Source organism: Lolium rigidum, chromosome 5 (assembly GCF_022539505.1).
Source record: "Lolium rigidum isolate FL_2022 chromosome 5, APGP_CSIRO_Lrig_0.1, whole genome shotgun sequence".
NCBI lineage: Eukaryota > Viridiplantae > Streptophyta > Magnoliopsida > Poales > Poaceae > Lolium > Lolium rigidum.
Genome location: NC_061512.1, coordinates 28561597 through 28633685, shown reverse-complemented (window position 1 = coordinate 28633685; position 72089 = coordinate 28561597). Strand labels below are relative to the sequence as shown.

General features: G+C 44.9%; 2 protein-coding genes across 2 annotated transcripts; both read right to left on the bottom strand.

The window, feature by feature from the left end:
• Positions 1-20727: 20727 nt before the first annotated feature.
• LOC124655016 (tricetin 3',4',5'-O-trimethyltransferase-like) lies at positions 20728-24611 on the bottom strand (the record flags this gene model as incomplete). Its single annotated transcript, XM_047193988.1, has 2 exons — positions 20728-21400; positions 24583-24611. Coding segments are annotated over 2 exons (702 nt in total), but the record flags the coding sequence as incomplete, so codon positions are not given.
• A 33145-nt stretch (positions 24612-57756) lies between these two features.
• On the bottom strand, positions 57757-59338 carry LOC124654006 (flavone O-methyltransferase 1-like). Its single transcript, XM_047193053.1, has 2 exons — positions 58912-59338; positions 57757-58429 (listed from the first exon to the last, which is right to left on the bottom strand). The coding sequence occupies exons 1-2, from the start codon at positions 59319-59321 to the stop codon at positions 57757-57759; spliced, it is 1083 nt and encodes a 360-aa protein (XP_047049009.1). The 5' UTR covers positions 59322-59338.
• Positions 59339-72089: the final 12751 nt, after the last annotated feature.

Here is a 72089-nt window from a genome sequence, read left to right as displayed (position 1 = left end):
TAGAAAAACAATATAATTCTAAAAATTAACCAATCTATGATGGTAACTTTGTAAGGAATAAAGCTTAAAGACACGTAATTATAATTACTCGCGCGCCCGCGCGGTTTCACTTCATCTTCTTCCTCTCGAACACGCCGACAGGCTGCGCGTGCGCCGATCGACCTCCGCTGCCGCCGGGCCCCGTACGTCTCCGCGCGCCGCGAACGCCTCTCCGGCCGCCTCAATCTCCGCCGCCACCGCCGCCCTCGAAGACCTCGCTGCCCCCCGGCCCCGTACGTCTCCGCGCGCCGCGAACGCCTCTCCGGCCGCCTCAATCTCCATCGCCGTCGTCTTCTACGTCGTCGCCCTCGCCCGAGAGCGCCGCCGCTGCCGCCCCCCTTTCGCCAGCGCCCTTTCGCCACCGACCCCGCGTGTATATGGAGGGGGCGGCGAGGCCCTCGCCGCCCCCTCCGTATACGCGCGGGGTTTTTTTGTTTTTTTACGAGAGAGAGGATCGGCACCGCCACCTCCACTGCCACCGCCCTTTCGCCACCGCCACCGGTCTCTCGGTCACGCGGTCACTGCGAGGCGAGGTCGATCGTCCGCATATACACATCTAATACGCGTCACCGCCACCGCCCTTTCGCCACCGCCACCGGTCTCTCGGTCCCGCGGTCACTGCGTCCCCCCTCTCGCCTCCCTCGTCGCCCTCTCTCTTTATATGTAGAAGAGATATGATAATGCATATACACAATTAATTTGTTTTGACTACATGTTTTCAGGACTGACATATGGCGGACGATAGAGCTGACCCGATTATGGACAACTATGATCCGGACGCTGAAGACCATATTTTCGGCATCATAAAAGGCGATATTCTATATGTGCCGACCGGACAAGAAGAAGATGATATCTCTTCTTATCTGAACCTTGAGGGTGAAGATGAAGGGCGCCGTCAGCAAGATGATGCCGAAGAAACGTCGATAAACGACGATCTTCAATTGGAAGTAGCAACCACCTCCGGCGCCGAGGTATATATATACATTGAGCCTCTGGTGATACAAACTAACTGATTTGAATAAATATGTGTGTACTAACGCGCGCGAAGAATCTGCCTGACGACTATGCACGTGAAGAAGTGGGCTAAGTCATTTTTGAACACACCGTCCCAAGCCGCGAAGAATCTGCCTGACGACTATGCATGTGAACTAAAGAATCAGGCACGCATGTTCAAGAAGAAGAAAGAGGAGGCCGAGAAAGCGGAATTAGAAAGTGCACAAAGCGGGAAACGAGTTGCCCATCTCGGGGAACAAAGTAAACAATCGATTGCCCCGCTTATAGTGACAGCCGCCGGTCCGGATGCCCCCGATATCATAGAAGCTGCGGCAGCACAGGGATTGACTGTAACGAGTGCCAGAGAACAAGCGGCCAACTTAGGTATTACTCTTCGTGAACTGTTAGGCCTTGATGAGGCGCCAGTGAAGGAGGTAGTACTTTCATATGTGAAGAATGGGCCTCTCGTCGAGCCTGCGCAGGAAGAGGATCTACCTCCACAAATGAAAGGTCTGCTGAACTGGTACAAGGGTTACATAAAACATAAAAACGCCAAAGATTATATTTATGCGGAAGTTGGATATGAGCATCACTTCAAACATTACTCTGTACAAATTCATCTGAGTGAATTGTTCCAGCTTTTCAATCTGCGCGAGCTCGACAAATCTATCATCAGTTGCTACGTTCTGTAAGTGATTTATTTCTACCCCATCTCGTTCATATTGCCTGCACTATATATATATATATATATATATATATATATATATATATATAGAGCCCAACTATTCTCGAACCCCCCTTAAGAGGGGTTCTAGAATAGCTATTCTCGAACCCCCTGTGGTAGCCGAACCCACCGAGACCCCGAACCAAACCGGCCGAAAAAACCCACCTAACCCCCACCCATACGTCTCTATTTCTGAACTTCCCCACCTTCTTCCATATCAGCTCAAAAAGCATGGCACCTCGCTGCACGACCCCCACTCCCGTCCAACCTTCTTCCCCGGCGGCAACCGCGCCGAATCCCCGCCCAGCCTCCTTCCCCGCGGCGGCGGCGGCGGCGAATCCCCGCCCAGCCTTCTTCCCCGCGGCGGCGGCGGCGAATCCCCGCCCAGCCTTCTTCCCCGGCGGCAACCGCGCCGAATCCCCGCCCAGCCTCCTTCCCCGCGGCGGCGGCGGCGAATCCCCGCCCAGCCTCTACGCGCCGCCCCGGAGAGCCTCTACGCGCCGCCCCGGAGAAACTCTACGCGCCGCCCCGGAGAGCCCCTGCACGCCGCCACCATCCCCTGTAAATCGGTCGGCCGCCGGCGCCGTCCCCATCCCCTGCAACCCGTGCGCCCACGCCTCTGAAACTCCCAAGCCATGGCTCCGAATCCTTGGTCCACCGGCGCTGCCCCTGTACACAGATGCAACTGCCAACCGGACTTCTGCCTCTTGTGCCGCGGCATATCCCCAGTGATCTGATGTGCTGCCGCCGCCAGGTATGGCCTCGAGTTCTGGAGCCCCCGTTCCTCTACTTTGATTCCGTATGAAACCTTCTCTGTTGTATTTGATGCCATATGACGTTCAGAACTTATTTGGAATTTCAGTCTGTACATATGCGTAATCCACTTTGTCAACAAAAAAGTTCATTTTCTTGTGAATTATCTAGGAGTGTACTTTGGAAGCTCACAAATTCTTGCTAGGAGGTTCAGTGTGGTATTGTGCAGCATGCATTTGTTCTTCCCTTGCACTGTGTACTGCAGCGATACCAAGTAGTGGAGGCCAACATACAGTGACGAGGACGGTACATCCTCTAAACTGTATATCTGGCTAGCTAGCGAGTAGTTCGGAATTCAGAAAAGTTCAAAATCTTTTGGACTCTGCTGCCCCTCTTCACATCTCAATGTGTGGAGAAGTTATGCGTGGGCTGAGTCCTGACAAGCATCAGGATCTTGCTCAGTGCTCACAAGCGGTAGCACAACGAGCTGGGAGATATTTTGGCTGCAGGTCCTCCCGTGGTTGCAAGTGCGGCTCTAATTCATGCTCTTCTTTTGTTTGGATGAAGTAGCTCAGTTCCTGATGGAGATTGGTCAGTATCTATATTTCTTCTGCGAATAACAGTAATCGTACTCACTGTAAAAACAAAACACAGTAACCTTAGCAGTTCAGGAAGGTTTTTATCCTTCGTTTATTTTTTTGGAGAGTGAAAATGTTCAGATGGGTTGGAAGTGCTATTTGATTGGGTCGAATTTACTTTGATTTGGCTAGGATTTCACCATTGAAAGTTCGCTTAAACATGTCACAAAATCATAATTTTAGTTAGGGAGTTCACTTCGAACAGGCCCGAAGTTCCCTCTATATGGCGTTGAAATTCGTTCAGTTTTATTTGAAAAATGGCTAGTCAAAAATTCTCTTAGCGTGCGGGTTTTATTTACAGCATTTACCTACTAAGAAGGAGAAACTATTTTTTCTGGTTTATCGATGAAGTTCAGTTCAAATCAAAGATATGCACTGTCTACGTGCAGATTTGAGCTGCTAGCAAATTATTCCGTCCGAATTATGACTCCATCGGTCTAAACTACTACTTTGTTGGCAAAGCGTATGCTGCAGGTGTGTTTGCTACTAGTGTACTGCTTCAGTAACTTGTGCCGCGTTGTGTGAATTTCTTACCGGCCCAGCCACTGGAGTAAACATTCCCGACCACCCGAGCCCACCGCCTGTGTCCATGGAGTCGATCAGCCGCCCCAGCGGCGCCCCAAATCCATTCCCTGCATTCCTCGTCTCGGACGCCGCCGGGGATTTCACCTCACGACGGTCGTCGGTCCAGCACACATTGCCGTGGAGTTCACCTCCGTCTCCAAAGCTCCGTCGTGCCGCCACCCAAATACCGCCCGCATGCTGGCCTTGACCGCCTCGCTGCTGCCGGCTCGCTTGCCGATGCGAATGTATGCTGATATGAGCTGAAGTGCACTCGCTGCAACCGATGTGAACCGGTGCGTTCAACTAAATTCCACTTCTCTACTCTACTTTGATTCCTATTTCTTGCTGATAATTGAAGTACCCGAATGTGTTGTTGCTCTATTTCTGATAGAAAATTTGGAAGTTCAGTTTGGTACAGATTATGTTGATGTAGGCTATTTTGTTAGTATACTTTGTGAAAAAAGAAGTTCACTAGATGTACATACGGAACATCATTTCTGAGTTAATTTATGTTATAGTCCATCCACACCATGGTGTTTCATACTTTCCCGAGAAAAAGTTCATTTCATTTTTATTTGAAGTAGCACTGAATGATTGTCATAAGTAACTTGGTGTAGCATGAAGTTCTCCTTTTGTTGTTGCCAGAAATAAAATACATCAGGGAAGTGCACTCCATACATCCGGGCAGTTCACTCGTGTGCTACGATTTTAGAATGTTAAACTAAATCACTTCACTTGCACATCCCTGCAGTATGCACACAGTATAGGTATAGTTGTGACAAAGTTTCTAAGAAGTTGCTCGCCGAGTTTGTGTGCTAGAACCTTAAGGCAATCAAATGTTAGTTTCTTGATTATTACTAGTCTTTTGTTGGTCTCGTCCTATTATTAGGCTACTGGCCATTAAGGAAGGCCTCGAAGACCCCTTGGCGACCATCACGTACACCAGCAGCAATGTCATGTCAATCCAACCGTTATGGCGTTAATAGCTGGTATAGGTTAAGATGTCCACCTTGATAGATATCAAATTCCGGCAATGAAACTTAGTTTGTTAACTGTTATATGAGTGAGTGTGCATTGATTGAATCTGCAGTTAGCTAGTGACTTTATTGCAAATTTAGATAATGACTGTTCTGCCTATTTAGAAAGCATGCGCAGTCAGTTCAGAGAGTTAGTGCAAGAAATTCAGATATTAAAACTAATGTTGGTGTTTCACTATATTTCTTAATTGTTGCCTTGTGTGATTTTTCACATAAAGATTATTTGCTAGCTTTGTATTTGAGGAAATGTTAGACGATTGAAGCTTACTCATTTTTGTTTGGAAATTTATTGTTTCATAGACTATGAAGTTCGCTTTTATTTAAAATGCAAGTCCACTTGTACAACCTAAGTATGGACTAGTATAGTTCACATTATTTAGAAAGGGAAGTTCGTCTTTATTATCAGGAAGTCTATTATGTCTACAGTTTTAGTTAAAACCACAAACATGAAAGAAATAAAAAGTATAGCTCGGGGAGTGCAGATGGATCAATTTGATATTTCTGTTCAATATTCGTGATAATTTATCTTCATTTCTGGAAGTTCACACTTCATTCCGTAGTAGATCAGTTGTATGTCTTCTTGGGGCTGACCGAGCACCTGGCTGCCGCATTGGGGTTCAAATATAATCGAACCATCTTCACTTTTTTTGGACAGTTCACTTCGGACATAATGGGAAGCTCAGTTTGCACACCGTGATAATTCATTTCATTTTTCTATGAAACAAACTAAATGGTAATGGTGAGTTCACTTTTGTAAAAGTGAAGTTCACTCGCAAAATAAAATGAAGTTCATTTGAACACAAATGCATATTGTTGAGGAGCTCAATCTTGTTTTGATGTATAAAAACATTATCTAGTATTTCATTTGCTCTTGACCATCTACCACTGTCTACTAGTATCCTTATGCTACCTTTTTTGTTATATGTAAGGTACACCACTTGATCAAGCCTACTATGCTATATCCGGTAATACTCCATGGGGAAGTTTGTCTATTTTCTCACGGGAGTTGCCTCATCAACTATTTTGTCGGCCAAACCACAATGAAAGTTCACTTTCTCTCGGTGTGAAAGTTCAGCTTTATATAGTCGGTGAGTGTTGTCCGTCCGTGTTTAATTTCAAGGTTTATTTTGATCTTTCACTGAATGGTCTGAACTTTAAATATCTTAACTCATCTCTACGCTATCTTTCCTATTTCGTCCACATTGGTATGCTGATGCTACTTGAACTAATAATGAGGTCCTGAAGTGCACCTTGTCTGTTGCTGAAGTTCATTTTTCTTTCTCAATAAATTATTATATGCTGTCAAAGATTTCACTATGCCAGAGCTAGAAGCTCATTAAAAAAATTATAAGTCCAGTTAAAAAAATCATAGATTGCAGTTAAAAAGAAGTCCAACACAAGCTAGAGTTAATTACAATTCATGGTAGCCTACGATCGTCCAACTCATGTTTGTCATTTCCTTTTTATTTCTTAGTTTGTCTCCCAACAAGCATTTGCATGCCATTGCTTCATACAACCCTTTCATCCATGTATGTATAAACTAGTCTGTTAGTAAAACCAAGTGCATATACGAATGTATATAATGGTATGAAACGATGATGGACACTGAATGTGAGAAATAGAGTAGTGTACACCCACTTTGTTTTGACCTGGAATAGAAGTTCTATTTACTGTAAAAAAAAGTGGAAAAATAGGAAGTTCACTAGCTAAGCTACAGCGGTTCTTTATTTGAGAAGTTTGTGAAGCTCAATTCTATTAATTTGCGAAGTTCACATCTACTGCTATTTTCATTTTTTTCTCAATTCTGTTTGTATAGTGGAAGTTCGTCTTATATAAATAATGAAGTTTGTTCATAATACTGGAAGATACTGCTTGTTTTACATTTGCGTGAGTTCACTAGATGATTCGGAGTAGGATGCACGTGTGCTATTGGATTCCTTGTGTTTTTCCTTATAATGTTTGATGGCACAATGTTATCTCTTACTATCATCCTATTTCGCATGATATAATAATGTTGCGTTAACTTTGGATTGATTTCTATAGGCAACATTTGTGTTTACTCTGTTGATTTCCTGATGTTCACTCTACTATCTTGTGTAGTTCAGTTTGGTATCGTGTGTCTCCGCCACATGGTGAAGTGAATACAGATTGGAAGTTCATTGAAACATTTTCCGGAAGCTCACTAATTATTTGCGCAAGTAGTTCAGTTTTACCAACAAATATGAGTTACCTTTTTTTAATCTACAGCCGGGTTTATATTTTCTTGTCGAAAATAACATACCTTCATTGCTACCGGTCAATGTGCAGAAAAGAGAAAATTTCACGGAAAAATTAAGAGATGCACCATCTACTCCAAAACATATGTCCAGAGCATGGCAGTCCACTACACTTCTCCCGGAGTCCACCGCTACAGCCGTGCGTACATCGGTAGTCCAGTGCGTGAGGCTGGAGAGTCCACCAGTGCGTTATGCCGGGAGTCCAATGGACCAGTGTCCGGAGTCCAACTCATGCGCGCACGTTTGGATGCTCAGGAATGAGGCTGTGCTTTTGTGTCCCGTTGCTGATGATTATTTCATTTCTACAGCTTGTGATGTTCACTTTTTTTTCTGAGAAAAGATCACTTTGTAACAAATTATGCGGTATAATTGGCATGAATATTGGTTTCCCTGCCCTTTTTAGCATGTTGATATGGATGTTATGTTCGTCTTCCAAGGGCACTCACTTTTTTGTTGTCTAAAAAATGTTCAATTTATCCTCGCAAACATTATTCACTTATTTAATCCCAGAAATTTATCCTTGATATGCATGTTATGTACGATACTAACCCATTCAAACAGTGAGTTCTTATGGGTTTCAATTCTGGGATGTTCTGGCGCTCTTGAAGTCTTTTTACTTTTTTTTACATGTCAAAGTTCACTAAGAATATGGTGGAATTCAAAGACGGAAGTTCACCATGCTCAAAAAATTATTTTCTATTGAAATGCACTTCGGTAAGAACAAAAGTTCACCTTGTACTGCATGGAAGCTCATCTTTGGCATACTGAAAAGTTACTCTTTGTCGAAATTCGCTTTGATTAGAGGAAAGTTTACTTTGTACCGCGTAGAAGTAATTTTTTTTTTGTCAAAATTAACTTTGGTCAAGACGAAAAATATTTTTTGTTAGAACGGAAGTTCACCTTGTACCGCGTGGAAGTTAACCTTTGACATTACCAAAATATAATCTTTGTCAAAATTCACTTTGGTTTGTACCATGCGACAATTCACTTTAAACAAGCTGAAAATTTATTTTGTGTCAATATTAACTTTGAACATGCAGGAAGTTTGAAATTTATTTTTTGTAAATATTAAATTTGAACGCGGAGGATATTCACCACAAACATGCCGAAAATTTACTTTTGTTGACCTTCATTTTGTACCGGGCGCGAAAGTTCACTTAAACCATGTAGGAAGTTCATTTTAAACATGCTTGTAATTTCTATAATGCGATCGGAAGTTCACAAACAAGATATCGGGAAGTTCACTTCCATAATCGAGCACCTCATGCACTCTATTTTTCTGGGCGGAAATCATACACATAGAAATCCTTCTTACGACCTCTCATTGTGCAAATCGACTGGAGCTACGTACAATTAGCACTAATATAACTCTACTAATACTCCAACACACCACAATGCCACATCTAATCAATCTGGATGAGCCTATTTCAAAATGTTCTTGTGTCGGCATTATGTCCGCTTGTGTGTATTTCTAAAATTAAACTTAACTCGTTTAAAATTTTGAAACAAGTTCAACATGAAAAAGTTGCGCCTAACAAATATCTTTTCAGCATAATATCATTTGGAACATTCCGACAAGTGGTTCAAAAATAAGGTCCAAAAAACAGTACGAAAAACAGAGAAAAGCGGAAATCGGAATCACGTATTTTCGAATCTGCTCCTAAACCATAAATAATTTGGAAAAACTTCCTACATGAACAATTTGCGCCTAGTCAACAGCTTTCCAACGCCATATCATAAGCATAAATCCGATAAACCGTTTGAAAATTAAACCCCAAAACTGCACGAAAAAAGGGAAATCCGCGAAAACGTTGTTTTGTATATTTAAAATTAGTTTTAAACAATATAGAATTTGGGAAAACAATGAACACGAAAAAGTTGCGAAATTTTCATATGAATCCAACGGTATATTATATGTATCATTCCGTTAAGCGGTTTGAAAATCAGCCTCAAAACATTGTCCGCAAAAAACATGAAATTATAGTGTTCCGTCAAGAAGTTCACGTCCAAATAAGTGGGAAGTTCAGAAAGGGTTCGAGAATAGTTATTCTCGAACCGGTTCGAGAATAGCAGACCTATATATATATATATATATATATATATATATATATATATATATGTCCTAACTATATTGTTGTGTCCGCTATTATACATGCAGATTGAAGATTAAGGAATGCGAGTAAGGAACATCCATGATGTTGGGTTCATTGACCCACACATCGTTAATGGATATACGTTACAGCATCACCCCGCCGACGTGGAGGAAGACCTGTGGCGGTTTCTTGAAAAGCAGGAACTCAAAAGTGATATTCTATTTCCTTACCATTTTGAGTGAGTGTTTATGTCTTGAGCACATTCTCTTTTGTTTACTCCATGCATGGTATGTGGCCGGCTAATCGATAAGTTATGCATGACGTACTGTGCATGTATCGTGTCTGCAGGTTCCACTGGATTCTGCTAGTAATTAAAGTTGACAAATCAGAATATCTCGTCCACGACTCTCTGAATATGGATAAGGTGGAGTGGGCCGACATGAGACAAATGATTCAAAAGTAATTGTTTTCATTCATTTTCGCTCTATATCGATCGGCCTATTTCATTCATTTTCCTAATTAAGCTTCAAGTAATTAACTAATAACTCTCTTGTTCATTTAATTTTCTTTGCCTCGTAGGGTTTGGAGACGGTTCTCAGATACAAAGGTCGGTCAATTCAAAAAAGAGCTAAATTTCATGCGGTCAAAGGCTAAGAATGGTAGCGATATTCAGCCACCGGGAACCAATCTGTGTGGATACTATGTCTGTAAGATGATCCGGAGATACACCTCTGAGCGCGTTCCGAGTGATCTCAATGCTCAGAGGAATAACCTCCGGATGATGCTTAGTCCAGAAGCTCGCTTCCGACCACTTCAAAATGAACTAGCTGGATGGTTCAGGAGGGAAGTCCTCGATCCTAAAGGAGAACACCATTACGAGGACGTAGAACTATACATGCATTAAATTATGTATGGAAACTTGTTCAAACTTGTATATGGTCAGATGATATTGAATATATATTGTATATTCCTCTTGAATTCTTTTTGGTTCTAATTTCAAATTTGTTTGAAATTGTACATTCATATGCATGTATGTAGTACCGTAGAATACGTGAAACTCCTTCAAAATTACAATAAAGCATAAAAGAAATAAAACAATACAAATTAAACAGAAAACAGGTTTAGGGGGGGGGCACGTTTAGGGGGGGCCTAAAACCGGTCGCGGTTGCGCAACCGCGACTAATGGCAGTTGCGAACCGCGACCAAAGGCCCTTTTTCCACCAGTGACTAACCCAAAGAATCAGAATATATAAGAGGAAATGGTTAAAAACCCGTGTGTAATTTCTATCGAGAGTTCTGGACAAATATCAGCGCACAAAGTCATCAGAACTCAATACATCTGGGACTTGGGATCAAAACACCATGCAGGGAAAATGATTGGGGGCACTTGGCAGAATAAAGCCACAACTCAAATTATAGTCAGAGTACATAAGTAACAACGAGGAAACCAGGAGTTGAAAACAAGAACTCTCTTCTATATCCTAATCATGGTCAAGATGTACACATCCCAGGTACAAAATAGAGCAGATTGTCATGTTTGCCCAAAAAATAACATCTACAATCTCGGGAAAGCCACTTCCGAGCACAATCTCGGCCCATCCCAGCACCATCCAAGGAACTCACAGCATCACCACCAGGAACTCGCCCCCATGATCACCAGAACTGGCTAGAGTGCACAACACAGCCCCAACAACTCACCCAGACTTGGACCATTTAGAACCAAGATTATTTCTTTCCTTACAAGGAAAGGGCCCTAAACCATTTAAGTACGTAGAGGAATAACATTAAATTTAGAACCAAGACCAATCCAACCAAACCAAGATGCCCTTGAAGCAGCTCAATCAAAATTTTGAAATAAGTCAAATAACCAAATCTATAAAGCGGTTTGGCCAAGCCTGCAAAGTGAAGAGAAAAAAAATGAAGGGAAATAAGATGAGTAAAGGTCAAAAGTAAATCTAGAAAAGAAGAATAAGATCCGACCATTGCTCTAAAGTTTTTTAGTAACTGGAGAAGATTTGATTTAAGAACCTGCATACTTGTCCTTGAAGATACTTGCCATATATCTTGAGAAAAATCTTCACATTATATGGATAATATATCAATAAATCTTCAGCTGAAGCAAACACAATGTCCAGGGCAGTCATCGGTTCAACGAACAGAATCACAAGTCAAGGACCAGGCAAACAAACAGTGCGAGAGATACAACTATGATGGCGGTGTCACCATTCTGGAATTGAAAAACATGCAAGGTTGAGTAGAGGCCCGGTGTCTTCAGCATCAATCTCAAAAGGGCACTCTGATGGGGAACCAGCTTCACAACAGCTTAAATGAACAAAATACATATTAGAATCTTGGTAAAGAAATGAACAAAATACATATTAGCATCTTGGTGAAAAAATGAACAAAATACATGGTACCACAGATAACTATTGTAGCAGGAACAAATGTTGATAAACTTTTTCTCTACCAAGTACCATTGTCTATGCTAACTACAACATCTTCATTATCCTGAGGCATCAATCATCTGTCTAGAGTTTAATCTTGTATGACCTCTTTTGAAAAAGGACAACTGTTCCAAAAATAGAATCCCAAGCTCCATCTCATCTGTGAGCACACATTGTTTTAGATGTACCTCAAGGAACATCCAAAAATGGATAGTATATTCTGAAAAGTATAGCCTAACCTACACATGACTTCCAGCGAGAGAAACAAACCCAGAAAAAAATTAAAAAAAAATTATAAACTGACTCCAAATGTACCACTGCTATGACCTTTCATCCCATATATTCTGCAACCCAAAACATAAATTCTAAATAGGTAGCCAAACATCTAATAATCTAGAAGAAGCTCAAACAAATGAGGGCAACAAAAATAAAAAAACTACCATGCTGGAGGAGTAAGATAAATCACATGGTTGCAGCATGAGCGAGGGACCTTACCTCAGTGGAGAAAATGTTGTGATGACGCACCGACATTCCTGGTATTTTCCATGGTACTGTTCTCTAGTCTCTTCCTCAATTTAGACAAACCATCACCATTCTGTAAGCCGGGATGTCTTACGATGATTATAATAATAATAATAATGCAGTGACTTCATCATTTCCTAGTACATGACTAACATGATGATGTAATGAACTGAAATATGCAAAAGAGGTGCTGTTAGAACAAGTTACATGAGAAGATCATATATAATGCAAGAAAATAAAATGCAATACAGTTTGAATATCCTGTTTAACTCCAGAAACCATAATAAAAAATATGGAGATTTAACTTCTAGTAATCAGTAATACAAATTCTTTCAAGCATGTCAAATGATCTCTGATGAAATTTAATTTGAAGGAAACTCACTTGAATGGAGCAGCCTGCCCATGTTTCCATTCAAATCCTTTTTGTTTTGCTCAAGCAACTCATTTTCATTTTCTATGGACTTACTTCTGTACAATAAAAAAATAAGTGCAACGACTGTCAGCCTGACAGACACTAATCACATTTAAGGAAAAGATTCTAGAATTCACTAAAGTTGCATCATGAATTAGAAAATAGTGTTGCTTATGCCTAATCAGGTTGTTAAAATCAGGATAAACTATCATATGATTCCTCAAATCAAATTATGAGAGAAATCAGCTTAGGTTTAATGGCATCAAACACCGCTGATGCAAACAACACAGGGAAAAATAATCAGATGTTCTGTTAAAAACAAAACCTCCTAAGAATGAAATAGATAAAAAGTAAATTGCTAGAGAAGAATGGGGAGGAAGAGAAATCGGACCACCACTCCATTTCGTCTCTATGCCATGTGCAGATGTGCTCATGATCTCTCCATTTTCATTCCCTATGCTCCTCCACCCACTAGTAGAAAAAGAGGCTTCCGTCCAGCCCCATTAGTCGCCAAAATATAGGAACCGCGACTAATGGGATCTTTAGTCGCGGTTCGGGAGGTGAACCGCGACTAAAGACCTGGGCCCAGCGCGCTCGGTGGCCAGCTGGTGGACGGGGGGAGCTTTAGTCGCGGTTGGCCAGGCCAACCGCGACTAAAGGTCCTCAGGCCTAGCCCGAAGGCCTTTAGTCGCGGTTGGCCAGGCCAACCGGGACTAAAGGCCCATCCCTATAAATGGACCTCAGCTCACTGCACTTAGCCATTTGGTTCCACTTCTCTTCACAAACTTCACAAGGGGGTGTTAGGTTTGCTTTTGGTTCCTCTTATGCACACAAGGTGTTTGATGAAATGCCCCAAGAGCATGAAACAAACATGATATGAAGTGTCCGAGCCACACTTGAGCTTCCTCATTTATTTTTTCCTCCTCGATCGCGGTTAGCAACTTGAACCTTTCATGTGTCATTGATAAAATATGCATGTGTGTAGTTCATTGTTTAATTTCTATTGTTTGTAGCTAGTTAGTTTAACAAATGCATGATGGTTAATTATATATTTTATATTATAATAATGCAGATGAATCGGCAATGGATGTACGGTAACCGACTCTCCGGCGAGTTCATTACGGGTTTGAAAGATTTCCTCGTAGTGGCTAATGCGAACAAGCAGGGGGGTTTTGTTATCTGTCCATGTGTTGGCTGTAAGAATCAGAAGGGTTACTCTTCCTCAAGAGACGTTCACCTGCACCTGCTTCGGCAGGGTTTCATGCCAAGCTATAATTGTTGGACCAAGCATGGAGAAAGAGGGGTTATAATGGAAGAGGATGAAGAAGGGGATGATTTCATCGATGACAACTATCTTGATCATTTCGGTGATATTTTCATGGAGGATGCTGAAGGCGAGGGCGCAGGATCGTTCCGCGTATCCAGGCGATGATAATGGCAGCGACAGCACGGTCGGGCGGCGTTGGATGGCGACGCATTGCTTCCATGTCTGGCGGCGGCGTCTACGGGATCGTGTCGTCGTCTCCGGCGGCGGCGGTCCAGGGTTGCTGTTCTGCGCGTGTCTGGCGGGTCTAAGGTGGCGCTACGGTGCTCAACCCGTTGCTAGAGGGGCCAAGGCGAGCGCATGCTGGCGAGGCTGCAGGTGGCCAGGGCGTGTCCACGCACGACCCGAGCGGCATCCTGCCGCGTTCTGGGCGCGCGTTGGTCGTCGTCGAGCTTGACAGTGGCTTGGCTAGGGAGGTGTAGAGGAGCACGGTGGCGAGCTGTGGCACCAGGGCCAGTGAGGAGAAGTTGGGAGAAAAGAGGGGGCTCGACGAGGTGGCGACATGGCCGGCATTGGTGTGCATGCATTCTATGCATTGCCTCCCTAGGGTTACTATGGTGCATTGAGAGAGAGAGAGGGAGCCAGGGGACAATATAGAGTAGTTTAGGGCAGGTTAGGGTTGAGTAGATCACTATTTGGAATAGTGTTGAATTGTTCCCTATTTGAGAATTGCAAATATTGCCCAAATTTGAGTGGGTTCAAATGGTTATAAGCTTTGAAAATTGTGTGTTTGGTTGAGTTGTATTTGACCAGAGAGAAAGATGGGTGGTGGTGGAATTGTCCAATTCAAAAAATTGCAAATTTGGCTAAGTGTGAGATTGTTCCACATAAAAAAAAGTTCCAACTTTACATGAGCATAGAATTTGTTCCAAAGTGAATTTGGCATGGTGGTCTTTACAAAAGTTGTTCACCTTGATGTGCTCTTGGATGGGGTGCAAAGAATTGAGAAAGTTTAGTTTGAAAATTTTGAATTGCAAGGGCTCAAAGTAGGGATCAGACTATAAATGGCAGATTTGACCATTATCATATGTGATCCAAATTCGAGTTTGAATTTGATTTGTTTTGTGTTTCTTTGATTCCAAAAGTTCTAATAAGTTTTTAGTAACATTATTCAACTAATGGTGAAGAGCAAAATGGTCTAGGGTAAAAATTTATAAAAATGGCATAAGCCATATGTGAGGGTTTTTAGGGTTTTTCTCTTATTTGATTTCTTTCTCCTTTTGATTTATTTGGTTTGTGATCTTCACTTGATCACATTATGGTTTTAGGGTTTAGCACATACACATAATAACAATCATCATGGCATATCACTCAAATGCACAAGTCCTATGCATGGCACTATATGCAATTTAAAAGTTTTTGTTGGTTTGAAATTTTGCTCTCTGGAATTCTTCTAACTTTCTTTTTATTGAAATTTGGGATGTTACACACCTGCAGCACCAACACCGGAAATTAACAAAAATAGAACAAAAAACATAACACAAATTGTCCCAAACCCACATTAAAGAATCTCAGAAATTGTCCCAAACCCACATTAAAGAAGGGTTGTACATAGATACTGATAATAATAGGTGGAGTAGCATAATTTAAAGAAGACCATGGTATCTTCAAATACCTACTAAAGGGGTACTAATTAGGTGCTTTCGAAAGATTTGTTTGTTCTGCAGCTAACTCTCATGGTAGAAATTGTTATTTAAGAGAGATCCAAATTATATCTCTCTTAAATATGTCAGAGGCCTTTATGTTGTCATATAACCTAAGTTATCTATTGTGCTTTCCAGCTAATCATAATTCTATGAAAAAAGGAACATAAGCATGGAAGATCTCTAGGACCGTGGCAGGGAACGAACAGGTTTAACTTTTTCTGACAAATAACCAACTGTGAAAGCCACACCACAACAACCAGCTATTTCCTCTTCTCAAACCCTCTTTGCTGATTACCTGACTTATAACCAGCAGATGTAAACGTACATAGAACATATAGCTTGGGGCTTCATACTCAGGTACTTTAAGGAATAAAAATTTATAAGGTTACAGTGGTAAAATAAAATACTCTAACTATGCAATTGGCATATAAAATGAAGTCTTATCAAATAGAATAGAGAAAAAAAAAGTGTCGGCTAGGACGCCAGCCGTACGAACAGTGCACAGTTCGCACGGCGGTGTGAGTCGGCTAAACATCGCAATCTCTCAAAGAAACAACCGAGATGTCACACACTTTCTTGACAGCAAATGACTGGAGAAAAAAAATGACATAGGGCATACCATATTCTAAATCGCTAGGGAAATGAATTTTGGGTGGTGGTGTATGCAAAATTTCAAAATTTCAAAATGAACAGCCTGAAAAGCACTCTGCACCAGATAAAATGAGCGATGACTGGTCTAAAAGTTGTACATAAAAATAGGGATTAAACCTCCACTGTTACTTAGCGGATGACAAGTATTTGCTCCAAGAGCATCAAAGAGACTAATGACAACCCTAGATGCATTGACCAAAGGATGAAAAACTTCAATGACATAAGTGCATTTAAAAGAGCCACCAAAATCTGAAAATTGACAGACCAATCATGTTCATAATAAACACTTGCCATTGAATGATGCAGACACTAATTTAAAACAAAAGCAATAAGATCTGCTCATGCATGCATGGAATTTAAAAGGATGGTTTGGACACCAGAAAATATGGGAATGATTATTAGAGGGAGATAGTGATGCACAAGAATCACAAAAGAACTGCTCACCCCTATCTCTGATGTCAGACCTGACACTACGCCAGATATCATATTCAGTGACAAATTTCCTGATGACAAATGTCTGATCTGTCATGTATTAAGGTAAGTAGGTGACGGATTGGTTTTTTTGTCACGTATGATCATACATGCATGACGGCATGAAATTGTGTCATGGTTAACCGTCACGGATAATCCTGATGACGAAATTAAGTTCGTGGTACCTTAGTTTGTCATTGATTAGTGGTAGGACCAGGTTGTCAATGTGAATGTAGAAAAGCAATAAACTAGTTCAACAAATAGGAAAAAAACAGGCCTATAAGAGAATCAAACTAGGGACGTTTGAAGTGGAATTGATTGGGAAGTACTACCGTTATACTACAATCCGTTTGTGTTACTAATTTCGTATGTAATATGTTTTATATAATTATTTACGGTAGTATAGGGCAATGATATAATAAAGTCCCTGGCTCAGTAGCAACTGGATTAATGGATAGGTTTTTCGTAACAGGAAATATATTTTGCAGTACCAAATATTTTATGATGTTGTTACCTGTAGTTGCTTGTATTTTCTGATTACCATGACAAGTACACACAATAATTTAAAAGCAAGAAGAAGAATTAAAAGTAGATAAGATAGGTCATCGAAGACTGCATATAAGTCGCGCACAAACGGAAGTCTTACAAGGTACTTATTACATAATAGTAGGCAGAGCCATGGTACTGATACTACATAAGCAGTTTCATACTAGATAGGCAACTTTGCTTTGTTTATATGCAAAGCAAAAGCTGCGGGATTAGGTAGTTCCATGGTTGAGCTAGTACATATTTATATATAAAATATCGACCATCCAACATAACACTGTCACTCAAGACACATTCTGGAAGTTGATGTAGATGTTGCCATTGATCTTGTGAAATGTGATCGCATGGAGTTCAGCAATGTCAATTGCTTGATCATTTGTAAATTCAGCTAAGCCATCCCCGAAACGGATCCTACCATCTGTTGAGGTGAAGTAGGAAGCTTTCCAAGTTTGTTCTTCAGACCCATCAATCTGCAGAGTAGCATGTCCACTGCGGGGGATATCCAGGCTTGCTGCAATGTACTTAGGGTTGTGATGCGCAATACACATGGTACCATGATTAACCAACACAGATTGTATTTTTTGAAAACAAAACTTGGAAGTAACAATAGCAACTACAAGTTCAAAAAAGGAGACATAAATCTAGTAAACTTGTAGTACTAAGGGTATTTACCATGCTCTTTTGATCAACATCTGATTTAGTCATGCAGTGAATGAAAACTGCGCCTAGACCTATTCCAGAGTGTTCAACATGACAATTAATGTTGTGAATCTGGCTGTTGGTTAGGTCAACACTAGGGGCTACAGAAATAGCCCGAGCTACGTCCATAAAGTCAAAATGTTCTGAATAATTAAAAGAATTGATAGAAAAGAAAAGGATTAATATAACTGTTATGAAAAGAGAGCAGGGAATAGTAATGCAAAATCAATAAGCGGGTAAGAAAAAAAATGAGTAATTTACCATCAACTCTAATTTTCGAGAATCCTTTCTTGTTAACTGGATGTAGTAAGATATAGTGGTCCTTAGTTTCCAAGGTCAAATTAACCTTGTCACCATGCTTCATGTTGCAGTCATACAAGAACCTCTGATAATCACCTCCGAATATCATTGTGTTGTTGTTTCCATGGGCCACATTGAACACATAGAGCTCTCTTTCTTTAGTTTCCGCAAACATAACAAGCTTGTTCCCTATTTTGTCACAGAACTTGTCCCTTGCGAAACAAGGCAGGCTCTGCATTTAATTGTAAAAGAAACATCAGGGGGCAATGCTAAAAAAAAGAAATACAAGACTTCATATTTGAACAAAGTACTAAAATTATGATCAGCATGCTTGTTGGAAAAACAATAAGACAATTACCATGTGCTCACTGAAGTTGCTATGCAGACGGATGAAGAAAGAGCTCCTCTCAGTTCTCCTGTTCCCGCACGGTCCAGCGTGACTATGGCACAGCCGACACTTTAATGCCATCTAAAAAATGTAGTATAAAGGATCAGGAAATGATCCTACAATAATCCTACAATTTCCAAAAATCGAGTACATGAAATAATCCTTTGTAAAATGTAGTAATTAACAATTAGAAATCATATTAACAAAATTGCCAATAATTAACAGTTAGTACTGCAGAAAACAAACTAGTACAGCAGAAAAGACAATGCTTATCAATTCATGAAATTTCGCGTAGATAGATTTTGATATAAAAAAGTTTTTCATCGGAGGTCGTATGCAACCAGAAATCCCGTTTTACCGAAAGATGACGCCATTTTGCATAATATATCGAAATTCATTTTTTCAAATTTTAAGTAAAAATAGATTACATAAGTATTGGACATATAAAAGGATTTTATTTTTTGAATTTTTTATCATTTTCTTTTATTTTTTTCAAAACTGAAAAGGCGGTCCATGGGGAGGGGGGGGGAGAGGGAAAATCATGGCTCTTACCAACGGCGCACCAACATGGTGGTGCGCCGGCAGTAAGGGGCTCAATTGTTTTGGCATGGTCTGGTTCTCTTTGAACTTTATCGCCGGTGCATCTGTCTTGTTCGTGCGCCGGCAGTAAGCCACCATCATCGGCGCGGCGACATATTGGTGCGCCGGCACTATTTGCCACCGGCGCATGGGTTTGCTGGTGCGCCGGTAGTGCTATCTCCATCTATAGGCCTTTTTCTAGTAGTGTCGGGCACACCCTCGATCGTGGGATAATGGCTCTAGCTGCGGGTATATGTGCCAAAGGGTCCCAATCTTGGTTATCCATGTGTATATGTCCTAAACAAACCTAAAAGAATGAAAAAGGACATTGGTGCACCCTCGCGCGGAGAAATCTAGGGGGGTAGACCCGCCGGGGCACACAGGCCGCTGTTTTTGGGGAAGAAAGGGGAGAATGACTGCCGGAGCACCGGAATCCCACCAAATCTTGCATGTGGACCTATGATATGTGTGAAAGTGTGGTGGAAGGTGCAATGGTGCAAAAGTAGCTCCCCTAAACCCTAAACATTTAACTGGGGAGGCTTCGAGCCCTAGACCCCTAGACCCTAAATCATTAACTACACGTGCTGACATCGAAGCTGCAAAACCCTGCATCATAAACCCTACCCCTAGCCCTAAACCCTAAACCTATACCTAACCCTAAATACTTACCTTGACCCTAAACCCTAGCCCTACCCCTAAACCCTAGCCCTAACCCTAAAGCTAACCCTAACCAGTAGATCGGGCACACCCTCGATCGTGTGATAATGGCTCTAGCTGCGGGTATATGTGCCAAAGGGTCTCAATCTTGGTTATCCACGTGTATATGTCCTAAACAAAGCTAAAAGAATGAAAAAGTACATTAGTGCACCCTCGGTGTGATCTTCCTCACATTTGGCCGATAACACTTAGCTGATTTTCCGAAGCACGGATTTCTCCGAAACCCTGATATATGTGGGGGGATGAACATGGAGAGTAATTTTGTATTGCACATTGTCTTAATTAACACTAATAAATAGTCATAAAAAAGTAAAACTAATTAAAAAAGTAAATATAAGTATTAGATGAAATAAAATAGAAAGAAAAACAAATAAAATGTATGTTGGCGCACGACAAAGAATGGAACGCACGGCAAAGGCCCCTTTGCCATGCAACTTTTCTGTCCGCATGGCAAAGGGTTCGCCACGGCAACGTCAGAGCCTTTGTCGTCCAGTACTTCTTTGTCGTGCGGCATTTATGGACTTTGTCGTCGTCGAATCTTTGCCATGCGCTTTGTTTGGTCTTTGCCGTGCAAAGATTCGTTGCCGTGGGCCACTGCTGACTTTGCCGTGCGTGGATTCATTGTTGTGCGCTTCTCTCAGGCCTTGCCGTGCGAAATGTCGTTTCCATGCGTGCTGCTTGCTGCGCACGGCAAAGATTTCTTTGCCGTGCAGCGGCGCACGGCAACGATTTGCTGCACGGCAATGGCGTTTTTTCCCGTAGTGGATCAAACTTAGCTTATTTTCCATCCATGTTAGAATATTATGTTGAATCTTGCTTTGAAATTGTTGACACTGATAGAATTCAGAATGGATGGAGGAACGTTGCCTCATATCGGTGGGACGTTGCCTGGATGGAGGGACGGATCTCATCTACTTGGTGAACTCGATGGCCCACGCGGTGGCATAGATGTATGTGGACTTGACGCCCGCGAATCCAGCTCCCCTGGCGAGGGCCTCGAACTCCCTCTCGTACCTCTCCCTGCCTCCGGGGCTGTGCGCGAGCATGATCATATCGACGTGGAACACCCCCTGCGAGCTGGGCTTGGCCTCCGGGTTGACCGGCAGGATGCACTCGACGAGCACGACCTTGCCGTGCGCCGGTAGCGCGTCGTAGCAGTTCTTGAGCAGCGTGGCGTGGTGCTGGTCACTCCAGTCGTGGAGGATCCACTTCATTAGGATGGCGTCGCACGAGGGCACCTCCTTGAACATGTCGCCGCCGACGTGGGTGACGCCCGGGAACGGCGGCGCCTCGGAGATTACGTGGGGGAGGTCGAAGTTGACCCCCTTGATGGCGGGGTAGTGGGCGGCGATGGCGGCCACAGTGGCGCCGACGCCGCCGGCAACGTCGACGAGGGTGCCGAGGCCCTGGAAGCCGTGGTAGAGCTCGAGGAGCTTCTTGGTGATGATGATGGAGTGGTTCTTCATCCCTTGGTTGAAGACGCGGTTGAAGCGCGGGTCCGTGCCGTTGTACTCGAACGCCGACATGCCGTACACCTTGTTGAACGGGATGCCGTCGTCAAGCACCGAGTCCTTGAGGTAGTACCTGAGGATTGATTCGGAGAACACATTTTATTCACAAGAAGTACTGTATATACCATCGTGTGAATTACGAATGGCATGAAAACATTATATTGCTATCCAAGTAATGGGAGTTGGTGTGCAACCAGTACTAGCAGGCAATAATTCAGCATGTGCTCTTGTTGCCACTTGTGTTCCGCGCGTGACAGGCAAGTAGATGCAATTGTCAGTTAGAGGTAACCTCGATCAGTTTCTACTCTGTCTACGGTGCACACGTACGGCAAAGCAGTGTCTAGAAATATTTTTAGCTAACTGAGGCACGCCGAATAACGCTGAGATCCTGATGAGGACATCCCTACTACACCACTACCTCCGTCATTGATTAATGAAGATGAACCTGCTGTGAAGCTCAAGTCCAATGAAGTTCGGATTGGACCAATTACAAGGGCTCGTGCGAAACTACTTAAACAACAGGTGAACTTGTTTCTAAACGGTACTTTGATTGATGAGAACTTTATACTGTCTAAGTCCTATTACTTATGTGTCATCAGGTATCAAGAGGAGACGAGCATCGCACGAGGAGTAGAGGAGCAGCTGGACATGAAGACGGACGTCAAGATGGACGTGAAGCTGGACATGGAGCTGGACATGAAGATATCTCATGGTCGCGCGAGGGAGGAGCGGGAGGCATGCGCGAGAGGAGGAGACAACGTCCAGGCCGGTCCAGCACCCGGTTAGACCGGCCCCCAGACCGGCCAGCCCGGTCCCTGGCCCGGTTGACCGGGCGCCAACCGGATATGATGCATCGTACCGAACGAAAACCGAAAAGTTGCGAAGTTTCCGGTTGCCACCCGGTTGACCGGACGCCAGACCGGCCGATCCGGTCCCTGGTCCGGTTGACCGGATTCCAGACCGGATTCGTCCGAGTCTGTCTCGACCAGATCTATTCTGGGTCGGTTATTTTTGTATCTTTTCGACCAGAACTCGTCCCGGACGCCTATATAAGTGCCCAGGACGCCCCCTAGCTGCTTTAGACCACGTTTAAGATAAACCCTAGTTCTTAGTTGTTTGCTCTAGCAAAACTATTGAATCCCTACACCATATTGCTTGATATTGTGTAGATCCTGAAAAAGTCTTGTGTGATCTGCTGTTCCATTGGGAATTAGACGGTTGCAACTTACCGCTTCGTGGTCGGCGGCTACGTGCGCAAGTGTGTGGAGTTGCGAATATCTTGCAGGGTTGAGAGCTGTTGCATTGGCGACAGGGACCAATCGAGAGATCTCGTTGCGTCATACAAGTTATCCTCCACTTCATCGTCGTGTATCTCCGCTGCCATCACCCCGTGATCATCTTCACCACCGTTGCTTACTGAGAAGATCGGGCCACCCCTTATCATCTTGGTATCAGATTTCCAGTTTTCCTCGGTAAGCCATCCACAATCCACCCCATAGTTGAGTTGTGAGTGTTTCCTATCCAGAAAAATCCATAAAAAAATTAGGGTTAGGGTTTGCCATAGCCTTAGATTGCACTAATTTCAAGTTTTAGTTGCTTTTCGTAGTTATTTTTGCGTATATTTTCTTCCGTCTAATATTTTAGGGTTTGAGTTTACTCTATCGTCTTGTGTTACTTTGTCGTCTAGTGTCAGTTTTTGTTACTTCGAGTCCACATAGCATACAGTGTGCTTGTTCCCAACCATAGACACAGCCTTTCGATATAAAGTGACTAGGAACTTCCCCAGAAGAGACTAGTTTTACCGCTCGACAGGCTGCTCGATAGGTTATCGGTGCTTTGCATATTTCTGTTGGCCGTGTTATCAAGGAGTTGTGTCAGAAAATCAAAAAAAAATCGAAAAGAAGCAAAAATAGCTACATAGCTGCGTGTGTTCTACAAATAGAAAAATCCAAAAAGAAAATTGACGTGCTAGTTGAATCAAGTGAAGGCCTAAGTTTACTTTGCTGCACCTGTAGTTGAGCAATCTTGTGCCTGTCTCGTTGAGCTTTGCTAGCGTCTCTCGTGTGCATTGCAACCTTTCCCACATATAGTTGCACTGCCCCATTATATCGCCTTGTGTGAGTATCATTGGTTGTCTACGGTCAGCGCTAGAGCTTGTTATTGGTGCAAATAGGTAGCCTACCTACAGCCCCACATATACCCTGCTTTGTCGTGTGATTTGTTCTTATACCCTTGATATTCGCTTCGCTACATCCGTGCACTAGTTGTTACTACAAGTGGTAAGCAACACTAATTTACTTTGGAACGGTAAGATCTCCTTTTCTTATCACTTTTGAGTGAGTTGTGAGAGTACCACCATATATTTTGGATTTAGTGCACTAATCTACTAACGATGTCTGCTAGTGATCATAGAATTGTTAACCAGGAAAACAAGAGTGCTGCAGATATCATCACATGGAGGGAGTATGAGGCTCTTCGTAATGAGATGCGACGTGAATTCCGCGCTCAGGACGATGTGCTTAATGGGAAGATTGACGAGATCTCCCAAAAGCTGGATTCTACTCATGTGACCGTCACTACAATTCAAGATCAAATGACGGATGTACAACGCAATCTTGCTGATTTGCGCTTAGCTGTTGAGAATTTGACCGCGCAACAACAACAAGACGATGACGATGATTCTGAGCTTCAAGATGACGCACACAATGCTCGTGATGCGCCACATGGTAATCGTGCTCGCGGTTGGGTTCCACTTGGCCGCAATGGTCATGGACAAGATGAGGAAGATGGTTTGGGTAAGCCCAAGTTTTCTATACCCAAGTTTGAAGGAGGAGCTAATGTTGAAGAATACCTCACTTGGGAGCTCAAGATTGAGAAATTATGGAGCTTACATCCACATTATACTGATGGTCGGAAGATCAAGCTTGCTTCTTCCGAATTTGATGGCTATGCTTTGCGTTGGTGGGATGCTTTTGTTCGTAACCGCGAAGAGGATCGTGAGCAGCCTATACGCACATGGCGTGCCATGAAGGAGGCGATGACTTCTCGCTTTGTGCCTACAAATTACTTGCGGAATATATATGATAAGCTGACTCTATTGAGACAAGGTGTGAAGACTGTGGATGAATACTACATGGAGATGGAGATGCTTATGCAGCGTGGCCGTGTCCGTGAGTCTCTCGAGATGACAATGCAGCGTTTCCTCAACGGTTTGAAGTATGATATTAAAGGCATTGTTCGTCACTACAGCTACACCAATATGAATCAATTGTTACATCATGCAAGAGAAGCTGAATCACAGTTGGCTGACGAAGCAAAGATCAAAGGTCGAGCTACAGGAGCTGGGCATTTCACACCCCGCGCGGCCCCATCTTCGGCGCCGGCGCCTTCGACACGCTCCTCACCTTACTCTACTCCGCCTAGCAAACCGGTCTCCAATGTGTCTAACACAAAGAAGTCCGAATCTGCTGCAAGTACGAGTGGCTCTAATGTGTCTACTGCGCGTAACCGTGACATGCTTTGTCATACATGTGGTGGCAAGGGTCACTTCAAGAGAGATTGTCCTAATCGCAAAGTCATGGTTATTAATGAGGACAATGAGTACGAGACTGGAGATGATGTTGATCCTAATGCTCCAGAAGATGATGACTATGACACTGATGGTGAAGATGCATATCCGTTTGATGCTCGCACCATTGCCGTGTCGCAGCGTGCTCTTAATGTGTTGCCTAGTGCATCTACTCGGCGCTGCAATTTGTTCCAAACAAAAGCTTTAGTTGGTCCTGACAAGGCTTGCAAGGTCATTATTGATGGTGGGAGTTGCCGCAATTTAGCAAGCAAGGAGTTGTGTACCAAGCTGAAGTTGAAGTATCTACCGCACCCACATCCATACTATATTCAATGGTTGAGCGACAATGGTGAGATGAAGGTAAACCACATGGTGCGTGTTGAGTTTGCTATTGGACCGTATAAGGATTGCATTGATTTTGATGTTGTTCCTATGACGGTGTGTCACCTACTATTGGGTCGGCCTTGGCTCTATGACCGTTCACGTGCAACACAATGGCCGTGCCAATACATATCACTTGGAGTTCAAGGGCAAGAAAATTAATTTACAGCCTATGACACCACAGCAAATTGTCAATGAGTCTCGTCAGAAAGTTGAAGTCAACTTGGAGGATGCTTCTTTAGATAGGCGAGAGAATTGTAATGTTGTGAGTGATATAACGAAAAGTGAGAGAGTGAATTCCTTAGTCTCATTAGCCACCAAAGAAGACATGAGAGAATTTAGTGAGGACCCTACAGCCATGCCTCTTGTGCTCTTGTACAGGGGTACGGTTTTGGTTCCTAACGACATGACCCCTCTTCCTCTTGGTGTTTCTAATGTTTTGCAGGAATTTGGCGACGTATTTTCGGATGAGGTACCCGCAGGACTTCCACCATTGTGCGGTATTGAGCATCAAACCGACTTGATTCCCGGAGCTTCGCTACCTAATCGGGCACCATATAGAACGAACCCCGAAGAGACGAAGGAGATACAGAAGCAAATACAAGCGCTACTCGACAAAGGTTATATCCGCATAAGCCTTAGTCCTTGTGTCGTTCCTGTTATTCTTGTTCCTAAGAAAGATGGTACATGGCGTATGTGCGTAGATTGTAGAGCGATAAATAACATTACTATTCGATATCGTCATCCTATTCCCCGTTTAGAGGATATGTTAGATGAATTGAGTGGTGCTGCTATTTTCACTAAAATTGATTTGCGTAGTGGTTATCATCAAATTAGAATGAAAGAAGGGGATGAGTGGAAAACCGCCTTTAAAACCAAATTTGGTTTATATGAGTGGTTAGTAATGCCTTTTGGTTTGACTAATGGACCTAGCACTTTCATGAGACTGATGAACCATGTTTTGTGTGATTTTATTGGCAAATTTGTGGTTGTGTGTTTTGATGACATATTAATTTACAGACGCAATGAATCTGATCATATTATACATATTCGACATGTTTTGCAAGTGTTGCGCGATAGTAAACTCTATGGTAATCTTGAGAAGTGCACATTTTGCAAAGATAAGGTCATATTTCTGGGTTATGTTGTCTCTAAGCATGGAGTAGAAGTAGATGTGTCTAAAATTGAAGCTATTCAAAATTGGCATACTCCCATGAATGTGAGTCAAGTTAGAAGTTTTCATGGTCTAGCTGGGTTTTATCGCCGTTTTGTGCCCAATTTTTCTACTATTGCTGCACCTTTAAATGAATTGACTAAAAAGGGTGTTGCATTTGAGTGGGGCGTTGCCCAAGATCATGCTTTTGATGAACTGAAACGATTGTTAACTTCTGCACCATTACTTGCACTTCCTGATTTCAATAAGCAATTTGAGATTGAATGTGATGCTAGTGGTATTGGAATTGGTGGTGTGTTGATGCAAGAGAGTCGCCCAATTGCATATTTTTCTGAGAAACTTTCTGGTGCTAAGTTGAACTATCCTATCTATGATAAAGAATTGTATGCTTTAATTAGAGTTCTTGAGGTTTGGCAACATTATTTGTGGACAAAAGAATTTATCATACATTCTGATCATGAAGCTTTGAAATATCTGAAAGCCCAATCTACTTTGCATAGGCGTCTTGCTAAGTGGGTTGAGTTCATTGAGTCTTTTCCATACATTACTAAGCATAAGAAGGGAAAAGATAATATTGTTGTTGATGCTCTATCTAGGAAGAATATGCTATTAACTCAACTTGATATTAAAATTCCTGGATTAGAAGTGCTATGTGATTTGTATGCTACTGATCATGATTTTGCTGAACCATATCGCTTATGTGCTCTTGGTAAAGCATGGGAAAAATATCACATACATGATGGGTTCTTGTTTTGAGCTAACAAACTATGTGTTCCGAATCGTCCGTGTGTTTGCTCTTATTGCAGGAATCACATGCTGGAGGTTTGATGGGTCACTTTGGGCGTGAGAAGACGCTACTCATGCTCGCTGATCATTTTTATTGGCCAAAGATGAGGCAGGATGTGGACAGGTATGTGAAGAGATGCATTACTTGCAACAAGTCCAAGTCCAAGCTGAAGCCTCACGGTTTGTATACTCCGTTACCGGCACCTACTACACCTTGGGAAGATATTAGTATGGATTTTGTGTTGGGTTTGCCGCGTACTAAAAGAGGCCATGATTCTATATTTGTGGTAGTGGACAGATTTTCTAAAATGTCACACTTTATTGCCTGCCACAAAAGCGACAATGCGTCGCATATTGCTAACCTGTTTTTCAGGGAGATTGTTCGACTACATGGAGTCCCGAAGACTATTGTTTCTGATCATGATGTGAAGTTCATGAGCTACTTCTAGAAGACACTTTGGGGAAAGCTCGGGACAAAGCTATTGTTCAGTACTACTTGTCATCCCCAAACTGATGGTCAAACTGAGGTGGTGAATCGAACCTTGTCACAACTGCTGAGATCCATGATCAAGAAGAACCTGAAAGAGTGGGAAGAGTGTTTGCCGCATGTAGAGTTTGCTTACGACAGGGCGGTACATTCTACCACGGAGCTGTGTCCTTTTGAGGTGGTGTATGGTTTCAAGCCCATTACTCCACTTGACTTGTTGCCTTTGCCCATACATGAGAGAGTTAATATGGAGGCATCCAAGAGGGCAGATTTTGTGCGAAAGATCCATGTGAAGACTAAAGAGTTGATAGAGAAGAAAGGCAAGAGCAATGCTGCAAGGATGAATAAGAAGCGCAAAGAGATGTTGTTCAAGCCTGGTGATATGGTGCAGGTACATTTTCGCAAGGATAGGTTCCCGAAGCTGCGGAAGTCTAAGTTGAAGCCTCGTGGTGCTTGGTCCTTACAAAGTGCTTGCCAAGATCAATGATAATGCATACTCAATAGATCTTCCAGTTGATGAGTTTGGTGTTAGTAATTCTTTCAATGTTGCTGATTTGACACCATATGACGGAGAAGACCTTGGAGCATCGAGGTCGACGCCTTTTGAAGGGGGGAGGAGATGATGAGGACATCCCTACTACACCACTACCTCCATCATTGATTAATGAAGATGAACCTGTTGTGAAGCTCAAGTCCAATGAAGTTCGGATTGGACCAATTACAAGGGCTCGTGCGAAGCTACTTAAACAACAGGTGAACTTGTTTCTAAACGGTACTTTGATTGATGAGAACTTTATACTGCCTAAGTCCTATTACTTATGTGTCATCGGGTATCAAGAGGAGACGAGCGTCGCGGGAGGAGTAGAGGAGCAGGCTGGACATGAAGACGGACGTCAAGATGGACGTGAAGCTGGACATGGAGCTGGACATGAAGATATCTCATGGTCGCGTGAGGGAGGAGCGGGAGGCATGCGCGAGAGGAGGAGACAAAGTCCAGGCCGGTCCAGCACCCGGTTAGACCGCCCCCCGGACCGGCCAGCCCGGTCCCTGGCCCGGTTGACCGGGCGCCAACCGGATATGATGCATCGTACCGGACGAAAACCGGAAAGTTGCAAAGTTTCCGGTTGCCGCCCGGTTGACCGGACGCCAGACCGGCCGATCCGGTCCCTGGTCCGGTTGACCGGATTCCAGACCGGATTCGTCCGAGTCTGTCTCGACCAGATCTATTCTGGGTCGGTTATTTTTGTATCTTTTTGACCAGAACTCATCCCGGACACCTATATAAGTGCCCAGGACGTCCCCCTAGCTGCTTTAGACCACGTTTAAGATAAACCCTGGTTCTTAGTTGTTTGCTCTAGCAAAACTATTGAATCCCTACACCATATTGCTTGATATTGTGTAGATCCTGAAAAAGTCTTGTGTGATCTGCTTGTTCCATTGGGAATTAGACGGTTGCAACTTACCGCTTCGTGGTCGGCGGCTACGTGCGCAAGTGTGTGGAGTTGCGAATATCTTGCAGGGTTGAGAGCTGTTGCATTGGCGACAGGGACCAATCGAGAGATCTCGTTGCGTCATACAAGTTATCCTCCACTTCATCGTCGTGTATCTCCCCTGCCATCACCCCGTGATCATCTTCACCACCGTTGCTTACTGAGAAGATCGGGCCACCCCTTATCATCTTGGTATCAGTTTTCCAGTTTTCCTCGGTAATCCATCCACAATCCACCCCATAGTTGAGTTGTGAGTGTTTCCTATCCAGAGCATAACTCACCCTGCACCACCGAGCATAACTCACGGCAAAGAAAAGGCGCGCGACAACATCTGAAGGGAGCACACATCAAAGAAATCACCACGGCAATGGCCCAACACACCGCACTGCAAAGATTCGGTGCACGGCAAAGGTGTTGGGCGTTGCCGTGCTTCACCCTTTGCCATGCACCCAGATGGGATGCACGGCAACGCTGACTTTTTCGTGTGTTTTGCCTTTGCCATGCCACATATGACATTTCATTTGTTTTTCTTTCTGTTTTATTTCATCTAATACTTATATTTATTTTTTAATTAGTTTTACTTTTTGATGACTATTTATTAGTGCTACTTAATACGCTGTGTATATACACATACTATTTGCAATATAAAAGTACTATCCATCTTCATCCCCCCACATATATCAGGGTTTCGGAGCAATCCGCACTTCGGAAAATCTACTAAGTGTTATCGCCCAAATGTGAGGAAGGTCACACCGGGGAGCTATTTTTACACCATTAAACCTTCCACCATAATTTCACACATATCATAGGTCCACATGCAAGATTTGGTGGGATTCCGGTGCTCCGACGGTCATTCTCCCCCTCCTCTCCCCAAAAACAGCGGTATGTGTGCCCCGGCGGGTCTACCCCCTAGATTTCTCCATGCGAGGTTCCACCAATGTACTTTTTCATTGTTTTAGGTTTGTTTAGGACATATACACATGAAAAACCAAGCATGGGACCCCTTTGGCACATGGTAGCCTCCGGCATACCCGTAGCTAGCCATTATCACACCCTTTCTCGAGTACTTGTTCTTCAAGACAATCTTCAAAAGTGGGCATATGTACCAAGCTTCACCGTGTGGCCGGCGACGAGGCCGGTGGGCGGCGGTAGGAAGCTCAACAGCGGCTGCAAAGCATACCAATTTGGTAAGAGATCTACAACCGAAGTGAAAAATACAAAATTCCATATCAACCGGTGCAAGTTTCATGAAACAAAGGAATCCATAATTTGAATATATCTCAATCAATTTGATTGAATGTATGTTAGTGTCATGATCCATGCACTGATGCAGATTTTGATCTAGAAATATACTAACATGAAAACATCGGCTACTACCGGCAACACATATGTGTAGCATCTAATATAAGCCGTAAGTGCGGGAAGTACAAGGAACTCAAAATATCCACAAAGTTTTGTGTGAATGAAAAACAAATAGAACAAGAATAGCAGATTAAACATTGCACAAATTTGAACCTAGAAGTGATGTCTGACCATCATAATAGTATAATCATAAGCGGTCTTCCAGCCAATCATGTTCTTCAAATGTTGAGAGAAGGCCTATTTATATTCTTCAAGCGAATCCACGAATAATGTGCATGGTTTAGCAGTATTGAAAGGGAGCACAGAATCTTCTTTTCAGAGTGAAAAGTGTAGATCATCACTTGGTGAGCAGCCCATCATAACAGGTCACCAACTATGATTTATGACGAAACCAACATGAACCCTAATATAGAAAGCTGAAGTACTTCTCATAGGTTGGTTGCTTGTGATTCTAATGAAACTCTCGGTCCATGGATCGTGCACTTATAAGTTATGACACCAGAGACTAATGATTTAGTAATGTTTGAGAACCGCGACAGCCGGTGCATACTTGTTAGTCCGTAGTTTGAAAAAATTGTTTGACGGACAAAGTGTGTCACGAGAAGTGTCGATCAATTTCGGTGCTTCAAAGAAACTCATATATATCCTTGTGTTGCTAAAACTCCGCGAGTCCGAGTGCCCATGATGGAAAATTCAAGTTGAGTTAACCGGCAACCAAATAAAGGATGGCATCAATGAATACCTGAATCTCGGTCGATGTAAAGGTTAAATCAAGGGGGGCATCTAGGCGAGCGGGCGTGGCTTCAAACGGAGGCAATACGGAAGGCTTCGGCTAGCTAGCCTTTTGACCGATTGGTCATACTCCGAGTAACATTCAATTCAAGTGCTCAATGAGAAGAAAATCGAGTAGCTAGCCTCCGGACCGATGGGTCATACTCTAGTAACATTCAAGTGCTCAATGAGAAGCAAATCGAGTAGCTAGCCTTTTCTTGAAGTAATTCGTGAAGACGCACAGCAATCCAAGTCAGGACAGCGGAGCTATCGACTGGAATGTTAGAGGAATATGCGTGTTGTATTACCAGGGGGCCAAAGGCCACAATATATAGTACATGTACAGGTGCAAATATGCAGAAAACCCCCTAACATATGGGGAAACTACAATATACAGATATATACTCTAACACCCCCCCCCCCCCGCAAACTCATGGTGGATCCACAACACTGAGTTTGGAGAGTAAAAAGTCATGCTGCGCTCGAGTTTGTGCCTTTGTAAAGAAATCCGCCAACTGCAAATCTGAAGGCACATAATGAACCGCAACAACCTCATCCCGCACTCTGAGCACGTGTATAAAAAGCATCAACACCAATATGCTTGGTCAGCTCATGCTTGACCGGATCACGTGCAATGCGATAGCACCTGTGCTTGTCGGACAAAAGTGGAGTGGGTGTCGTAACGGAGACCCCAAAATCTGCAAGCAACCACCGTAACCGAGGTCACCTCGGCAATCAACAAAGCCATAGCCCGCAGCTCAGCCTCAACACTTGAACGAGAAACCGCTACCTGTTTCTTCGTCTTCCAAGCAACAAGCGAACCACCAAGAAACACACAGTAAGCAGAAAGTGAACGACGATCCGTAGGATCACTCGCCCACGTAGCATCCGAGTAGCACTGGAGCTGGAGAGAGCTAGAACGAGGAAAGAAAAGGCGACGAGTGATCGTGCCACGAAGGTAACGAAGAACACGGAGGAGATGACTATAGTGAACAGTGGTAGGAGCTGAGACAAACTGACTCAGAATATGAACAGGATAAGAAATATCAGGACGAGTGACTGCAAGATAAACAAGACTCCCAACAAGATGACGATAACGTGTGGGATCAGGAAGAGGATCACCATCAGTAGGACGAAGCTTAACATTAAGCTCCGTAGGAGTATCAACCGTGCGCTCATCCCCAAGAGCAGCACGAGCAAGAAGATCCTGAATGTACTTCTCCCTGAGAGATAGAAAAGCCATCGAAGTGGAGGAAACCTCAATCCCAAGAAAATAGCGAAGAGGACCAAGATCAGTCATGAGAAACCGATCACGAAGACGAGCCTTTACAAAGGCAATATACTCGGGATCATCACCGGTAATGATCATATCATCAACATAGAGAAGGAGAAGGGTGCGTCCACGAGGACAAGTGTGAACGAAAAGTGCTGGATCATGAAGACTAGGAGAGAAACCAGCAGCAGTCACCACAGAGGCAAAGCGCTCAAACCAGGCACGAGGGGCCTGTTTGAGACCATAGAGAGAACATCGAAGACGACAGACCATCCCATCGGGAACAGAATACCCAGGAGGAGGCTGCATGTAAACCTCCTCACTCAACTCGCCATTAAGAAAAGCATTCTGAACATCATGAAGGGGTTCGTAGCATAGAAAACAAAAAAAATTCCTACCGCAAGACGAATAAATCCAAGATCCAATCTATGGAGCACCCAAGATCTAATCTACAAGATCGGAGCAACGAGATTGATAAGATACTAACCCTTGAAGATTTCCAAAGCCTACGAGATCAGATCTCGTTGTTGGTGTAGACGATCGTCCCCGGTGCTGCAATCCGGCAGCACTTCCGTACTCGGTCGCGCGTACGGTGTCGATGAAGCCCCTTCCTCTCCCCGTTCCAGCGGGCAGCGGAGGTGTGGTAGATCTCCACGGAATCCCAGCAGCACGACGGCGTGGTGGTGGTGGTGGAGGAGAAATTCCTGCAGGGCTTCGCCAAGTCTCGCGCGGAAGAAGGAGGAGGGAGAGAGGGGCGGCTAGGGCTTGGGGGGTGATGTGCTGCGCCCCAGCCCTCCCCTCCCTCTTATATAGGCGTGGGGGGGCTGCCTTGGCCCCTCCTCCAAGCCTTTGGGTCGGCCAAAACAAGGGGGGAACTTCCCCCCAAGTTAAGTCCCTATTTTCAAGGGATTTGATCTTATCCACTTGGTACAGCCACATGGGCCTTGGGGGGCTGGTGTGCATGGCCCATGTGGGCCTATGCGACCCCTCCGGTCCATGTTGGTCGTCCGGGATAGGTGGGCCCCCTATGGTACCTCCGGAACCTTCTAGAACCTCCGGTACAATACCGAAAATTCCTGAACTTTTCCGGTAACCCTGAAAATGACTTCCCATATATGAATCTTATTCTCCGGACCATTCCGGACCTCCTCGTGATGTCCCAGATCCCATCCGAGACATCGAACAAACTTCAGTCTCCATCTCATATTCCGAATCTACTTATGCGACATCGAACCTTAAGCGCGTCACCCTACGGTTCGTGTACTATGTAGACATGGTCGAGACTCCTCTCCGAGCAATAACCAATAGCGGGATCTGGAGATCCATAATGGCTCCCACATATTCAGCGATGACTTAGTGATCGATTGAACCATTTACATACGATACCGATTCCCTTTGTCACGCGATACTTTACTTGTCCGAGGTTCGATCATCGGTATCTCCATACCTTGTTCAACCTCGTTACCGACAAGTACTCTTTACTCGTACCGTGGTAGGTCATCTCTTATGATCCAATCATATGCTTGCAAGCTAATCAGACGACATTCCATCGAGAGGGCCCAGAGTATATCTATCCGTCATCAGGATGGACAAATCCCACTATTGATCCATATGCCTCAACTCATACTTTCCAAATACTTAATCCCATCTTTATAACCACCCATTTACGCAATGGCGTTTGATGTAATCAAAGTACCCTTCCGGTGTAAGTGATTTACATGATCTCATGGTCGAAGGACTTAGGCAACTATGTATCGAAAGCATATAGCAAATTTGAACTTAATGACTTGATCTTATGCTATGCTCATTTGGGTGTGTGTCCATTATATCATTCACCTAATGACATAACCCTATTATTAATAACATCCAATGTTCATGATCACGAAACCATGATCATCCATTAATCAACAAGCTAGTTATACAAGAGGCTTACTAGGGACTCCTTGTTGTTTACATAACACACATGTACCAATGTTTCGGTTGATACAATTATAGCATGGGATGTAAACATTTATCATGAACACTAAGATATAACAATAACTAATTTATTATTGCCTCTTGGGCATATCTCCAACGAGTCTCCCACTTGCACTAGAGTCAATAATCTAGTTTACATTTGTAAAGATATAACACCTTGGCCTTCCGGGTGCTTATCATGTTTTGCTCACGGGAGAGGTTTTAGTCAACGGATCTGACTGTTCAGAAACGTATGTATTTTGCAATTCATTTGCATCTCTACGCATCACTCATTTTCCAAATGAGTCGGCATTAATTGTATATGCTTAGTGCTCTGGTGGAACCTTAATTCCGCGGTCTAAAAATAAGTCACTAATATTGTCATACACAATATAGCTTCAAAGTTCTGACACTATCGGAACTACACCAAGTTCTCAAAGAACTCCTCGACTTAACATCCTCAGTCATTGTCAAAACAATGACATACTCTGCTTCGTTTGTAGAATCCGTCACAATATTTAGAACTGATCTAAATCTAGCATAGACTTCTTCTAGCTCATTGTGCCACCTTTTAAACAACACTTAGCCTAATTGAGATTGAAATTTTATTTTTATATGTGATCAAACTAATATCGGTGCAACACCTTACAGCGATTTGTTTGTCATTACCCCATACAAAAACTATATATATATCCTTGGTTCTTCTAAAGTACTCAGGGATATTCTTACTGTTGTCCAATGATCATCACATGAATCATTCTGGTATATGCTCCTAACCTTTTAGAGCACAGGACATCTGACTTTGTACATATTTTTCGTGATCTGAAGTCACTCATGTGTTTTTACTCATTGAGTGTCAGATATACTCAAGTGTTGTTAAACCTTCACATGACAAAAACATTTTTCTTAATATTTCTATATTGAACTACTTCAATATCCATTCTATGTACTTTGACTTAAACTTATTTTGTGTTTCAATCTATCTTCATAGATCTTGACACTAAATATGTTTGAGTCCATATCCTTTCATTGAAGTTAATTCTCAATGAAACCTTTTTTAATCAATTATATAATTACATTATTTATAACCAACTATATGTCACCTACATAAAGTATTATAAATATGTCTCAGCGCTCCCACTTAATTTCTTGCAAATGCAAGCATCTTCATCATTTCTGATGAAATCAAAAACTCTTTGACTATTTCATCCAGTGAAGATTCCAACTCCGTAATACTCACTTCATCCAATTGAAGTTCGTATACCTATCTAGTATTCCACGGACTAGCAAAACTCTTGGTTGTATCTTGTATACACCTTTATACACACTTCTGTTAAGTAATGTATTTTGCCATCCTACTAGCGTATCTCATAAAAGAAATATGTAGCGATTACTATAATAATCCACACAGACTATAAGCATTGTTACGGAAGATCTAATCTTATCGTAGTCAACTCTTTGAACTTTGTCGTAAACAACTTTTCGATAAGTCAAGCTTCTTTAAGGATATTCCATCCAAGTACATCTATTTTATAGATCCTTGTACTTTCAAAAAAGTATTCATCTATCTTGGATTTCATGGCACATAGCCATTTTAACGGAGTCAGGGCCCATCATAACTTCTTTGTATGTAGTTGGTTTATCATTGTTCAAAAACAATCATTTGTCCACAAATCATTTATTTGATCACAAAATAAACCACATCTACAAGGTTCAATAAGTACTTTGATCTCCATGACTATAACACTTTGTAGACATGGGAGCCATGATCTTCGTAGCCGCTTCCGGAACCATTTCCGATGCTGCGCTACTCTGATCATTATGCTCAGGTTCGTAAACCTTATCAAGTTCTATTGTCCTCCCACTCAAATACTTCGCTAGAAAACAATTTCTTGAAAATAAGCAAGTAACATTAACAAACACTTTTGTCTTTTACTTCATAGTGGGAAGAGTTCCCAATCCATTCTCTTGGGATAACCAACAAAGACATTCATCCGGTTTTGGTTGTAAACTCATTTACTTATACCAAAATTTTAAGAAAGGACTATTAGGGTTTATACCCATGCTATAACTTGTATGGTGTCATTTCAACGGATCATGATGATGCTCTATTCAGTGTAAAAGCGGTGGTCTCTAAAGCATAATCCATAAAAATATAATGGCATCAATATTTTATCTCATCTTTGATCCAACAAGGTTTGGATACATCTCCCGGATACTTCATCATTACTATGATACTCCAAGAAATGTGAGTTGTAGAACAACTTCATAACTCTCTTAGATGTTCGCTAAAACTCGTAATTCAAATATTTCCACTATGATCCAATCATAGATATTTGACTTTTCTATTACGATGATTTCCACTTCATGCTGAAATTTATTTGAATCCATTCAAATGTTTCAAACTTCTTCCTTATCGAATATATCAACATATATACTCAATTCATCGTTGGAAGTTTTCATGAAGTAGAAGAATCTCCCGCACACAACTATGCCCAGTGAACCATATACATCACTATGTATGTTTCCACTAAGTTAGTTGCCCGTTCAACTCTTGGCCTATGAATGGTATTTAAGTCATTTCCCTTTTAGAAGAGATTTGCAAGCGCCAAATGATTCAAAAATCATATGACTCCAAAATTCCATTCAAATGGAGTTCCTTCATGCGTTCCTTTCTAACATGACCTAAATGACGGTTCCACTAATGAGTGGAATTCAAATCATTTGCCTTATGGCATTTTAGCGTCAGTGTTATGTATGTGTGTTTCACCATTAAGATTTATAATAACTTATCCATCGTACATGGACTAATATCATAATTTGAACAACTCATTGTTTTCATTTGACCAGAGCAAAATAACAATTTATTAAGTTCTTTATTATAAATTCTAAGGGCTAGGTAGAATGCCAACGACAAACATAATAACACTTTATTATGTTCCAGACGTGCATTATTACCATATTCCTTATCGATCACTTAGGCCATCGTATTCTTGTATTGCATTGTATTGTATGACATCTCATACCAACCAATCTGGTACAAATACCCAAGAATTTTATTATGTGACCAAACAAGGAATACATCCATAACATGTATATCGTCTATATACACCTGAGCTAGACTTTCTAGTCTTTTCCTTTCTTTTTGCCAAAATATCTTCTGTGGTTTCTCTTTTAGCTTTCCTCATTCTCAGAAAACACTTCACCTTCAATAACTTTTAGGTCCATTGGTCAAATACCAATAACCTCGAGGTTCTTACTTTGAAGTTGGTCATCACATGACAAGTGTTCCAGATTTCACTATTAGTAATTTTGTAATATGATGAACAATTTCACTCATAATTTTATCCATCATATCATGACGACTTTCCGAGACCATGTCTGTACATGCTAGGCTCGTAAAGTTTAACCTCAGCATTCGCATGTGCAAATCTGGCTTGCACCCGTTGTATGCACACGTAGAATCTATCACACCCGATCATCACGTGATGCTTCGAAACGACGAGTCTTAGCAACGGTGCATACTAAGGACGATCACTTCATGGATATGCGAATATCGTTAGTGCCCATGGAGGATTGGGACGTCTGGCGTCTTCAACCTTCGTACATTCCCATAAAACTTATGAGTTTATGTAGTCTCACTAGATTATATTCTATCATCTTGCAATAGGGTCTTAGATATCACACATATCTCATACCTTGCTTATTTCTGAAAACAAAATTTCCAGCTCCTTACTTTTCAAACGGATTTGAACTTCAAGTTTCACGGAGACAAGATGATTTGGTACTAATTGAAATCATTGCTCTTTGAATCATCAATGTGAGGTTTACTAAAAGTTTGCATTAGGACTTAATCATATCTTGATTCTTTAACAATACGGTACCATTCCGTAAAGTTACTTGTCAGACTTAACAGTATTTCTATCTCAATTTCAAGACTAGCGCATGGTATATAACGGATGCCAATTCTACAAATTTAGTACAAAATACTATTCAGACTATGTTCATGATAATTAGTTCATGTTTTAATCTAATTACTAATGAACTCCCACTTAATACAACATCCCTCATGGTTGTTAAGTGGTACACGATCCAAATCCACTACACCAAAACCGATCATCACGTGAGATGATGTAGCTTCAATGGTGAACATCAACATGTTGATCATATCATCCATATGACTCGTGTTCAACCTTTCGGTTTCCTGTGTCCCGAGGCCATGTCCGTACATGCTAGGCTCGCCAAGCAAACCCAAGTATTCCGCGTGTGCAAACATGGCTTACACCCGTTGTATGTGAACGTAGAATCTATCACATCCGATCATCACGAGATGCTTCAAAACGACGAACTGTAGCAACGGTGCATACGAGGGGAGAACACTTTATTATCTTGATATTAATGTGAGGGATCATCTTATAATGCTACCGTCGCGATCTAAGCAAGATAAGATGCATAAAGGATTAACATCACATGCAATTCATAATATGTGATATGATATGGCCTTTCTTCTTGTGCTTTTGATCTCCATCTCCAAAGCATACGAGCATGATCTCCATCATCACCAGCACCAAGGTCCATGGCACCGCTTCATGGTTGTCCATCACTTATAGCTACTATAACAAATACTTGAAATAAAGCTATTACATGATGAATAGACACGCAGGTCTTAACAAATTTAAAGACAACCATTAGGCTCCTGCCGGTTGCCATAATACAATAATGAACATCTCATACATCAAATATAATCATCATCACATCATGGCCATATCACATCACCAAACCCCGCAAAAACAAGTTAGACGCCTCTAATTTGGTTTGCATATTTTACGTGGTTTAGGGTTTTCGAGTAAGATCCAATCTACCTACGAACATGAACCACAACGGTGATACTAGTGTTGTCAATAGAAAGAGTAGATTGGATCTTCACTATGGTGGGAGAGACAGACACCCGCAAAGCCACTTATGCAATACAAGTTGCATGTCAAGCGTGGAGCAAGTCTCATGAGACGAGGTCACGTAAAGTTAGCCCGGGCCGCTTCATCCCACCATCCCGCAAGATGCAAAGTACACAAACTAAAGCAACAAAAACATCAACGCCCACAAAACCATTGTGTTCTACTCGTGCAACAGATCTATGCATAGACATGGCTCTGATACCACTGAAGGGGTTCGTAGCATAGAAAACAAAAAAAATTCCTACCGCAAGACGAATAAATCCAAGATCCAATCTATGGAACACCCAAGATCTAATCTATAAGATCGGCGCAACGAGATTGATAAGATACTAACCCTTGAAGATTTCCAAAGCCTACGAGATCAGATCTCGTTGTTGGTGTAGACGATCGTCCCCGGTGCTGCAATCCGGCAGCACTTCCGTACTCGGTCGCGCGTACGGTGTCGATGAAGCCCCTTCCTCTCCCCGTTCCAGCGGGCAGCGGAGGTGTGGTAGATCTCCACGGAATCCCAGCAGCACGACGGCGTGGTGGTGGTGGTGGAGGAGAAATTCCTGCAGGGCTTCGCCAAGCCTGCGCAGGAAGAAGGAGGAGGGAGAGAGGGGCGGCTAGGGCTTGGGGGGATCATGTGCTGCGCCCCAGCCCTCCCCTCCCTCTTATATAGGCGTGGGGGGGGCTGCCTTGGCCCCTCCTCCAAGCCTTTGGGTCGGCCAAAACAAGGGGGGGAACTTCCCCCCAAGTTAAGTCCCTATTTTCAAGGGATTTGATCTTATCCACTTGGTACAGCCACATGGGCCTTGGGGGCTGGTGTGCATGGCCCATGTGGGCCTATGCGACCCCTCCGGTCCATGTTGGTCGTCCGGGATAGGTGGGCCCCCTATGGTACCTCCGGAACCTTCTAGAACCTCCGGTACAATACCGAAAATTCCTGAACTTTTCCGGTAACCCTGAAAATGACTTCCCATATATGAATCTTATTCTCCGGACCATTCCGGACCTCCTCGTGATGTCCCGGATCCCATCCGAGACTTCGAACAAACTTCGGTCTCCATCTCATATTCCGAATCTACTTATGCGACATCGAACCTTAAGCGCGTCACCCTACGGTTCGTGAACTATGTAGGCATGGTCGAGACTCCTCTCCGAGCAATAACCAATAGCGGGATCTGGAGATCCATAATGGCTCCCACATATTCAACGATGACTTAGTGAACGATTGAACCATTTACATACGATACCGATTCCCTTTGTCACGCGATACTTTACTTGTCCGAGGTTCGATCATCGGTATCTCCATACCTTGTTCAACCTCGTTACCGACAAGTACTCTTTACTCGTACCGTGGTAGGTCATCTCTTATGATCCAATCATATGCTTGCAAGCTAATCGGACGACATTCCACCGAGAGGGCCCAGAGTATATCTATCCGTCATCAGGATGGACAAATCCCACTATTGATCCATATGCCTCAACTCATACTTTCCAAATACTTAATCCCATCTTTATAACCACCCATTTATGAAATGGCGTTTGATGTAATCAAAGTACCCTTCCGGTGTAAGTGATTTACATGATCTCATGGTCGAAGGACTTAGGCAACTATGTATCGAAAGCATATAGCAAATTTGAACTTAATGACTTGATCTTATGCTATGCTCATTTGGGTGTGTGTCCATTATATCATTCACCTAATGACATAACCCTGTTATTAATAACATCCAATGTTCATGGTCACGAAACCATGATCATCCATTAATCAACAAGCTAGTTATACAAGAGGCTTACTAGGGACTCCTTGTTGTTTACATAACACACATGTACCAATGTTTCGGTTGATACAATTATAGCATGGGATGTAAACATTTATCATGAACACTAAGATATAACAATAACTAATTTATTATTGCCTCTTGGGCATATCTCCAACACATCAAGCTGGGAGACAGGCCAGCGGCGAACAGAGGCAACAGCAAGAAGGGTACGCACAGTAGTCATATGAGCCACAGGGGCAAAAGTCTCATCATAGTCACGGCCGTGCTCCTGCTGAAAACCACGAGCCACAAGACGCGCTTTATAGCGCTCAAGAGATCCATCGGAGCGAGTCTTAATTTTATAGACCCACTTACACGTGATGGGACGAACACCAGAAGGGGGAGAAACAAGATCCCAAGTGCCAGTGCGCTCAAGCGCAGCGATCTCCTCAGCCATGGCAAGCTGCCATTCGGGATGACGCTCGACATCCCGATAAGAAGTCGGCTCAGAAACGACAGAGAGACCATACTGACTAGGAGAGTAACGAACCGGAGCACGACGCCGACGAACAGGCCGAGAAGGGGGAAGGTCATCTGCGGAAGACAAGTCATCGAAGAAGAGGAAGAAGGGGCAGAATCGAAGGAGCCGAAGCCGGAGAACGAGGAGTCCTAGGTAGACTAGACGAACGAGAGGATGGTGTCGAAGGGGGCGCATCGAAGTAGGAGGGAGGGGAGGAGGGACAGCAGGGGTGCATCCGGAAAAAGAAGAAAAGAGATATCATCCACCGGGTAAGTACCCGAGGTGGGGCGAGGATAGAAGGGACGCGTCTCATCAAATGTGACGTCACGAGAGATGCGCATCCGACGACCAACGGGGTCCCAACAGCGATAGCCCTTATGCTCATCACTGTATTCGAGAAAAACACACTCAACAGACTGAGCGGTCAGTTTGGTGCGTTCGCGAGGAGGCAGAAGGACATAGCAGACGCAACCAAATGAACGAAGAGTCGAGTAGTCCAGAGAAACACCGAGAGAGACGCTCGAGAGGAATGCCACCTCTGTAGAGCAGCAGAAGGCTGAATGTTAATAAGGTGGGCCGATGTAGCGACAGCCTCAGCCCGTAAATGTGGCGGAAGAGAAGAGGCAATCATCATAGCACGGGTGGTCTCAAGAAGATGACGATGCTTACGCTCGGCGACGCCATTTTGAGCATGCGCGCCGGACAAGAAAACCGAGCGAGGGTGCCCTCCTCGGCAAGGACACCACGGAGGTGCTCGAGAGATATACTCACCAGCAGAATCAGCACGGAAAACGCGAATGGGTGAGGAATACTGAGTGCGGACCATGGCCGCAAAACGCTGATAAATAGAGAGCACCTCACTACGAGAGTGCATGAAAAACACCCAGGTGTACCGTGAAAAATCATCAATGAATAAGATATAGTATCGATGGCCCCCTTTCGAAGCGAAGGGAGACGGACCCCAAACATCTGAATGGACTAAATCGAACGGTCGCTGAGAGACAGACACACTAGTAGGATAGGGAAGCTGAATCTGTTTGCCTAACCTACAACCCTGACAGTGTAATGACCCATCTCAGCAGACAGACCCCCGAAGGCCACGATGAACCAAAGACGACAGGCGAGAGTCACAAAGGTGACCAAGACGATGATGCCACTCGCTGAAAAGAGCCGGTGACAGAGGCAACAACCGGAGGAGAACCGGCAGCTGAAGTGGCAGCGGAAGGAACACGAAGCCGCCTAACTCCCAAAGCCCCGGAGACCGACGGCTACGAGGGCCAGCTCCAACCAGGGCCCGTGTGCGACGATCCCGAACCGCACAAGACTCGGCGTCAAGAATGACGCGACAACCGGGACCGGTGAGTCGGCTAGCGAGAGAAAAGTTTCATCCGAAGGCGAGGAACATGAGAAACATCAGGGACAGAGAAAGAGGGAGTAGAAAGGGTGCCTGTACTAGAAACGGGAATAGAGGTACCATCAGCCGTGAAAACACGAACAGGAGAAATAAGAGACCGAAGAGCAGACAGGATAGAAGACTCAGAGGTCATATGAAAGGAAGCTCCGTAATCCGGATACCACGGGGACGTACTCGACCGTGTAGAAAGTGGTGGTCGCGCAGTGCCGGAAGAGCCGATCCGTAACCAGCAGCGCCCGGCGAGGAAGAGTCCGGAGTAGCAAGCGGACCACGAAGGCCCCCGAGAAGATCCTCGAAGAGCCGGCCCGCTGACGATCCTGGAACTGCTGACGTAAACTGGGATCCCGCGTCCAGCAGGTGGAGGAAGTGTGGCCAACCTTGCCACAGTAGGTGCAATGAGGACGAGAGCGAAGAGTCGGACCGCGAGGCTGCTGACGTAAACTGGAATCCCAAGCATCAAGCAGGCAGTGAAGCTGCGCTATCTCATGCGCAGAGAGGGGGCGACCGGGAGAGGTCAAAGTACGGTCGGAGTGCCGACGAGGAGCTATCATCCACACGCACAGAGGCCACCAAAGAGGGTGACGGAGAGCAACACGCCGATGAAGACAGAGTCGGCAAAGCGCGGTCATAACCACGTGAAGAGGCCGCGAAAGTCGATGTAGAGCGACATGCCGACGCAGACGGAGTCGACGAAGCGCAACCATAACCGCGGGAAGAAGCCACGAAAGTCGATGTAGAGCGGCAGGCCAATATAGAGGAAGTCGGCGAAGCGCGGGCAGAGCCGCGTGAAGAGGCCGCAAAAGTCGATGTAGAGCGGCAGGCCGACATAGACGAAGTCGGCGAAGCGCGGGCAGAGCCGCGTGAAGAGGCCGCAAAAGTCGATGTAGAGCGGCAGGCCGAGGGAGACAAAATCAGCGAAGCACGGCGAGAGCCGTGGGAAGAGGCCGCGAAAGTCGGTGAAGAGCGGCGAGCCGACGTAGACGGAGTCGGTGAAGTGCGGGCAGAGCCGCGTGAAGAGGCCGCAGAAGTCGATGTAGAGCGGCAGGCCGACATAGACGAAGTCGGCGAAGCGCGGGCAGAGCCGCGTGAAGAGGCCGCAAAAGGCGACGAAGAATAGCTAGCAGTCATGCACGGAGGCAGCGGACAAATACCAAGTACCGAAGGTGGGCCCAAAGAAGGGGCGGGATCAGCGGAAGACATAGCTCTCTTTCTTTTTTTGCTTTTTTTTTTGCTTTTTTTTTTGCTTTTTGCTTTTTTTTTCAGATTAAGTCAACTGCAGAGAAAACAGATCGGAGAAATCGGGCCAGAGAACACGGCACGATCGGCGGCCACACGCGGGGAGAGAAAACGAATGGGAGGGAGAGATCCGGCCAGGGAGCACGGCCACGAGCGGGATCGGGCCAGGGAGATCACGAGCACGGCCACGAGCGGCAGCCACACGCACGGGAGCAGGGGAATCGAGGCGGGAGCGGAGCGGGCGACCCAGAGCGGGGCGGGCGACCTCGCGCGGGGAATCTGAGGCGGGCGACCGGGAATCGAGGCGGGCTGGCAGGAGAATCAGCGGGAGAGACGGCCGGAGGAGAACCAGCGGGAGAGACGGCCGGCGGCCAAGGAGAGATAGCGGCGGCGGAACAAGCTGACACGCACGAACTAGAAGAAAAATAGGACCAAAATTTGCTCTGATACCATGTTAGAGGAATATGCGTGTTGTATTACCAGGGGGCCAAAGGCCACAATATATAGTACATGTACAGGTGCAAATATGCAGAAAACCCCCTAACATATGGGGAAACTACAATATACAGATATATACTCTAACATGGAAAAGCTCCCGCTTCCTAATCCACGCTCTAGATTCGAGAGACTGCTCCGTTCCTCCCGTCGGGCAGGATGAGGAAGGCAGCACCGCTCGCTGAAGATCGATGCATGGGTCCTGGGTGGCCCGGGATTGGGAAGACCCTCAGACGTGTCCTTACTCTGGCGGCCGCACCGCCGAGGCTGATTGTGTCGTCGTTCCTGTGGGCCTCCGGACCTAGCAACGGTCCGGTGAGCCTCCGCGAAACAGCAGGCAAACGACGATATTGATGTGTTACACTGGTGGAAAAAGGGGCTTTGGTCGCGGTTCGCAACTGCCATTAGTCGCGGTTGCGCAACCGCGACCAAAGTAGCGCGACTAAAGGCCCCCCCTTTAGTCGCGGTTCCTTACGAACCGCGACTAAAGGCCCGTCCACGTGGGCCGCAGGGCGAGCGCCGGGCGGAGGACCTTTAGTCGCGGTTCTTCCGGCCAACCGCGACTAAAGGCCTCCGCGAGGTTTAGGGTTTAGCCCCCCTCCCCTAAATCTGGTTTCTTTTTAATTTGTATTGTTTTATTTCTTTTGGGTTTTAATTTTGAAGGAGTTTCACATATTGTACGGTACTCGTATACATACATGCATATGAATGTACAATTTCAAACAAATTTGAAATTAGAACCAAAAAGAATTCAAGAGGAATATACAATATATATTCAATATCGGATGACCATATACAATATATATTCAATATCGGATGACCATATACAATTTTGAACAAGTTAGTTACAAATTCTGGTGCATATAAAGTTCTACGTCATCGTAATAGTGTTCTCCTCTAGGATCGATGACTTCCTCGCCAACCATCCAGACTAGTTCCTCTTGAAGTGGTCGGAAGCGAGCTTCGGACTAAGCGTCTTCCGGAGGTTATTCCTCGGGATGTTGTTCTCACACGTCCGGTCCCGCTCATTGCGGTATCTCCGGATCCTCTCACAAACATAGTATCCACATAGATTGGTCCCCGGTGGCTGAATATCCCCGGTCGTCCGCACTGCCATTTTAAAATGTAGCTCTTTTTTGAATTCACCGACCTTGGTATCTACGAACCGTCTCCAAACCCTACGAGGCAAAGAAAATTAAATAAACAAGAGAGTTATTAATTAGTTACTTGATATTAGGAAATGATGAACGAAATAGGCCGATCGATATAGAGCGCAAATGAATGAAAATAATTACTTTTGCATCATTTTTCTCATGTCGGCCCAAAGCGCCGGATCCATATTCAGAGAGTCGTGGACGAGAACCGAGGAGGTCCGATCTTGAATTACCATAAGAATCCGGTGGAACCTGCGGACACGATACATGCACAGATCATGCATAACTCATCGATTAGCCACATACCATGCATGGAGTAAACAAAAGAGAATGTGCTCAAGACAGAAACACTCACCCAAAATGGTAAGGAAATAGAATATCACTTTTCTGTTGCTGTTTTCTAATAAACCGCCACAGGTCATCCTCCACGTCGGCGGGGTGGTGTTCTAACACATGTGAATTAACGATGTGTGGGTCAATGAACCCAACATCATGGATGTTCCTTATTCGCATTTCCCGCTTCTTCATTCTCGCATAATAGCGTACACAACAAGATAGTTAGGACGAGTGCGGGCAATGAACGAGATGGGGTAGAAATTAATAAATCACTTACGAACGTAGCAACCGATGATAGATTTGTCGAGGTCGCGCAGATTGAACAGACTGGAACAATTCACTCGGATGAATTTGTACCCAGTAATGTTTGAAGTGATGCTCATATCTAACTTCCGCATAGATATACTCTTTGGCGTTTTTATGTTTTATGTAACCCTTGTACCAATTTAGCAGACCTAGCATTTGTCGAGGTAGATCCCCTTCTCGCGCGAGGCTCGACGAGAGGGCCATTCTTCACATATGTAAATACTACGTCCTTCATTGGCGCCTCATCAAGGCCTAGCGAGTGCACGAAGAGTGATACCTAACTCGGCCGCTTGTTCTCCGGCACTCGTTACGGTCAATCCATGTGCTGCCGCAGCTGCTATGATATCGGGGGCATCCGGATCGGCGGCTTGCACTATGAGCGGGGCGATCGATTGTTTACTTTGTTCCCCGAGCTGGGCAACTTCTTTCCCCCTTTCTAATTTTGACTCGGCCTCGTCCTTCAAGGCTTTCTTCTCCGCCAACTCTTTCCTCGTTCTTGAACGCGAGTGCTTGCCTACGAAGTTCACGTAAATAGTCGTCGGGCAGATTCTTCGCGGCTTGGGACGGTGTGTTCAAAAATGACTTAGCCCACTGCTTTTCCTTGTCGGAATATACCGGCTTGGGCTCGCCCTCTATTTTCTTCTTGACGCTCGCCTTCCATTTCTCTAAATCAGCAGCCGCGCCCGCCTCGACTTCCTCGGCACTACTTTCCCAAGGCCTCGTGGGGAGAGGCTTCGGTGATACCTCCGGTACCTTTGTTTTCTTAGGTACGTAAGGGTCCGGGTTAATAACCCGGGACCGCTTCGCTTCTTCGCCGGAGGTGGATTGGGGGCGGTACCGGTGTCCGATCACCCGCCGGACGAGGACCGGGGGCGGCGGCGTCGGCCGACGTGAATGAGGTGTATTAGGTGAAGCACCACCGCCACCGTCACCGCCACCGCCACCGTCACCGCCACCGCCACCGCCACCGTCACCGCCACCGCCACCACCACCACCGTACGGGGGTGGACTTGTTGGCGCCTCGCCCGGAAACTTGATAAATTTCTTCCGCCATAGAATGAGCTGGCGCTTGACATCTCCAAGTCTTTTCACCCCTTCGGGTGTAGCAATGTCAATGTCCGGGTTTTCAAACCCTTGGACTATCTCCTCCACCGTGACACGAGCATAGCCATCTTGAATGGGGTTGTTGTGGTGGAGTGCTCCAGTGGCAAAGCACTGCCGATGGCTACCTTCATGGACATGTTCCCGATAGGATAATACGGATGACATGCTTTCATCTCCTTTATATCGTCCACGGGGTAGCGAGGAGGCTCCGGTGCAGTAATTTGGACCACCGCAGGCTCCGGTGCAGTAATTTCTATCGTCGGTGCACCAGCCGGTGAGGCCTCCGTGGAAGCCACGCTGCTTCTTCTCCGCTGCTGGCTTCCGAGATCCATTGGATGATCTTCAGCATGCTGCGCCCGAGCTGCATCTCTTTCGGCTACTAGTACACTCACGGTTTCCTTCAGCACATCCATTTCCGTTACCAACTTCGCCACAACATCTGCATCCCGATCCATCTTTCTCTTACGGCTTCTGTAACCGTACGGGTCATCGTTCTGGGGAACCCTACTTTCCACGGAATGGGCCCCATGCCTCGTATACGTCCTCCGTGTTCGGGATTCCCGAGGGCTTTTGTCGGGCGTCGTTCTCTCCGTTGAACCTGATCCTCCCCTCTTGAGCCTCCCTCATTGCCTCAATAAGCTTTTTGGTGGGTGTAATTATTTTGCCCTGGTAAACACACTCCCCTGTCTCCGGGTTCGGCGATCCCCCATGCCCGTACCACCAGCTTTTGGCCCTTGGGTCCCATCCCTCCGTACTCGGACGGATTCCTCGCGCCCTCGGCTCGTTCTCCATCTTCTCCCACTTAGGCTGCCAAAAGCGATACCCTCCTGGCCCCATTTTATGATTGTACTCCTTCTTGGCCGCATTTTCCTTATTTTTTTTCGATAGTTCAAGGAACTGCTCCGATTTCTTTTGCTTCACAAATTCTGGCCAATCATGTTGCGGTTTCTCATATTGTCCTTTGAAATCCGGAGTCTTGCCCTGGTTGACAAAGTCATGGGCTAGATTTTGCTTGTATTTCCGGAATGCGTTGGCCATCCTAGAAAGAGCGAACTGTTTGACTAGCTTGCGCCTCTCCTTGTTTTCCGCAATCTTGTTACCCTCCTCATCGTATTTGCGGTATTCCGGAGGTAGAACGAAATGTTCCATAAGCTTGTTGAAGCAATCTTTTTTTCTCTCTTATCGACAAAAGTGAAACCAACACGTGCCTTCTTTGGCTCATTCCACTCCTGGCGGGTGATCGAGACGTTGTCTCTAACAACGGCTCCGCATTGGCTGACAAACTTGGTGGCGTTCTTGCTGGGCTCCAGCGGCCCGCCGGTTGCTTCGTCGACAACATCGATGGTGCATGTTTCTCCTGGTTTCATCGTCTTGGTTGCGCCACGCTTTGACGACGTACTCGATTTTTTCGACGATCCGGCCGAGGGCTAAAATAAGAAAGAGAGTCGCGCGCGTTAGTACACACACATTTATTCAAATCAGTTAGTTTGTATCACCAGACGCTCAATATGTATATATATATACCTCGGCGCCGGAGGTGGTTGCTACTTCCAATTGAAGATCGTCGTTTATCGACGTTTCTTCGGCATCATCCGCTTGCCGACGGCGCCCTTCATCTTCACACTCAAGGTTCGGATAAGAAGAGATATCATCTTCTTCTTCTCCGGTCGGCACATATGGAATATCGCCTTTTATGATGCCGAACATATGGTCTTCGGCGTCCGGATCATAGTTGTCCAGAATCGGGTCACCTCTATCGTCCGCCATATGTCAGTCCTGAAAACATGTAGTCAAAACAAATTAATTAAGTGAAGAAGGGGGGCGGTGGCGGTGGCGAAAGGGCGGTGCCAAAAGGAGGGGGCGAGGAAAGGGTGGGAGAGGGTGTCGCGGTATATGCGGGGTCGCGGTGGCGAAAGGGGGGCGGCGGAAGGTAGGCGCGCGGTGGCGGTGGCGAAAGGGCGGCGGTGGCAAAAGCGCGATGGCGGTGCCGTGTGTTCTCCTGTCCCCATTACCCCATCCCTGTTTGCTGTGGCTGTGCGGTGGTGGGATTGGCCGACTAGTCCGTCGTTAGCTTATATATGCATGATGCAACCCACCGGACTTCTTTCGTGTCATGGGATTGCCCGTCTCCTCTAACATGTAATTCGTTTTTTGTTGGTTCATCAAACATGTTTATTTGGTTCACCCACTTTAGTTACATATTGTGATGAAACAACAAGTTCCATATTGTGATGAAACAACAAGTTTATTTGGTTCACCGGCCCACTTTAGTCAAATTTTAGTTTTTTAGTCAAATTTTAGTTTACAATTTTAATTAACAACAAGTTTATTTGGTTCACCGGCCCACTTTAGTCAAATTTTAGTTTTTTAGTCAAATTTTAGTTTACAATTTTAATTAACAACAAGTTTATTTGGTTCACCGGCCGGCCCACTTTAGTCAAATTTTAGTTTTTTAGTCAAATTTTAGTTTACAATTTTAATTAACAACAAGTTTATTTGGTTCACCGGCCCACTTTAGTCAAATTTTAGTTTTTTAGTCAAATTTTAGTTTACAATTTTAATTAACAACAAGTTAATTCGTTTAAGTCAATTTTTAGTTTTTTTTCCAAAATCTTTTGAAGTCAAATTTTAGTTTACAATTTTAGTTAGCAAAAACAAAAAAAAACAAAAAAAAATGAGATCGGGCCGGGCGCCGTACGTGTGTACTGGCGCGCCCCGCGCGCCCTCTCTCTCCCGCGCGGCGGTGGGCGGCGGCGGTTCGAGAGGCGGCGACGTGCAGAGGGTACTGCGGCGGAGTGTACTGCGGCGGCGGCGTGTGTGCAGCGGCGCGTGTGCGGCCGGAGAGTTCGCGCGGCGCGGCGAGTCGACGACGTACGTACGGGGGGCGCCGGGCCGGGGGCAGCGAGGTCGCTCGAGGGCGGCGGCGGCTGCGGCCGTTGATGGCGGCGGGCCGGCGAGGGCGGCGACGTGCAGAGAGGGCGCGGGGGCAGCCTGACGGCGTCAGCGAGCAGGCGAGCGAGGGCGGCGACGTGCAGAGAAGCTTCACAGATCGACGGAGAAGACGAAGACTGAACCGCCGTCCGCGGAGCGCGGTATTTATACCGTCGGGGCTTTAGTCGCGGTTGGGGTTACCAACCGCGACTAAAGGGTACCCTTTAGTCGCGGTTGGTAACCCCAACCGCGACTAAAGCCTTTTTTCGCACCTTTTGCGGTTCCCGCGGAAACTGACCTTTAGTCGCGGTTGGCCTGGCCAACCGCGACTAAAGGCTTTTTTCGAAATTATTTCGTTTCAAAAATGTTGAGAGTACATATAATATATCAAAAAATTCATAAAAATAAAACTAATTCAATTCAAAATGTTAAAAATACAAATTATATATCAAAAAATTAAGAAAAATAAAACTAATTCATTTCAAAAATGTTTAGAATACATATAATATATCAAAAAATTCATAAAAATAAAACTAATTCAATTCAAAATTTTAAAAATACAAATAATACATCAATAAATTCAGAAAAATAAAACTAATTCAATTCAAAATGTTAAAAATACAAATTATATATCAAAAAATTAAGAAAAATAAAACTAATTCATTTCAAAAATGTTTACAATACATATAATATATCAAAAAATTCATAAAAATAAAACTAATTCAATTCAAAATTTTAAAAATACAAATAATACATCAATAAATTCAGAAAAATAAAACTAATTCAATTCAAAATGTTAAAAATACAAATTATACATCAAAAAATCAAAAAGTAAAACTAATTCAATTCAAATTCTTAAAAATACAAATAATATATCAAAAAATTAAGAAAAATAAAACTAATTCATTTCAAAAATGTTTACAATACATATAATATATCAAAAAATTCATAAAAATAAAACTAATTCAATTCAAAATTTTAAAAATACAAATAATACATCAATAAATTCAGAAAAATAAAACTAATTCAATTCAAAATTTTAAAAATACAAATAATACATCAATAAATTTAGAAAAATAAAACTAATTCAATTCAAAATGTTAAAAATACAAATTATATATCAAAAAATCAAAAAGTAAAACTAATTCAATTCAAATTCTTAAAAATACAAATAATATATCAAAAAAATCAGAAAAATTCTTCCCGCCACTTTCTTCCCGCCACTTTCTTCCCGCCTCTTTCTTCCCGCCACTTTCTTCCCGCCACTTTCTTTCCGCCTCTTTCTTCCCGCCACTTTCTTCCCGCCACTTTCTTCCCGCCTCCTGTCTTCCCGCTCCCATTTTTCCCGCCATTTGTCACTACATATAGGTAGCCCGGCTTGGCCAGCATTATCACATCTCTACAATCTCTCATCACTCTCTCATGGCTTCCACCGCACCCACTCTAACCTACCGGCGAGGTGGAGGAGCTTTGCGCCTCGAACTACCCTTGCCCACCGGGCTACCGCGTCCCTTCCGGCTGGAGCCTAAGCGCCGGCGGCGTGCCGGTCCCTCCCGTCCCTCGGGTACGCGCGTCGGGCGGCCATCACGAACCACTACTACCTCGACCTCACGCCGGAGCAGCGGATGAATCCCCGCCGGCATCCCGATAACCAGACATACTTGGGACGCCTTCTTCATCAATCGGCGTGAGAGGGCGCTCGCCGGGTATGAGGAGGACGGTCCGCCTCCCGGAAACTTCCACGAGGCCGGCCGTCGGCTATGGTGGTACGGCCGGACTCGCGGAGCGTCATGGACTACATCACGGCCGGCGATATCCCCCGCCTGCGCTACCCTCGGTTCGAGCCACGAGCGCCGCCCGACGACGGCGACGACAGGCGGCGACGACGACGCCGGCAACTTAGAAGGCGACGACTACCGGTACAACGGCGGCGGCTATGAAGACTACGAGTATGCATATTATACGCCTAGGCAGGAGTATGACTAAATCACTCCAAATTTCATGTATGCAGGAGTATGACTTAGTCACTCCAAATTTCTTGTATGCAGGAGTATGACTTAGTCACTCCAAATTTCATGTATCATCAGTGCTATCTCGAGTCAATTGAATCATTCGAAAATGGACACCAAACACATCACGGGTAATATAATTCACATGATCCATTCAACAAAGTTTGGTACAATAAATTATTACACATCATTTCTTTCCTTGTGTCCCTGCTTGCTTACGATTGTGCCGTATCCATGGAGCATCCTCATCATTTAACTTAATGCTTGGGTCGGTGTTCACTTTGAAGGGCGGAATTTCAGCAAACATATTATAATCTTCCGACATGTCCGTCTTCTCCTCCACTCCCACGATGTTTCTTTTCCCCGAAAGAACAATGTGGCGCTTTGGATCATCGCATGATGTACTGATCGTTTTCTTATCTTTCCGTTTCCTCGGTTTGCTACTCATGTCCTTCACATAGAAAACCTGAGCGACATCTTTCGCTAGGACGAATGGTTCGTCAAGGTAACCAAGATTGTTGAAATCCACCATTGTCATTCCGTATTGCTGGTCCACCTTTACCCCACCTCCTGTTAGCTTGAACCATTTGCACCGGAACAAAGGGACCCTAAAGGAGGGTCCATAGTCAAGTTCCCATATCTCCTCTATGTAACCATAATATGTGACCTTTTGCCCATTCTCGGTTGCTTGCATCAAAGCGGACACCACTGTTTTGGTTGGTGCTCTTTTTATCTTGGGCGATCGTGTAAAATGTATTCCCATTTATCTCGTACCCTTGGAAAGTCGTTATAGTCGAAGATGGTGTCTTGGCCAACATGTACAGACTGATCTACAACCTTATTGTCACTCATTAAATGTTTTCTCAACCAACTGCCGAAAGTCTCCATGTGGGCCTTCCTAATCCAGGATTCAGGCTTCCCAGGGTTGTCCGAGCGTAAAATATTCTTGTGTTTCTCAAAGTACGGAGCCACCAAGCTGGAATTGGTCGGAACCGTGTGGTGTGCTTCGGTCGGAGAATGGCCGTCCATACATATCATTGATTTCCTTCCGATCGTGCCTTTTCCACTTAGTCTCCCCTCGTGCCGCGATCGAGGAAGACCAATCGGCTTAAGGTCGGGAACAAAGTCAACACAAAACTCAATTACCTCCTCATTTCCATAGCCCTTGGCGATGCTTCCTTCGGCCTAGCACGGTTACGAACATATTTCTTTAATACTCCCATGAACCTCTCGAAGGGGAACATATTGTGTAGAAATACAGGACCGAGAATGGAAATCTCATCGACTAGGTGAACCAGGAGGTGCGTCATAATATTGAAGAAGGATGGCGGGAACACCAACTCGAAACCGACAAGACATTGGATCACATCGTTCCGTAACCGTGGTAGAACTTCGGATTGATTACCTTCGAGAGATTGCATTGAGGAATGCACATAGCTTCACAATGGCTACTCGAACATTTTCCGGCGAGGAGCCCCTCAAAGCAATCGGAAGCAATTGCGTCATAATCACGTGGCGGTCGTGAGACTTCGGGTTTTGGAACTTTTTCTCCGCCATGTTGATTATTCCCTTTATATTGGACGAGAATCCTGACGGGACCTTCATACTGCTCGGGCATTCAAAAAAGATGACCTTCTCTTCTTTGGTCGGAGCGTAGGCTGGCACGACCTTGAAACCGTTCCGGATGCCGGTCATCGGGGTCTTTCAAACTTTGCTCGGTCCTGCCGTGCTTCCTTTGTATCATTTGACTTCCCATACACGCCCAAGAAGCTTAGGATGTTCACGCAAATATTCTTCGTAACGTGCATCACGTCGATTGCGGAGCGGACTTCTAGGACTTTCCAATATTCTAGCTCCCGGAATATAGATTTCTTCTTCCACATGGCTACGTGCCCGTCGGCTCCCTTCGGAACCGATTGTCCGCCGAGACCCTTTCCAAAGATGACTTTCAAACCCTTGACCATATCAAATACCTCAGCACCGAGTAGTGTTCGCGAGGCTTCGGCCGGTGATCTGCCTTGCCGTTGTAATGCTTGCCTTTCTTTCTTACTCGGATGACCTTTCGGAAGAAATCGACGATGCCCAAGGTACACGTTCTTCTTACAATTTGGCAAATGTACACTTTCGGTCTCATGTAAGCAGTGCGTGCATGCATTGTATCCCTTATTTGACGAGTCCCGAAAGGTTACTAAGAGCAGGCCAATCGTTGATGGTTACGAAAAGCAACGCTCGTAGGTCAAATTCCTCTTCTTTGTGCTCATCCCACACACGGACACCAGGTCTGCCCCACAGCTGTAAAAGTTCATCAACTAATGGCCTTAGGTACACATCGATGTCGTTGCCGGGTTGCTTCGGACCTTGGATGAGCACCGGCATCATAATGAACTTCCGCTTCATGCACAACCAAGGAGGAAGGTTGTAGATGCATAGAGTCACGGGCCAGGTACTATGGCTGGAGCTCGCTCGCCAAAAGGATTCATGCCATCCGTACTTAGACCAAATCTTATGTTCCTTGCGTCAGCTGCAAAATCTTTGAACTCTCTGTCGATCTTTCTCCATTGCGTTCCATCTGCGGGGTGTCTCAACTCCCCGTCCGACTTACGGTCCTCTTTGTGCCATCGCAACAACTTGGCATGCTCTTTGTTCCCGAACGGACGTTTCAACCGTGGTATTATAGGAGCATACCACATCACCTTGGCGGGAACCCTCTTCCTAGGTTTCGGCCCTCAACATCGTCACCGGGGTCATCGCCTCGATCTTATAACGCAATGCGGTGCATACCGGGCATTCATTCAAATTCTCGTATTCACCGCGGTAGAGGATGCGGTCGTTGATGCATGCATGTATCTTCGGAACCTCTAAACCTAGAGGGCGGACAACCTTCTTTGCTTCGTACGTAGTGGCGGGCAACTCGTTATTCTTTGGAAACATATTCTTCAACATTTTCAGCAAGTTTTCAAATGCCGAGTCAGCTACACCTGCTCGTGCCTTCCATCTCAGCAAATCCGAGTGTGCAGCCCAGCTTTTTCAGACCATCATCGCATCCGGGGTACAGCGCCTTCCCGTGATCCTCTAACATGCGATCCAAATTCTCCCTCTCTTTTTCAGTTTCGCAGCGTCTCCGTGCATCAGCAATGGTCCGACCAAGATCATCAACGGGATCATCACGTGCCTCTTCTTCACCTTCCCCTTCACCTTCCCCTTCACCTTCAGCATCCTCCATGAAAGTATCACCGAAATGAGCAAGATAGCTTTCATCGATGAAATCATCCCCTTCTTCATCTTCTTCCATTATAACCCCTCTTTCTCCATGCTTGGTCCAACAATTATAGCTTGGCATGAAACCGTGCCGAAGCAGGTGCATGTGAACATCTCTTGAGGAAGAGTAACCATTCTGATTCTTACATTTAACACATGGACGAGATAACAAAACCCCCTCGCTTGTTCGCATTAGCCACTACGAGGAAATCTTTCAAACCCGCACCGAACTCGCCGGAGAGTCGGTTACCGTACATCCATTGTCGATTCATCTCGCATTATTATAATATAAAATATATAATTAACCATCATATGCATTTGTTAAACTAACTAGCTACAAACAATATAAATTAAACAATGAACTACACACACATGCACATTTTATCAACGACACATCAAAGGTTCAAGTTGCTAACCGCGATCGAGGAGGAAAAAATAAATGAGAAAGCTCAAGTGTGGCTCCAACACTTCATATCATGTTTGTTTCATGCTCTTGGGGCATTTCATCAAACACCTTATGTGCATAAGAGGAACCAAAAGCAAACCTAACACCCACTTGTGAAGCTTGTGAAGAGAATGGCACCAAATGGCTAAGTGTTGGCTGCTGGGTGGGTATATATAGGGGAGGGGCTTTAGTCCCGGTTGGCCTGGCCAACCGCGACTAAAGGCCTTCGGGCACCTTTAGTCGCGGTTGGCCTGGCCAACCGCGACTAAAGACCCCCCACGTGCACCGGCTGGCCACCGAGCGCCCTGGGCCCAGGCCTTTGGTCGCGGTTCGCCACACGAACCGCGACTAAAGACCCCATTAGTCGCGGTTCCTTCACCGTCGCGACTTATGGGGCTTCCCGGAAGCCTGTTTTTCCACCAGTGTTAGTGTATTCAATTTCTTACGGAACCAACCTTCATTGTGCTATTATGGAAGTGGGGTTACACTTGTGCTTACTACGCCACACTAAAACAGTTGAACCTTGGGTTTACCTCCTTCACTTCTATTTACATTTTCCGAACCAATTTTTGCTACTTTTACAATGAAATTGTAACCGGGCACATCAAGTAATTAATAAATGATTTTTATTCTTGGATCGTCTTTCTTACAAGGTATAATTGTCCAAAAAAAAGGTGAAGAAATACTCGATGGAGGGGATGGATCTATTTAATTTGGTGAAACTCAAAGCTGAGCTATGTTTAGGAAGTTGCGCACGATTCAGTGTACATGATCAGTTTTATGTTTTTTTGATTCTGTTTCATCATGCCCTGATTGCTACAAAATGCATCTTGCTCATACTGAATTGGCAAGAGCACTTTAGGTTGTTTATAATTGTTGTACATGGAATTTTAATGGTTGATCCATGGTATATATTCATGCTCTTACTTTTTGAGAGTTCTAGAAAGGTTATGTACCCAATTTAAATACGAATACAATTTTCTCATTATTAAATGAATTCAGAGAACATTTGGGGATCATAGACTATAACTCTCACTTTTTATCCGGTCGAAATGATAAAGATCAAACTTAGCTTATTTTCCCTCCATGTTAGAATATATTATGTTGAATCTTGTATTGTTGACACTGATATGTATTAACATCAAACTCTATTATATATGAAATTGATGCTTTGAAATTGTTGACACTGATAGAATTCAGAATGGATGCAGGGACGTTGCCTCATATCGGTGGGACGTTGCCTGGATCGGATGGGAGGGACGGATCTCATCTACTTGGTGAACTCGATGGCCCACGTGGTGGCATAGATGTATGTGGACTTCACACCGGCGAATCCAGCTCCCCTGGCGAGGGCCTCGAACTCCCTCTCGTACCTCTCCCTGCCTCCGGGGCTGTGCGCGAGCATAATCATGTCGACGTGGAACACCCCCTGCGAGCTGGGCTTGGCCTCCGGGTTGACCGGCAGGATGCACTCGACGAGCACGACCTTGCCGTGCGCCGGCAGCGCGTCGTAGCAGTTCTTGAGCAGCGTGGCGCAGTGCTGGTCACTCCAGTCGTGGAGGATCCACTTCATGAGGATGGCGTCGCCCGAGGGCACCTCCTTGAACATGTCGCCGCCGACGTGGGTGACGCCCGGGAATGGTAGCGCCTCGGAGATTACGTGGGGGAGGTCGAAGTTGACCCCCTTGATGGAAGGGTAGTGGGCGGCGATGGCGGCCACAGTGGCGCCGACGCCGCCGGCGACGTCGACGAGGGTGCCGAGGCCCTGGAAGCCGTGGTAGAGCTCGAGGAGCTTCTTGGTGATGATGATGGAGTGGTTATTCATCGCTTGGTTGAAGACGCGGTTGAAGCGCGGGTCCGTGCCGTTGTACTCGAACGCCGACATGCCGTACACCTTGTTGAACGGGATGCCACCGTCAAGCACCGCGTCCTTGAGGTAGTACCTGAGGATTGATTGGGAGAACACATTTTATTCACAAGAAGTACTGTATATACCATCGTGTGAATTACGATTGGCATGAAAACATTATCTTGCTATCCAAGTAATGGGAGTTGGTGTGCAACCAGTACTAGCAGGCAATATTTCTGCATGTGTGCTCTTGTTGCCACTTGTGTTCCGCGCGCGACAGGCAACTAGATGCAATTGTCAGTTAGAGGTAACCTCGATCAGTTTCTACTCTGTCTACGGTGCACACGTACGGCAAAGCAGTGTCCAGAAATATTTTTAGCTAACTAACGCACGCCGAATAACGCTGAGGTCCTCTAGCTCCTACTATCACTGATTTAGAACTACGTACTATCATGTTAGTGATGCTCAATTTGGCAAAGAAGAAAGTCAGTTATGATGTACGCCAGCGACAGGAAATGGGCAAGGTAAGAAGAGGAACGATCTACAGAAACTAACTAACTCCACTGAGAGACTCACCAGCTCTCCATGAGGACCTTGTCCTGGTTCATGAGCGCGAGCGCCGCCATGGAGACGCCGTCCTCGTTGGGGGTGAGGAACTTGCACACGGGCGCGGCGCCGTAGCTCCGGGAGAGGCGGCCGTCCTTACCCTCCTCCACCAGGCACGTCACGACGTTGTACGACGCCAGCAGCCGGAGCATGCGGTCTACCATGTCCGGCGCTTCCGGGTTCGTCGCGGACGGGAGCTTGGCGGCGACCTCGGTCGGGGTCAGCGACTTGCCGCCGGCGGCCACCAGGATCTCCAGGAGGCCAAGCTCGATGGCGTTCTTCAGCGTCATCGGGAGGATCGACGAGGAGGCGAGCTGGAGGGCGAACATGCACGCCTCCTCGTCGGCGGACGCGGCCATGTCGGCGGCGGTGGAGCCCATCGATCTCTACGATGCTGGTGGGTGATTTTGGTGTGAGCGAGAGGTGTGCTTTGCTGGGAGGGTGAGCAGGGCTTATATATGCATGGGGCTTTCTCGCTTCACCAACCTGCTTGGCAGGAATTTTAGTCTTTTTTTTTTCTCCTTTTATTCTACCATACCTATTTAAACGGTGGCGTGGCGGCTAGGTTCTTGTTCTAGCTAGGTTCTCCTTTTATTCTACACACACCACGTGTTTTCTTGTTCTAGCTAGGGAACAGGTGGTTTCCTTTTTAAACGGTGGCGGCTAAGGTTCTTTTGCTGCGCGTTGCTGCGAAAAAAACGACAATTAAATTTTTACTTAAAAACGAGAAAACATTAACTATAATACCTAGTTAAATGCTCATGCGTTCCTACGAGACGTTAGTTTTGAATTTTTTTATCATAAACATAATACACATAAAAGTTCATATGCACTAAAAGTGATAACCATGTAATATTCCAACAAAAAATTAATTACTTAGTACGTCCTAATTTTTTTGGGTTTTTCTACATACGAATAAATCTGTAGCTAAAATATCTCTATTTGTAGTACGTAAGGTGACGACCGTACTGCCTTATATCATTGATTTGCCATATCCCGATTCTTCTACTTCTAGTTTTAAAGCCACCCTGAGGTTCAGCTAATTTTGTGTTGTTTGCGAGCGTTGTTTCTAACATAACTTATGTTATGTCTAGAAACAAACCCTCCAATACAATATAATTCAACACTATACTTTAAAACTTGGCATCTAAGAGTATGTCCACCGGCGGTCTTAATAGCGGTCCCGATAGTATTTTGGGGGCCGGTATCGAAAATTGGCTCGCACCGGCGTGCCCCAAAAAGCGCCGGTGCTTTTTCGAACCCAATAGAAACGCTGGCAACCCCGTGCCGGCCCCTCGCGGCATGACGGTTTTCATGGTTAGGGACACCTTGTCAGCGAGAAGACGCGACGGTTCGCATCGGAAGCGATGAGTGAAGGTTGGTCGTCGGTGTTAATAGCCTCCCACACGGAAACCGAAGCGGCAACGAGGGTGGCGATTGGCCACGCGGCGCCCACCCACCTTCCACATACACCTTCAATGCGTGTCTGCCGCCTCCCGTAAAACCCAACCGGCGTGCACTTCTCTTCTTCCCCGTCTTCCAACCCTAGCAGCCATTGTCGCAGACGCCGCGCAAAAAACACCGCTCCCACTTACCCCACCAATGCGATGTTGCACTACGACAAGGTCGGCGGCGTGTTCCGCTCGCTGCAACTTACCTACGACGAGGGCGGATGTACTGTACTGGCAGCGCATCCCCGTGCCAGTACAGTACAAGCTGCCGCACGGGCGGCACGTCTCCAACACCGGCTTCGTCGTGCCACCGCCGCCACCGGCAGAACCAAAGATGTGCGCCCTCATCAACAAGCGGGGGAAGCGTATGCGCGTCCCACGTTACTTCCCGCAGGCGGAGTGCATGGCGCCGGAGGCGCCGCCTCTGCAGAGCGCCGGCAAGGACGACGCCGTTCGGGAGCTCGCGCACCGGATTGTCAGCAGCCGACGACCGCGACGGGGCGAGGCGCGCGTCTTCGGCTCCAGCCTGTTGGACGACGGGGTCGGGCCAACACCGCCACCTCAAGGAGGAGGACGCCGCGGTCTCGCCACCACCTCCATCGGCGAAGGAGAAATGGTAGGAGAAGGAGGCGCAGGCGGTCCTCTGTGGTGGCGACGACCCGGAGGAGTTCCCCGGCCAAAACTTCATTGTCGGCCGCTCGATCGAGGAGGACTACCGGTAGATAACGATGGACTCGCGGCAGGCGGCGATGTGGTCCGCAAGGGACCACGGCGCCAACTTCATTGAACTCGCCGAACCTTTCGAGCCACCGGCGCCAAAGGAGGAGGAGGACGACGACGAAGACTGGTCCTTCGGGACATCCAACGACGATGGCGACAACGGCGAGGACCTCGTCTTCAGCGTCTTCGGTGCACGCCACCGCTAGATTTTTTTTTAGGTTTTTAGTTTAAATTTGAGTAGACTGTTCCCACACCGGCGCCCCTATACGGCAGTGCCGGCGTCCCTGCCGGTGCCTATGAGGGGCTCTAAAAGCGCAGTCATCAGCTAATTGGAATTGGTAGTTGGTAGAGGCAAGATTATGTAAACTGCCCCTGTGCTAAACAGACTATCGAATTTGTGCACTATGCATATGCAGGCGAACGCAGAACCGCCCTGTTGCCCATGCACACAAGCGGAGCGGCGGGTCGCCTCTAGTCTGGTCCGGGTCTGCCAAGAACTTGTCTGCCGCGCTCCCGAGCTTCCAGTCCGCGTGTATCTCCGTTACATTTCCAGTCCGCGTGTATCTCCAGTCTAGTAGTACTCCAAGTAGAATTCTTTTTTTCTTTCTTTTTGTTTCTGCCACATACGATACGTAGCAAAGCATGTCCGGTCCGTTTGTTCAAACCACGTGCGATGGGTCGTGTGTTGGATCACTTGTTTTTTTTATTTTGGCCCAGATAACGGGCTCGACTCTGGTGTCGTTTCGCGAACTTTAGGCCCAGAAAATAATAGGCCCATATGTGACACCAGGCAGTCACCTATTGCAATTTAATAGTAAAGATAAGTTTTTCATTTTATTTAAAATATGGGTTTTAGCTTGACACGCTACGTACTATGACTTGAACGCAAACAATACAATCACTACTTTTCTCTTCAAACTTGTAACATCGGCTTTGCTTTGCATGTCCCATGAAATACTCGGAGTCCAATTAGATCGACTATGAAGATAAGGCAATTGATAATTCCTATTTCACCTTCATTTGCAAAGATCGATTTTGTGGAGAATCGTGCATATGGCTTTCATTATTTTCAAATTACTATTGTTTAGAATATATTTTGGAACCGGTTAAATGGGTGTGCTTTACTTTGGGTTATATGACATGTGAAAAATGATTTCATCTCTAAAAAATGAAAAAAACTCATGGTGGTCCAATCTCTATGCATTTTTTCCATGCATTTTGAGTGCAGCCTCATGGCAACGGTTGCACGGGATATATACAACCGGTGCGGTTGTCGGTTCGATGGAACATTAACATGTTGATACAAAGGACCTGCATGTTATTTCATATTTTTCATTTGCTAATTCATGTATTAGCATTATGCGATCCAAGATTTATATGAGTTGTTAAACAAATTCCAATAATGTAATAATAGGACGCATACATACCATTTTGATGTAGAATCTGGGGCTTCCCCTTGTCCAAAAAAAGATCATGTTGTCTCTGTCAAACTCAAAGTATTTTCCAGCAGAAAGTGACTACAACCGTTTCGATTTTCTTCCAACCAATGTAAGGATGACAGAAAGTTCACGCCGATGGTGATTGTGAAGTCGAGATCGAGCCAGGTGCAGCCTGTCGACCGAGCGAAGCTACGTATATGTATTTTCTGTCTGTACTTCAGGTGTTGTCACGGTAGTGGTTGTATTGCTGTTGCTAGGTCTAAAAGGTTGTAGCGGGACTTTTATTTCTTAGTTTTCTTTACTCTTTTTGGTTGTGTGCGTCCGTACTGCCATTAGGGTGGGGCGTTGTTGTAGAGGCTGTGTGTAATTGGTGTCTTTTGATATTAATATATTCCCTTAATCGAAAAAATATTCTCAGCTCGTGTTGGTAACTCGGCTGGGGTATCTACGTTGAAAAGTAGATCGCCTGACTTTTCACTGTAGTACATTGGAAGTTCGACCAGTACATCAAGCAAAACAAGTACATGTATAACAAACCATGGCTACCTCCTCATCGACGCTCATTCTCCTGCTGGCTGTGTCATTTGCCGCCGGCGCCAGCGCGACGTCCTTCAGCATCACCAACCAGTCACCACGGGAAAAACAGGGGCTGCTGTGAAGCAAATCATTGCCGTGAGCCCACGCACGGAAAATATTTCTTTGTCCTGTGCACCGAGCATAACTCACGGCAAAGAAAAGGCGCGCGATAACATCTGAAGGGAGCACACGGCAAAGAAATCACCACGGCAATGGCCCAACACACCGCACTGCAAAGATTCGGTGCACGGCAAAGGTGTTGGGCATTGCCGTGCTTCACCCTTTGTCGTGCACCCAGATGGGATGCACGGCAACGCAGCCTTTTTCGTGTGTTTTGCCTTTGCCATGCCACATATGACATTTCATTTGTTTTTCTTTCTGTTTTATTTCATCTAATACTTATATTTATTTTTTAATTAGTTTTACTTTTTGATGACTATTTATTAGTGCTACTTAATACAATGTGTATATACACATACTATTTGCAATATAAAAGTACTATCCATCTTCATCCCCCCACATATATCAGGGTTTCGGAGCAATCCGCACTTCGGAAAATCTACTAAGTGTTATCACCCAAATGTGAGGAAGGTCACACCGGGGAGCTATTTTTACACCATTAAACCTTCCACCATAATTTCACACATATCATAGGTCCACATGCAAGATTTGGTGGGATTCCGGTGCTCCGACGGTTATTCTCCCCCTCCTCTCCCCAAAAACAGCGGTATGTGTGCCCCGGCGGGTCTACCCCCTAGATTTCTCCATGCGAGGTTCCACCAATGTACTTTTTCATTGTTTTAGGTTTGTTTAGGACATATACACATGAAAAACCAAGCATGGGACCCCTTTGTTACATAGTAGCCTCCGGCATACCCGCAGCTAGCCATTATCACATGATCCACCCTTTCTCGATTACTCGTTCTTCAAGACAATCTTCAAAAGTGGGCATATATACCAAGCTTCACCGTGTGGCCAGCGGCGAGGCCGGTGGGCGGCGGTAGGAAGCTCAACAGCGGCTGCAAAGCATACCAATATATTTGGTAAGAGATCTACAACCGAAGTGAAAAATACAAAATTCCATATCAACCGGTGCAAGTTTCATGAAACAAAGGAATCCATAATTTGAATATATCTCAATCAATTTGATTGAATGTATGTTAGTGTCATGATCCATGCACTGATGCAGATTTTGATCTAGAAATATACTAACATGAAAACAGCAGCTACTACTGGCAACACATATGTGTAGCATCTAATATAAGCCGTAAGTGCAGGAAGTACAAGGAACTCAAAATATCCACAAAGTTTTGTGTGAATGAAAAACAAATAGAACAAGAATAGCAGATTAAACATTGCACAAATTTAAACCTAGAAGTGATGTCTGACCATCATAATAGTATAATCATAAGCGGTCTTCCAGCCAATCATGTTCTTCAAATGTTGAGAGAAGGCCTATTTAAATTCTTCAAGCGAATCCACGAATAATGTGCATGGTTTAGCAGTATTGAAAGGGAGCACAGATTCTTCTTTTCAGAGTGAAGAGTGTAGATCATCACTTGGTGAGCAGCCCATCATAACAGGTCACCAACTATGATTTATGACGAAACCAACATGAACCCTAATATAGAAAGCTGAAGTACTTGTTTTTTTTATTTTGGTCCAGATAACGGGCTCGACTCTGGTGTCATTTCGTGAACTTTAGGCCCAAAAAATAATAGGCCCATATGTGACACCAGGCAGTCACCTATTGCAATTTAATAGTAAAGATAATTTTTTCATTTTATTTAAAATATGAGTTTTAGCTTGACACGCTACGTACTATGACTTGAACGCAAACAATACAATCACTACTTTTCTCTTCAAACTTGTAACATCGGCTTTGCTTTGCATGTCCCATGCAATACTGGAGTCCAATTAGATCGACTATGAAGATAAGGCAATTGATAATTCCTATTTCACCTTCATTTGCAAAGATCGATTTTGTGGAGAATCGTGCATATGGCTTTCATTATTTTCAAATTACTATTGTTTAGAATATATTTTGGAACCGGTTAAATGGGTGTGCTTTACTTTGGGTTATATGACATGTGAAAAATGATTTCATCTCTAAAAAATGAAAAAAAAAACTCATGGTGGTCCAATCTCTATGCATTATTTCCATGCATTTTGAGTGCAGCCTCATGGTAACGGTTGCACGGGATCGAAATATACAACCGGTGCGGTTGTCGGTTCGATGGAACATTAACATGTTGATACAAAGGCCCTGCATGTTATTTCATATTTTTCATTTGCTAATTCATGTATTAGCATTATGCGATCCAAGATTTATAAGAGTTGTTAAACAAATTCCAATAATGTAATAATAGGATGCATACATACCATTTTGATGTAGAATCTGGGGCTTCCCCTTTTCCAAAAAAAGATCATGTTGTCTCTGTCAAACTCAAAGTATTTTCCAGCACAAAGTGACTACAACCGTTTCGATTTTCTTCCAACCAATGTAAGGATGACAGAAAGTTCACACCGATGGAGATTGTGAAGTCGAGATCGAGCCAGGTGCAGCCTGTCGACCGAGCGAAGCTACGTATATGTATTTTCTGTCTGTATTTCAGGTGTTGTCACGGTAGTGGTTGTATTGCTGTTGCTAGGTCTAAAAGGTTGTAGCGGGACTTCTATTTCTTAGTTTTCTTTACTCTTTTTGGTTGTGTGCGTCCATACTGCGATTAGGGTGGGGCGTTGTTGTAGAGGCTGTGTGTAATTGGTGTCTTTTGATATTAATATATTCCCTTAATCGAAAAAATATTCTCAGCTCGTGTTGGTAACTCGGCTGGGGTATCTACGTTGAAAAGTAGATCGCCTGACTTTTCAATGTAGTACATTGCAAGTTCGACCAGTACATCAAGCAAAACAAGTACATGTATAACAAACCATGGCTACCTCCTCATCAACGCTCATTCTCCTGCTGGCTGTGTCATTTGCCGCCGGCGCCAGCACGACGTCCTTCAGCATCACCAACCAGTCACCACGGGAAAAACAGGGGCTGCTGTGAAGCAAATCATTGCCGTGAGCACACGCACGGAAAATATTTCTTTGTCCTGTGCACCAAGCATAACTCACGGCAAAGAAAAGGCGCGCGACAACATCTGAAGGGAGCACACGGCAAAGAAATCACCACGGCAATGGCCCAACACACCGCACTGCAAAGATTCGGTGCACGGCAAAGGTGTTGGGCATTGCCGTGCTTCACCCTTTGTCGTGCACCCAGATGGGATGCACGGCAATGCAGCATTTTTCGTGTGTTTTGCCTTTGCCATGCCACATATGACATTTCATTTGTTTTTCTTTCTGATTTATTTCATCTAATACTTATATTTATTTTTTAATTAGTTTTACTTTTTGATGACTATTTATTAGTGCTACTTAATACAATGTGTATATACACATACTATTTGCAATATAAAAGTACTATCCATCTTCATCCCCCACATATATCAGGGTTTCGGAGCAATCCGCACTTCGGAAAATCTACTAAGTGTTATCACCCAAATGTGAGGAAGGTCACACCGGGGAGCTATTTTTACACCATTAAACCTTCCACCATAATTTCACACATATCATAGGTCCACATGCAAGATTTGGTGGGATTCCGGTGCTCCGACGGTCATTCTCCCCCTCCTCTCCCCAGAAACAGCGGTATGTGTGCCCCGGCGGGTCTATCCCCTAGATTTCTCCATGCGAGGTTCCACCAATGTACTTTTTCATTGTTTTAGGTTTGTTTAGGACATATACACATGAAAAACCAAGCATGGGACCCCTTTGGCACATGGTAGCCTCTGGCATACCCGCAGCTAGCCATTATCACATGATCCACCCTTTCTCGATTACTTGTTCTTCAAGACAATCTTCAAAAGTGGGCATATATACCAAGCTTCACCGTGTGGCCGGCGGCGAGGCCGGTGGGCGGCGGTAGGAAGCTCAACAGCGGCTGCAAAGCATACCAATTTGGTAAGAGATCTACAACCGAAGTGAAAAATACAAAATTCCATATCAACCGGTGCAAGTTTCATGAAACAAAGGAATCCATAATTTGAATATATCTCAATCAATTTGATTGAATGTATGTTAGTGTCATGGTCCATGCACTGATGCAGATTTTGATCTAGAAATATACTAACATGAAAACAGCAGCTACTACTGGCAACACATATGTGTAGCATCTAATATAAGCCGTAAGTGCAGGAAGTACAAGGAACTCAAAATATCCACAAAGTTTTGTGTGAATGAAAAACAAATAGAACAAGAATAGAAGATTAAACATTGCACAAATTTAAACCTAGAAGTGATGTCTGACCATCATAATAGTATAATCATAAGCGGTCTTCCAGCCAATCATGTTCTTCAAATGTTGAGAGAAGGCCTATTTAAATTCTTCAAGCGAATCCACGAATAATGTGCATGGTTTAGCGGTATTGAAAGGGAGCACAGATTCTTCTTTTCAGAGTGAAGAGTGTAGATCATCACTTGGTGAGCAGCCCATCATAACAGGTCACCAACTATGATTTATGACGAAACCAACATGAACCCTAATATAGAAAGCTGAAGTACTTCTCATAGGTTGATTGCTTGTGATTCTAATGAAACTCTCGATCCATGGATCGTGCACTTATAAGTTATGACAACAGAGACTAATGATTTAGTAATGTTTGAGAACCGCGACAGCCAGGTCTGTACAGTTAGTCTGTAGTTTGAAAAAATTGTTTGACGGACAAAGTGTGTCACGAGAAGTGTCAGTCAATTTCAGTGCTTCAAAGAAACTCATATATATCCTTGTGTTGCTAAAACTCCGCAGTCCAGTGCCCATGATGGAAAATTCAAGTTGAGTTAACCAGCAACCAAATAAAGGATGGCATCAATGAATACCTGAATCTCGGTCGATGTAAAGGTTAAATCAAGGGGGCATCTAAGCTGACTGGGCGTGGCTTCAAACAGAGGCAATACGGAAGGCTTCAGCTAGCTAGCCTTTTGACCGATTGGTCATACTCCAGTAACATTCAATTCAAGTGCTCAATGAGAAGAAAATCGAGTAGCTAGCCTCTGGACCGATGGGTCATACTCTAGTAACATTCAAGTGCTCAATGAGAAGCAAATCGAGTAGCTAGCCTTTTCTTGAAGTAATTCGTGAAGACGCCCAGCAATCCAAGTCAGGACAGCGGAGCTATCGACTGGAATGTTAGAGGAATATGCGTGTTGTATTACCAGGGGGCCAAAGGCCACAATATATAGTACATGTACAGGTGCAAATATGCAGAAAACCCCCTAACATATGGGGAAACTACAATATACGAGATATATACTCTAACACCCCCGCAAACTCATGGTGGATCCACAACACCGAGTTTGGAGAGTAAAAAGTCATGCTTGCGCTCGAGTTTGTGCCTTTGTAAAGAAATCCGCCAATCTGCAAATCGAAGGCACATAATGAACCGCAACAACCTCATCCCGCACCTGAGCACGTGTATAAAAAGCATCAACACCAATATGCTTGGTCAGCTCATGCTTGACCGGATCACGTGCAATACCGATAGCACCTGTACTGTCAGACAAAAGTGGAGTGGGTGTCGTAACAGAGACCCCAAAATCTGCAAGCAACCACCGTAACCAGGTCACCTCAGCAATCAACAAAGCCATAGCCCGCAGCTCAGCCTCAACACTCGAATGAGAAATCGCTACCTGTTTCTTCATCTTCCAAGCAACAAGCGAACCACCAAGAAACACACAGTAAGTAGAAAGTGAACGACGATCCGTAGGATCACTCGCCCACGTAGCATCCGAGTAGCACTGGAGCTGGAGAGAGCTAGAACGAGGAAAGAAAAGGCGACGAGTGATCGTGCCACGAAGGTAACGAAGAACACGGAGGAGATGACCGTAGTGAACAGTGGTAGGAGCTGAGACAAGCCGACTCGGAATATGAACAGGATAAGAAATATCAGGACGAGTGACAGCAAGATAAACAAGACTCCCAACAAGATGACGATAACGTGTGGGATCAGGAAGAGGATCACCATCAGTAGGACGAAGCTTAACATTAAGCTCCGTAGGAGTATCAACCGTACGCTCATCCCCAAGAGCAGCACGAGCAAGAAGATCCTGAATGTACTTCTCCTGAGAGATAGAAAAGCCATCAGAAGTGGAGGAAACCTCAATCCCAAGAAAATAGCGAAGAGGACCAAGATCAGTCATGAGAAACTGATCACGAAGACGAGCCTTTACAAAGGCAATATACTCGGGATCATCACCGGTAATGATCATATCATCAACATAGAGAAGGAGAAGGGTGCGTCCACGAGGAGAAGTGTGAACGAAAAGTGCTGGATCATGAAGACTAGGAGAGAAACCAGCGAGCGGTCACCACAGAGGCAAAGCGCTCAAACCAGGCACGAGGGGCCTGTTTGAGACCATAGAGAGAACGTCGAAGACGACAAACCATCCCATCGGGAACAGAATACCCAGGAGGAGGCTGCATGTAAACCTCCTCACTCAACTCGCCATTAAGAAAAGCATTCTGAACATCATGAAGGGGTTCGTAGCATAGAAAACAAAAAAAATTCCTACCGCAAGACGAATAAATCCAAGATCCAATCTATGGAACACCCAAGATCTAATCTACAAGATCGGAGCAATGAGATTGATAAGATACTAACCCTTGAAGATTTCCAAAGCCTACGAGATCAGATCTCGTTGTTGGTGTAGCCGATCGTCCCCGGTGCTGCAATCCGGCAGCACTTCCGTACTCGGTCGCGCGTACGGTGTCGATGAAGCCCCTTCCTCTCCCCGTTCCAGCGGGCAGCGGAGGTGTGGTAGATCTCCACGGAATCCCAGCAGCACGACGGCGTGGTGGTGGTGGTGGAGGAGAAATTCCTGCAGGGCTTCGCCAAGCCTGCGCAGGAAGAAGGAGGAGGGAGAGAGGGGCGGCTAGGGCTTGGGGGGATGATGTGCTGCGCCCCAGCCCTCCCCTCCCTCTTATATAGGCGTGGGGGGGCTGCCTTGGCCCCTCCTCCAAGCCTTTGGGTCGGCCAAAACAAGGGGGGGAACTTCCCCCCAAGTTAAGTCCCTATTTTCAAGGGATTTGATCTTATCCACTTGGTACAGCCACATGGGCCTTGGGGGGCTGGTGTGCATGGCCCATGTGGGCCTATGCGACCCCTCCGGTCCATGTTGGTCGTCCGGGATAGGTGGGCCCCCTATGGTACCTCCGGAACCTTCTAGAACCTCCGGTACAATACCGAAAATTCCTGAACTTTTCCGGTAACCCTGAAAATGACTTCCCATATATGAATCTTATTCTCCGGACCATTCCGGACCTCCTCGTGATGTCCCGGGTCCCATCCGAGACTTCGAACAAACTTCGGTCTCCATCTCATATTCCGAATCTACTTATGCGACATCGAACCTTAAGCGCGTCACCCTACGGTTCGTGAACTATGTAGACATGGTCGAGACTCCTCTCCGAGCAATAACCAATAGCGGGATCTGGAGATCCATAATGGCTCCCACATATTCAACGATGACTTAGTGATCGATTGAACCATTTACATACGATACCGATTCCCTTTGTCACGCGATACTTTACTTGTCCGAGGTTCGATCATCGGTATCTCCATACCTTGTTCAACCTCGTTACCGACAAGTACTCTTTACTCGTACCGTGGTAGGTCATCTCTTATGATCCAATCATATGCTTGCAAGCTAATCAGACGACATTCCACCGAGAGGGCCCAAAGTATATCTATCCGTCATCAGGATGGACAAATCCCACTATTGATCCATATGCCTCAACTCATACTTTCCAAATACTTAATCCCATCTTTATAACCACCCATTTACGCAATGGCGTTTGATGTAATCAAAGTACCCTTCCGGTGTAAGTGATTTACATGATCTCATGGTCGAAGGACTTAGGCAACTATGTATCGAAAGCATATAGCAAATTTGAACTTAATGACTTGATCTTATGCTATGCTCATTTGGGTGTGTGTCCATTATATCATTCACCTAATGACATAACCCTGTTATTAATAACATCCAATGTTCATGGTCATGAAACCATGATCATCCATTAATCAACAAGCTAGTTATACAAGAGGCTTACTAGGGACTCCTTGTTGTTTACATAACACACATGTACCAATGTTTCGGTTGATACAATTATAGCATGGGATGTAAACATTTATCATGAACACTAAGATATAACAATAACTAATTTATTATTGCCTCTTGGGCATATCTCCAACACATCAAGCTGGGAGACAGACCAGCGGCGAACAGAGGCAACAGCAAGAAGGGTACGCACAGTAGTCATATGAGCCACAGGGGCAAAAGTCTCATCATAGTCACGGCCGTGCTCCTGCTGAAAACCACGAGCCACAAGACGCGCTTTATAGCGCTCAAGAGATCCATCGGAGCGAGTCTTAATTTTATAGACCCACTTACACGTGATGGGACGAACACCGGAAGGGGGAGAAACAAGATCCCAAGTGCCGGTGCGCTCAAGCGCAGCGATCTCCTCAGCCATGGCAAGCTGCCATTCGGGATGACGCTCGGCATCCCGATAAGAAGTCGGCTCGGAAACGACAGAGAGACCATACTGACTAGGAGAGTAACGAACTGGAGCACGACGCTGACGAACAGGCCGAGAAGGGGGAAGGTCATCTGCAGAAGACAAGTCATCAGAAGGAGAGGAAGAAGGGGCAGAATCAGAAGGAGCCGAAGCCGGAGAACGAGGAGTCCTAGGTGGACTAGACGAACGAGAGGATGTTGGCGAAGGGGGAGGGAGGGGAGGAGGGACAGCAGGGGGTGCATCCGGAAAAAGAAGAAAAGAGATATCATCCACCGGGTAAGTACCCGAGGTGGGGCGAGGATAGAAGGGACGCGTCTCATCAAATGTGACGTCACGAGAGAT

Coding starts and splice junctions, on each gene's coding strand:
- LOC124654006 (XM_047193053.1), bottom strand. CDS start 59,321: ATGGGCTCCACCGCCGCCGACATGGCCGCGTCCGCCGACGAGGAGGCG. Junction 58,430..58,911: donor AAGGTCCTCATGGAGAGCTG/GTGAGTCTCTCA, acceptor ATCAATCCTCAG/GTACTACCTCAAGGACGCGG.